We start from the raw sequence: 56,756 nt of genomic DNA on the forward strand, positions 1-56,756 counted from the left end.
TTCTGTCTCTCTCCCCCTCATTTTTAATGAACATTTTCAAAAAGTCTCTGTTTTGTCCTAGTGTGGAATGGGAGGGTTTTTCAAATCCATTTCCCATCCAGCTCTAGTAGGTTCAGCTGTCCTTGTCCATCTTGCATGATTAATTTAGTCAGTGCCAAGGCTCTGGACTGGTGTGAGGAAAGGTGTAGGAATGTGTGGATACTAAGTGCCTTGTACAACAATGGATTTTCTGCTACCATTCACTGTAATGGCTGCCAGTCTAAAATAGCAGCAGCCCTCCGATATTATGCCAGTGTACACAGGACAATGCACTGTATGTAGCCTTGTTCAGAGGCAGTTGCCAGGTACTAATTCCCTTCCCCATTTCAGTTTGTCTGCAATCTGTATACTTTGCTCCATGCTCTGGAATAAGTGGCTCAATGCTAAGGACTTTCTGTGGCTTAAGCTCAATTATTAAAAAAACACTCTAGCAGTCCCATTGAATGCATCCGATGAAGTGAGCTGCAGCTCACGAAAGCTTATGCTCAAATAAATTTGTTAGTCTCTAAGGTGCACAAGTACTCCTTTTCTTTTTGCGAATACAGAGTAACACGGCTGCTACTCTGAAACCTGTCTAACTCTGGCATTTCCTGTCTCTTGAATTTGTAGCTGTACAGCCTTAGCATTCTCTTAATGTAGTGGGGGAGTTTCCTATGGAATGATATAATCATTTTGTCCATAACTTCTTGTTTGAATTCTAGGTAGCATCTCTGTGCAAAAGGCATTCAGAGCAGGTGTCCTAGGGAGACGTCTCTTTCCAAAACTGGCCAGCAGGTGGTAGCATATATTCACTTCATTTTGTTTTTTACAGGCTTCCCAAAGACCCAGCCAGCCATCCTTTAAACAGGGAAAGAAAAAACTCAGGTCATTTCTCTGTAGGGCCTCTGAGTTTTCCTTTTTTTAGCTCTGATGTTCCTACATGTCACCATTTCCTTCCATCAAGAGGTTTCCAATCCAATGTTGCTGAAAGAGCAAGTCCTGGCTTGCATATATATATATAAGAAGTGATCCTGCCTCAGGAAGGATACAGCTAGCGCTGAGTAAGCAGAACCCACAGAGCCTCATGATGAGGCAAGATAACAAGTCTGAACAAAAAGATTATAGATCAGCATGAGAGACCTCGGCTTTTACATGCAGCTCCTAGTAGCTCTGCTGAAGGGGAATAGTCTTTTTTCGCCCATGTGAAAAACTGGCTCTGCGTACATCAGCAGAGTTCCAGTTTGAGCTGTGATAGTGCATAGGATGCGCACACAGCAAATCTAGTGGGGCAGATGGAAGTATTCTGCTAATTGGTTGAGTCTGCTGTAGTGTCTAGCCACCAGTTGGCAGATTAAACATAAGGAACTCCTCCTCCCTTGCCCCATGCAAGATGGAAATGAATACAAGCACTGTAAACTCTTTGGCAAGTAGCCAGATAGGCTTAGCAATAAGGTGCCTCTTTTTCCTTGTGGAAAAATAGTTAAGATGAAAGAGAGCCAGCATTATTTGAAAGGTACAAGCAAAATTAACTTGTGTCTCCATAATGCACAAGGTGCTTTGAGTGGAAATACTTTGTATACTGATGTCTTTAGAAATACGTCAGCTCTGATAAAGGTGTGTGGATATCTTTTTCACAGCTAGGGTTATCACTAACACTGTGTTCCAGCATACTCTGAAAAATATTTCAGATGTTCTTAAATGAACTTAGGGTAATCTAACCTATCTTTCCTTTGGCCCTTGACATACGGGGGAAATGAATGGCTTATGTCAGTTCCACCCACGGCATCTCTATTTTGTTACTGAAGAGAGAGGGTAAGAGTTTAAGGCCAGAAGGGACCACCGGACCATCTAGTCTGACCTCCTGCATATCACAAGCCTCTAAGCACCAGCCAGCCACCCTTACCCCAAGCCCACAACCAGAATTAGCCCATAGTATTACAGCCTGGAAGAGACTAAATTATTGCATGCCACAGACAGAACAGGAGGGTCTGAGGCATTATCCCCTCCAGTAACTACCTACTTGCCAAAGCACTGTGTCTGGACCCCATTTATTGAAATAATACTCACTTTCTCCAATGCCACCTGTGTGCATGCTGAGATCTGGAGAGAGCTATCAAGTATTTTATTTTCAAGCAATTAGAGCTCAGATATGACAAAACTGTATGGGACGTAAGCGCTAGGATGCAGAAGCCCTGAAAAATCAGCTTGTTTGGTGCAACAGCTGGACATTTGTTGTGCTAACTAGCCGGGCAGCCTAACTCCTGGGAGTTAGTACTGTAGCTCCTTAATTCTAACAATGGTTGAAAGATGCCGCAGGGAAGTTCTGCAGTAGAGCACTGATATAACATAACTTACATGGATAAAAGTCAAGTTGTCTCCTAGACTTTGTGTTGCTCAGAGGCTAGGGCTGATTGATTGTATTATAGAGCTCAGATTACAGGACTTGAAACAACTCCAAGAATGTTGTGCATTGATAGGATTGAGGATTGAATCTACTTCCCCATTTTATCTTTCACATCAGCCAAGAAAATGAAAGGACTGGTGTCTCATCCGGCTTTCTATATGCTGGCTTTCAAATGGCCATTAGAGGTGCTCACAGTTGGCAAACTTGGGTCTGACATCGTTTGGCCATTGTGAACAGGAGCCAGTTATGCTTCTGCCTGGGTCACAGCTGCACTAGGACATGGTTATTGTGCATACTGGAGGTCTGAGCCCTCTCCTACCTTTCCTGCTTTTACAGGTGGTTGAGTGCTTTCAGCTACAACAAGTTAAATAACTATGAAAAGAATTGAAATGCCATCATTTTATGAACGTGGAAACTGAGCAAGCTGCAAACGTTCAGAATTGTGGTTCAACTAAGCTTATTTTGACTGTTTAAACCTTCTGAGTCTGCACAGTTGAGCTGGAAATCTGCTTTCATTAGATTGTCTTATGAGGTTTCCAGTACTTCCTGCTTTTGATCTGTCAGGTAGTACCGACAGCTTTTCTTCTGCAGCATTTTGGGACTTTTTTTTTTTTTTTTAAGAATTAACCTAACTTTTTTTGAATCTCCCAGCATCCTGTTTTGGGTGTTAGCTTAGGTCAGTTTTCACTATATTTGAACCAGTTTGCTAGTCACTAGTAATTAAGACCAAAGGCCCAGATTTTCAAAGATATTTAGGCATTGCTACATTCAGGGTTGCAACACCTGAGTCTCATTTTCAAAAGTGATTTAGGAACTTAGGAGCCTAAATCTCATTGAGTGCCAAAGTGTCTAAATCACTTTTGACAGTGAGGCTTATGTATTGCAATGCCGAGCACAGCAATGCCAAAATACCTTTAAAAATCTGGGCCAAAGTCCCTATGATTTTAAATAGGCCTGAAAATAAAATAACATGCCAAAGACTGGTGTTTATTATATGTCCAAAAGTTTACCATACATTAATACTTTTACCAGTAAACCTCAATAATTCCCTCTTCGCTAATCTAAAAATGATTAATTCTGCCTGAAATCTCATCCCATTTCCCAGTAGAAAGGGGCTGGATATGAACGTTGTGTTCCAGTCACAGGGTAAATCTATTACTCAACAAAAGTTTAATGGCAGGGACAATCCTGTAGTTAGATTGCATATATCTCAGAAGTCAGATGAAAACCCAGTATATGTACTAGTATGCGACACTGTGAAATTATAAAAATTACCAACTAGATGACATTTGTCAAACTAAATGAAAAAGGTCTATTTTGTGATTAAATGTCCTTTTTCCCCTGTAGTATGTGGTTTGCTTGCAATTAAAAACAATGCAGTAATCCACAAGGGCTCACTGCAGATCAGCCAGATTCTGATACATGGTTACAGCATTCTGTTCGTGGAAGGGTGGCGCTATTAGAAATATCAGTGCTGGTTCTGAAAGTCCCTTGAGAATGTTTGACAGATGGGTGTGCATTTGACCAGCTGCAATGCAGGCGTCTCTCCAGTGTCTTGCCAGTTACCTTCATTGTGATGACAAAGGAAGATCCACCCTATCCATTTAAACAGGTCCGTCATCAGACTACGCAATTAGCATGAATCATCTCTCAGTTCTTGGTTGTGTAATGTCAATAAAGTAGAACACATGGACTTTTAGGCTGGACTGAATGTTATTGAAAGGACAGAATACTATCCAGATTTCTATACAGAAACACTATGGATGTGTCAAGATCTAAAATCTGAATCTGGGTCTAATTTTTCCCAAAGTTTTAGGGTGTTTGTATTCAGGGTGGGCCCAGCCTCCACTGAGCAAACTTTTTGGATGTGAGAGATGGATGACTTACAGCAAATCACCTCTGAAATATGTTTAAACATCAGCATAAGGACAGGACTGGAGTAATCCTGGTACTTATACCTGGTGGTATAAATGAATTTGAACCTAAGCACTGCATTTAACATGTGCACCCTTTCTAACCATGCAGAAGAACTGTAAAAACCTTGCCAAATAAACATCACCCCATATTCAGCAACAGAGGTACTAACATCCACAAGGTTCAGAGTAGTAGCCAGGTTAGTCTATCAGCAAAAATGACGAGGAGTCCTTGTGGCACCTTAGAGGCTAACAAATTTATTTGGGCATAAGCTTTTGTGGGCTAGAACCCACTTCATCAGATGCATGGAGTGGAAAATACAGTAGCAGGTATAAATACACAGCACATGAAAAGATATTTATATCTGCTACTATATTTTCCACTCCATGCATCTGATGAAGTGGGTTCTAGCCCATGAAAGCTTATACCCAGATAAATTTGTTAGTCTCTAAGGTGCTACAAGGACTCCTTGTTGTTTTAATATCCACAAGGCTCACTGAGTTCAAACTGTTGGCTGAGTTTGCAAACTCTGCTAATTGAACCTAATTGAATTGAATAGTTGTAGTTTGCATACTGCAGAACTGTCTTGAGCGAGACACTCTTATAGCTCACCTAGAAATGCTGATGACTAGAGAGCGAGAACTCCAATTAGTTTCAGCAATGCACAGCTTATGTGTAATCCACCGGTGCGTGTGTGTTACAGGTCCCCTCTGTGTTTGATCTTCAGAGAATACAAAACTGTTACAGCCCCAGCTCTTTAGATCAAGCTGTAGAAGGCAATGCTTTTATCTTTAGAGATTCCTTGTTCAGTTACTGATATGTCAGCCAAGATGGCAGATGTCACACATACAGAGTATAATGACTAGATATAGGGGAGATCATTCCTAATGAGACAAGTCCACCAGGGCTGGCCTTAAGGCGAACTGAGGCGGCCGCCTCAGGGGCCAGACTGTGGTCCCAGAGTTTCAAAGTTTTGGCTCAAGCAAGGGGGCATGGGGGCATCATTTGAGCTCCCTGCCTCAGGTGCCAAAATGTTGTGGGTGTGAAGTCCACCCTACAGCTGAGCCACCGAATGGCAGACAACACCAAGCACTGGAGTTTGCAGACCCTGCCTGAACTCCCAAGTGAAAATTCCAGTAGACTTCATTAGAATCCTTCAGTTGGGTTTTGATTTGCCCTGGTTTTGGGGGGTTTCAGCTGCAGAACTAGAAGCCTTAGGCAACACTAGATTTGTTGTTCGGTTCTAAAACCTACATGGCCAACTGAAACTGTAAGAATGAGCTAAAAACGTATCTGGAACTTCCACAATGGAATAGGTTAGTGCAGTCCAGCCAGAACTAGTGGGAAGGGTTTTTTTCCCCATGAGTGAATTCTAGTGCCAGAGTTACACTCAAGTGGCAGTCTTGTTCTATTGAGTTCTGCCTGAATAACGACTCCAGGTTCAGGTCCTCTTTATTTTGCTCATATTAAAGAGGTTTTCATTTCAGCCTTTTGATGTTGTGGGAGGGGTCAGAATGATCCAGAAGAATTTCTGTGTGCAGACCTTACTAGAGTTTACATCTGTCACTTTCAACAATTGTGTCTGAGGAGTACACTTGCCTTATCACAAACTATATCTCACCAGAGTGGAATGGACTGAACAAAATCCTCATATAATGCAGCAAGTGAAGTAACAGTCTGGCCCAATACCAAGCAAGTGTTGGAAGTAGCCCAGAAGCAACCCAGATTGTTAACATCAGGCAGGAGAGGAGATGATCTGCACCCAGGAGAACACAGTAATAAAAACAAGATGGAAACGTATCCTTATCTGGTCAGGGATTGCAATTCTTACATCGTTACCCCCACCGAAAACCACAGATTAGCCTTGATCCAGACTTCTCCAAGTTTGGAGGGACTGAGGTTCAGATCAAAGCATCTGGTTCAGGCTCACTCTACTAATTGTGGCCCAGCTCCAGGAAAGCATTTAAGCACATGCATAACGTTAGCACCTGAGCAGTCCCATTGATTTCAATTAGACTACTCACCTATTTAATATTATGTACGTGTTTGAGTGCTTTGTTGGATTATGGGCTCTCAAAATTTCTATGAAACCACAATTTTTCTTGCCAAGAGAAGTGAGTGATATATGTCAAGCACATGGACATAGGACTGGAAGGGAGCTCCTGGGTCATCAACTCCAGTCCCCTGCTATCACAGGCATATTACAGTTCATGCATTTGTCAAGTTCCATCTAAAAACTAGTTAAGTTATTTGCCCTCGCTCCTCTGATGCTTAGAAACCTTCTAATTTCCAGCCTCAGTTCATTTATGGCCAGTTTATTTCTCTTTGTGCTTGTGGCAGCATTATCCTTTTGCTTAAATAGCTCTTCTTCCTCTCTCGTGTTTACCCCCTGTCCTTCCTCCCTGAAATGTATTGATAGGGAGTGAGCTGGAAAATAGACAAAGGTGGGAACAGTGGAGTGAGGTTTTTGAGTATTAGGAGGAAGTCTGAAATAGACAAGAACCTAGTTAGGATTTCTGTGGATGTGGGAGGAGATAAACCACTGGATTTTAGCCAGTTGATGGTTGGAGAATTAGGTCTTAAGGAATCCATAAGAGGAAGTGGAGTATTTTATTCATATATTAGTGGTTTAGTTTAATGTTGTGACCAAAATCAGAAAATGTTTTACTTATCTTATAAAATGCACCCAGTTACCAAATCTTGGCTCACATGTATGTCATTGAATTTTAAAAAAATCAAAACACTATTTTATTAGTCAGCCCAAAAATATGAGGAGAAACATTCCGTCCAAAATATAAATACCAGCACCCTCCCTTTCCGTGATGAAACTATGAGAAAAGACATGGGCCGAGCCCCATGCTCTAATAGCCAGCAATTAGGCTCTCTCAGATCAGTGCAGGGAGCTAATTCCAGAGTTGGGGCTGTGCATGGAGAACACCTGGCTACCGCACTCAGATGCCCACAGCTAGAGCCTGTTATATTTGTGCCCAAATAGATTTCAGCTGCGGTGGTGGGAAAAACTATTTTCTGTATGGCCAGGACCCAGACTAGCTGACTGGCTTTATGGTTCAATTAAGAACTTACAGATTGGTAGATTTTTAAGGCTAGAAGGTACCATTATGATCATCTAGTCTGACCTCCTGCATAACACAACCATAGAATTTTACCAAATGGCTCCTGCATCAAGCCCATAACACATGGCTGAGCTAGAGCATATCACACAGAGACAGCTGATCTTGATTTGCTTGAATTGCACTCAGAAGAGATGAGAGAGCTTATGCGCTTCCTGGCAAAGCAGTATATATTGGATGATTATCCAAACTGAACCTCCAGCGGTTTTGCCATCACTAATTTAAATCCACCTAGTTGCACTAGTTGGTAACATGTTGCATTAGTCTCAGAGTCAGTTAATCAGAGGTAATGGCATAACCAATGGTGGTTGTGGCTTTTTTTAGTTCCATGACTGCACTGGGCAGCCTCCCCTAAGATTGGCTACGGTACTCATAAAGAGTACTGAGAGAACGGGGAGACTGTCAGACTCCTCCTATCTCTGGAAGTGATGCTGGGTGTGTGGCTGGGTAGTACTATCTGTTTTTAAAAACGAAAAAGCAATTTAAAATGATGTGCACGGTGCATTTGTACCATATCCAGCTTTGGAAACATCTGCTGACTAGGCAGACTTTGATTGAACATACCATCGGACAGAGCCCTCAGCTTGCCTGTAACCCGCGGGAAATGACACAGGCACGTTAGAGGTGTGATGTTCCATCCAACATGCTGAAAATCTGTCTTCCAATCGTCCCATTCATTTTATTTTTTAGTTGTGATGAGCAGATAATCAGTGTCAATGGTAGGAAACAAGGATACACGCATAAACAACGTAACAACAGTACACACACATGAATATCACCAATACACTAGTAAGAAAGATTTACACTAAATATGAATTGCTAAACACTTATTATAACTAAGATCAGCGTGACATTGCAGAGCATCTGCACAATCAGTACAGCAGAGAGAACATTACGCCCCTTATTAGAGCCAGAGACTGCAAATGCCAGCCAGAAAATGGATCATTGCTGGTCTTCTGGTTTAATGCAGTTATTTCAGTCATGTAACTTATAACAAAGGGAAAGATAAAGTAACCCTTTGTTATCACTACAGCCTTCAAGGGAAACCACGTAGGTGCTGTCCATAGCTCCCATTTTACAGGCTACTGCTTAATAGTAGGTTATTTGAAACCAAGAAGGGATCTCATTGAGGAGGAAGACCAGTTTGGAAAACGTTAATTCTTAAAGAAATATCAAACTTTGCTTCAGGCCTTATTAATACTTGGAAAGGAGTTATACACATGCACACGCTTCAGTGCCCTTCACAACACTGCCCCTCCCTCCTTCGGTTAGGGGATGTCTACACTGCACACTGCTTTCGGAGGCATGTAGAGTATGTACTTGTCTAGCCCCTCTAGCATGGGCATAAATAGCAGTGTAGCTGGTGAGGCGTGGCTTAGGCAAGTAGAGTAAAACCACACCTGAAGGGTCCGGGTATGTATGCTAGAACTTACTCACCCAAGCCTCCCCACCTACACTGCTTCCCCTCTACAGGAAAAGACTCCCACAGCAAGGGAAAGGCTCTGCCACCTCCCTGCTGCTGGAGCCCTTTCCTGCCGCAGGGAAAGACGCAGGCAGCTGCTGCAACCTTTCCGCATTGCCTCCCCTCCACCAGAGCCTTTCACTGACATGAGCAGCTACCCACTGCAGTGTGGACACAGCCTGCTTTTCACTGCGGCATGTAGCTACATGTACACGGCACACTGCTGCCAGTGCTGTGTGGTGTAGACGTAGCCTTATTTTGTTGTCCCTTTCTGGAAGGGTGCAAAGCAATGCTACTTTTATTCTTCGAATCCAGAATGAGAACACACAACTAACCAAAACCACAGGCACAGTACAGGCTGCTCACTAAAACAGAGAGGCACAACTCATCCCAAGAAGCTGCTGCTCTGAAACTCACCCTCCTTTACTACAAGCTGGCTGCTTTCTAACTGACTCGGGCTTGCACTATGACAGTCTTCCCTACAGAGCTCTCTAGCCTACAAGCAGAACCAAGAAATCCCTGAGCATTTAAGTCAGAGCAATACAATTTTAATACAGTTTTCCATATACCACATTCCCCACTCCCTGACACCTTCTCGGCTTCACCAGTGATATCATTCTTGTCTGCACCGTTGTCAGATTCTCACTGAAATGTCTCCATGCCTCCTGTGTTGTCCCTTAGGCACCGATCACCTTCCAGGCTTCTCCTTCAAATGTCCAGTTAACGATGGCTGAGCTGAGAAGCGGAGAGTTGAATTTGTCTATTGAACAACAAAGCAAATGTATATGTATTAAAATATTTATAAATTTGACTGCATCCCTCTGCCCCCATCTTTCATGTCGTTTGTCATCTTAGATTATATATTCTTAGCACAATGGGGTCTTGAACTGATCCTGACTGAGACCTCTGGGCACTACTGAAATACACACACTCATTCAACTGTGTGCATGCCCAAACTCAGTAACCACATGATCTTATAGCTGTCACCCCTGTCCTTCTTCATCCTTTGTCCCCTCTGTGTTTCACATGTGAGATAAGAGAACTCTAGAGGATGGAAATTCACAAGAATCCAAACAAACCTATTCATACACAAACCCCTAGGAACCAAAAGGCCAAGTTTTGCTCTGCTAAATGCTGAATTAACCCAATCAAAATGCTGCAGTGACCAAATGCCACCACTAGAGGCTGCTGTGAATCATGGCTATCTGAAAAGCGTTGTCATCAGGGGCTGAAGGCAATAGGTGCAACCCATGCTAACAATGGAATCCCCTATACAGCAAGTGCCTGTCTTCTCTCTTGAGATGATTTCTGATGCATCTTCAGAGGTTAAGCTCTGGTATTTGGGTCTTCCTCCAAATCTTTCATTTCCCCCCCCCCCTTTATTTGCACCAAAATTTCCAATGAATAAGTGTTCAAAGGGATTCTGAAAGGTTTGTTTGCAGAATTAATGTGTGAATTTAGCGCTGGGGAAAGATGCCTAGCCTATGCCTGATTAGGATCTTCACTGCAGAGTTAACCTGGGCTCTTATTTGAGTGTTGCCCATAACCTAGTCCTCTCTCAACACCACTGTCTACATACAAAAACCTCTCATTTGAAGTGGTGCCTTCAGCCCAGGGGAACTGAACCAGAGGTGTTGAAACCAGGTTTCACTTTCTCTGAGGCTGGTAACCCATCCATTTTGCAATGAGGGTGCAGGCTAAGTCATTCAAGTGCTGATAGTCCTCCAATGCCTTCCCACAATTTCCCCTACTTGCCAAGAAGGACGGACTAGTTCTCACGCTGCTTGCCCACGTTGACTCAGCCTTAACCTGGATGGGTCTCCACTATGCATAAGAGATTAGCTCAGTCTCCTGACCCATTCCATCTTTGGCCTCTCGGCTGAGCCTGCAAGCAAGGGGATTAGGTAATGTAGTGGTTTATATTATATACACACGTATTCCCAAATTTATAAGACCTAGCTTCACTTCACATCAGCAGGACCCCCTGGAATCCAGGATTCTGCCCTGCTGACAGCTAATAGTCTCCTTTCATTCAATTCCTCCTTGCTAATCTCCCAAAAGCCTGAATGAGTAGGAGGGTGGAGCTCCCCCATAGCCACAAATACTTAGGGTATGTCGACACTGCAGTCGCAGGGTTCTTCCACATATAAGATGGACATAAGCCAATTCAACCAGATAGTTTGCTATTTGCACCTATAGCTCTGGCTTGTGGGTGGCACCTCATTTCTCTGTGCTCTTCCCATGCTTCTCCTGAGAGTAGGAAATTGTCCAGGTCAGAAGTGAAGTCAGAGGACAGCTGTTTGCAGTGCCTCTAAGCATGTTGACACTGGGAGTAAATACAGGTGTTAGACTGTGTGTCTATGGCTGGGTTATTTATGCCAGGTAGGGAGAGGGAAATACAATAAAGAGGATTCAGTGATAGGTGGATGTATGGGAGGGGGAAATAAGAGCAGAAGGTTGTCTGGTGCTTCTCAGGGCCTGTCTACATTACAAAAATTAGCATGTTACTGTACTTGAGCTAGCTTAGTTTAAGTGGGAGCAACCACACTGCAGTTACACAGGGGGATTTGATTAGCAACACAGAGTGACTGGATCAGCAGAGTGATTGAATTAACTGCAGATTAGTGGTAACTCTGGCTGTTACCTCCCCACTGCTTTACAAACTCAAGAATCAACAGCATTTGAGCAGCAACTGATTCATCCCCCCTGGCCCCAACAGGTCAGCTAGCCTGTGCTGAAAGCACCTCTTCATTTGGGCTGGAGATTTTTGGGTGTGGATGGAGGTTGAGTTGGGGGTAATGATGGAGTTATGACTCAAGATAACTGTGCTGTGAAGACACACCCTTTAGGGTTGCTCACCCACTGACTCTGCACACATTTAGGCTAAAAATCCTGGGCTTTTGCACCTTAATATCACACTATTTCCAAAGTAACACATTAACCTGAAAGCAAGACCTGAAAAATCCCTTGTGGACTAGAGCTGAGTGAATAGTTCAGCTGAATGATTTATTTGATACGAAATTCATGCAGTGTAGACTGAACATGAAGCTCTGTTTCTGTTCCCTGAGTGGTAAGTTTAACACTAAGAATCAGGTTGCCAGTGCAAATGTTTTCATTAATCAAGTGAATGTTAGGGGAAACTTTTCTGGGATCTACCCAGCTCTAAGATCCAGGCACAACTGTAATACTTGCAGTGAAACACGTAACCCCAAATAAAACTAAAACTTGGCTAGGGCTTTATTTTCAATTGGACAAACTGGGTGCAGCAGCTTGGGCCATGGGTGGAACACAGATTTGTTGGGTGTATGATTTGAACTATTTAACATCCAATCTGGGTTTCAGAAGAATAGCTATGTCATCTTGCTGTGAATAACACAGGGTTGTGTTTCATATTTCCATGGTAATTGGACATGGTAAAACAGACAGATGTTATGAAGGTTGCAAATCTCTAGCTTTTCGAAAATGATAAATGTGCCTATTAGGCAAACAGCAATGAGAGGAGCAAATACAGATCTGAAGAGGTTTAAAGCTGGGTAGATTTTAGTTAATGTTTTTTAAAAAAAATATTGGAGGAGATGAGAAGTTTTAGGGAAAAGGCATCTGACTCACTATGTCTGCACTTTCCTTCCGTGTACTTTAATCTCATCTGCTGCTTTCATTTCATACCTTAATCCCCTCCTCTTCCAGAAACAAGTCTAGGTGTCTCTTAAATTCTATCATACTCTGTTTGTCTCCTGGTGCTATAGGTATTCCCTGCAGGCTACAGTGTGGCAAACCTTGTGAAAAAGAACATTTATGCTAAATACCAAACTCCGCTGCTATACCTGCTCATCACACATCCTTTCCACATGCTTTTGTGAACAAAAATGAGCTCCTATGAGTGTTTGTGAGAATAAGAGGGAGCTACAAATACCATTCCAGTGAAGCTGAGTCTTCATTTGAAGGAGTGTCCAAACTTGTTGACTGAGAGACAGTTGATGGTGGGTTTTCTGTCAGGGAAAACACGGTGGGCATTGTAAAGAGCTTTGGTCATGTGATTGACGATTACATTTTGTGGTGTTAGGTGAGAAGAAAGAGTGCTGCTGTTCTAGCCAATTATTTATATTTTAGTAAAGCTTGAAAGCTCTAAGCGTAGAGCCCCTTTGTGCTAGGTGCGGTACGCTTCATCAGACACAGTTTCCTCCCCAAAGCCTTTACAATCTAAACAAAGAGTGGATGGGGAAACAGAGGCACAGAGATTAAGTGATTTGCCCAATGGCACACAGAAGCATTCGAGGGAAATTTATTCTAACTGGCCTCAAAACCTAGACAGTAGGTTTGAGGTACTGGGCCAGGCCCCTCTGTCCTTGAATTAACTTGTCCTTAGGAAACCAAACATCAAATCCAGATGGTGCCAGAAAAGGTAATAATTGGAGCTGGCAAAAAAAAAAAAAAATTCCAAAAATGTTGAATTTGTTTTCATGCCACAGTTTTCAAAGAGGAACAGTTTTTTTCATATATTTGAAGTTTACGATCTTTTTGTTTTGAAAAATTTATGGGTTTTGTTCCCCCTCCCAACTCTTTCTATTTCCTCTTTTCCTCTACTCCCTCTTCTCCTCCATCTTCCATTTTGCCACTGCGGGGATGGGTTGGAGAGGGGAGGAAAATCTGGAAAATGAAAATTTTTCATTTTCCGGTTCAATTAAAAAATAGGTTATTCATAAAAACCTGTAGGATGTTTGGTGAAATTTTGCTTTTAATAAATGCTTTTTTTTAAATTAAAAACGATTTGATCAAAAATTTTCAACTATCGCTCATAAAATTTTAACATATGGGATACCATTACAATTGTATGTCCAGTTATTTTTTAATTCCTTATGTGTGCAAGCCTTTAGAGCTGTCACCTTTTCTAGTTCTGGAAATTTATTAGATCACCTCATAGTCACTGCTTTTCCAATGTGACTCAGTTTAACTCTTAACCTAGCTTTTGAGTTCAGGTGCTTTAGATAGCATGTAAAGATTTTTTGCATCTAAAAATATAATTTGATCAAATTAGTTTATTAGCCTGCAGGACATTCAAGCTAATTCAAAGCCAGAAATATACTTATTGAGCAGTTAGTTCATCCATATGGAGCTAATTTAAAAGCTATTAAAGTACCCAAAGTTTTTCCCTTAGAAACTGGATGAAACTGCACTTAATTTAATTTTCTCATTCTGAGTAAGTGGCTAAATTATTTCTGTTCCATATTTATTAGTGAGGAAAGAAGGATGGAAAAATATTTTCCTTTTTTAAAAAAAAAAAGGGAGGGGGTGGGAGCAATAATAATAATTTGCATTTAATATATCACCTTTCCTCTGAGGATCTCAAAGACCTTTGTAAAGGTGGGTAAATTGGCTGTATACATGGTGGTTGGCATATGTATGCATCGTCCGTCACTGGCATTTATTTTCTATAACTACCATTGCAGCTGGTTCCTGCAGCTCTGAAAACCGATTGAAACTAGAGAAAATGTCATTTTTTCAGAGGGAAATTAAAAATGAATTATGCTGTCATTGACTAGCTTCTCTTTTCATTGGTTAAGGGTGACCTCCTTGAGCTGTGATGTTTTAGTAGCACTTTTCAAGGGCAGTCGCAGTAGACTGCTACTGTCGCTCCTTAAGCTGACCCTTATAAAAACAGCCACTAGGTGAGGAAGAAAGATAAATTGAACTTCTTAACTTTATCCCCAAACCCATAAAATAGGTATGGAGAAGAACCACAGGGGATTACACAGCAGATTCTGCTCTTCCCCCATAAAAATAAGGGCAAGAACACTTTGTACGTTCAAAGATACATCTAGTGATCGTTTTTTGTTATCTAGCTCTATTTCTCAAGTCTTATCACCAGCCTCTCAAGTTTAGATCACCTTGGAAACAGCCCTCAAGCATCACAAACTCTCGGGGGGGAGTTTTCACTACCCACCTCTTTAATCTTTCAGGCAGTCTCAGGAATGAGATCTGTCTCAAGCTGCCAACCTTTATTAAACAATTCTGGATGTTCCAGTTTAAATTTCCGTCATGCTTTCTGCTGCACCTTTCTCTTGGTGCGTCATCCCATTGCTTTGGCTTCCTGCTCTAAAATGAAATTGAGAGACAGCAACTTGAGCCAGATTTTTCAGAGGTGCAGAGCACCATCAGTGCCCCTTGACTTCAGCTAGAGTGGGGGCTGCACAGCACTTCTGAAAATCAAGTCCTTAGTCCCTACCTCAATGATGCAGGGATTGTGTGTCCATGGGCTGCTTGTGCAGATGCCCTGTGGCCATCTCTTAAGGTTCTGCGGCATCTGGATGAATCTTTTTACATCACGACACCTTCTCTCAGGGCTGTATCAGTCACCTGTGTCATCTACCTGCTTACACAGCATCTCCTTTTGCTCGGGACAGTCAGGAAATATGTGACAGACAAGGAAGAAGACAATATATCAGGCCACAATTGAAACTAATCTCAAAAGATTAGGGTGAAAGCTCCCCTTTCTCCCTCAGCCCTTCAACTACCTGGCTGCTATTTGGGTCCAGGGCAGTAAGGCTACTCAATTTAACTGAGAGGGGAGGTGACACTAAGTCCAGAACCCCCAAGTCCTCTGTCAGGGATTTAGCCCATGTTGGAATCCCTTACGTACTCCTCTTAGGTAGGTGGGCAAGTATCCATAAGAACTGATTTAGTCTGTACGAGATTTAAGACAAACCTCACCTCAAAACAAGCTGAACTGGGTTCAGTAGCCTCGTGGGTGCCATGTCTAGGTTTACTCAGGAGCTGGCTGACCCCTCTTGCTCAGTCTGTCTGCATTAGATATGGGTAACAAATTGTGATAAAGGGATTTCGGGGGTGGGGGGCGTGTAAAGTGTATTTGTCCTTTTCCTTTTAACTATCCAAACTGACTGGCCAGCCCTGGCAGGCTGTAGGGGAGATGACAAATCTAACTGGACATAAACCAGTCTTGTCTGGTGGGAAAATCTCTTCTCTACCCCCTCAAACTGGCTAGATTCCTAGCATACCCAGGGATCCACTCAGACAACCACACACGGCCAGGAGTGGGATGCAGAGGTTCAACTGCAGAGACTGAATGGAATACTCAATCCCAAAAGGGGCTGTCCATCCAACCAGCTTCCAGGCCCTTCCCTCCCCAAACTAGCCCATTACAGCCTTAGGAGAGACATAGACACACGCCGCAGCACACGCTCCTCATCCCTCAAGCACTTCCCTTATCCATCATGACCCAACCAAGGCTTTATCTGTTCCCTGCCAGTTGACCACAACCGCCTCTGCACTGGCAGGGAGAAGGAGGTATTTATTTGCTCCAGCATTTGTCTTAATAACTCTTATTAGTCTCCCTTTCTCTTCCCTCACTCTCCTAGGCCTGCCTCTCCTCTCTTTCAGACCAGCAACATAGTCCTGGTGCTATAATGAGAAAGGTGACCACACATAAAGAAACATCCTCCATCTGTCTCTTTCCCTCAGAGGCAGCCTTCCTGCGCCGGGGGGAGGGGGAGAATTGTGAATAGGCTCTTTCATTCCTTCCAACCTGCCTGAAGCCAGCTGCCAATGGAGAGGGTGCATAAAAGATGCAAAAAATGAAGTTATCGAAACTTAGCAGAAATTTTAGCTTGTTTGAACTTGCCCCTCCCTGCCCCGCCCCCAATCACTATCAGAACAATGCGGAAAGAGTTTCTACCTGCATTCTCTTGCAATGGGGAAGAGTCGTATAAATCCTATTAAGGATGCTCACTGAACACCATGCTTGCCCTTTTTTTTTTTTAAACTGCCGTCCTTCATGAAGTTAAAACCATACAGAACTGAAACTGGCCCTTCCCTCCCCACACTGGACTGGCTCCTGTGTACTGTTTATCCTTCCGAGCATGTTAGCTTCGTTTACTGCACAGATGTTACTAAGTGAAAGTTTCATGGTCCTGCCTGATGTAAAATGACAAAGTGTAACACTTAAAGAAAATTATTTCCAGTTGCTCTCAAACAGGTGAAACGAATCCAACCAAAACCCAAACCTGTATTGCCTGAGTTCTACCCCACCATAAAGCAATCAAATCACAGAGCATGCAAAGCTGAGTGACTTCCAACTGAGCTGATAACTGGGTGCATTATATTTAATTACAAAAACAGCAAAGTTGGTTTAGGGTTCTGAGGAGCACTGAGTAGGAAAATTAAAAAGACTGATTTCAAAATGTGATCCAAGATCCTTTGCCAACTCTAGATCTTATTCACATTTCCACAAGCACTAGCCCTCCTTTAATTAAAAAGAAGGAACAAATTCCATCATTGTAAAATATTAGCAGACAGAATGAGGAAAACATCTGTCCTGTATTAACTGAACTTGCTTTAGGATTTTATTGGCCTAAGATGCTCCCATTTTACAATTGAGGTTTTATTAATATTGAAATTACCCTTGAATTAATTTAAATTAATTTGAATATTTGCCACATCCACTCAAGACCAGCTGACTAACTGGATTTTAATAGTCATATGAAATCCTGACTCTAATAAAGATCATAGGAGTTTTGCCATTGATTTTAATGGGGACAAGATTTCATCCTGGGTCTTCATCAACTCTTACCAAACTCAACTGCAAAGCAAAAGGCATCGAGGCCCCAATCCTACCCCATTTCCATCGAAGGTGCAAGACTGGTCACCTAAATCAGTTGGGATGTAGGCATACATCTATTCCTGTCCATCCAAAGCTTCATCAGATTCACTGAACTCAAACCAACAATGTACATCTTCCCCACCATTGCTATAATGATGGAGATATCTTGGAGACCAAAAAATCTGCATTCCACCTCCTTCTTCTGTAGTTAAAATAAATACAAATCTATGTGCTGTATCTAACTGTCCTACTAAGGATCACCTATAACCTTCCACAAAAGCTGGATTTATCACCTGATGGAAGGTGAGAAGGTACCTATTCCCCTCCCAGAATTCAAGAGACAATCCATCTTAAGGTGTTTGTTAATGCTGGTGGAAATACAAATACAGCAGTCACCAAAAAGCCATTCCTTTCCCCCCAAAACAGTCAATAATACTAGTGGTCTCAGATAATTGGTTCTAAAGACAAATGGCTCCTTTGTGAATAGAAACAGTGAGAGTTTGGAACAATGTATCAACTTCATAAAATGATCCACGGTCATTAGTAAAGATGCCAGAGCTAAACCTCTTTAACTAAGTGTCTGGGAAAGGATTTAAACTTCATGTAATACCGTGTGTTTTCTATTTAAAAAAAAACCAAAAAACCAAAAAACGCTTTGCTTGAATTCTTTATTTAACTCTGTCTCCTGATTTCCTTGTCAACTGCCTGGAACTGGCCTTTCATTTACACACTGAGCTTACAAAAGGTCTGAATGTCAGGGTGTTTGACATAAGTGAGTAGGTTAGGAAACCCTGACAGAGATATAGTAACTGTCTTCAAAATTTGGAGCTCTTCACAGTCGTGTAATCATTTCTGTACCTAGAGTGACTGTTATTAGCTGGAATACTGAATGGAAAAACAGTCCAGAGCACTAAGAATTATTCTGTGTCCAAGGAATCAGATTCCTTCAGAAAACATTGCATTCTCAGATGGAATTTATAAAGCAAATGGAGCCACTGCTCTGCTTCTTTCCAGGGGCCTGATCCAAAGCCTGATCCGTTGAGTTCAATACACTTTGGATCAAGCCCTTGATCAAGACAGTCTAGATTTTTGCACTGAAATCAAATGAATTGAATTTTACTGGACACTGTTCCTAACTTTGCATGTTTAAGGGTTTGTATGACTGGACAAGGGGTTATAAGAATGAATGTGGACTGTACGTATGATCCACTGGAGAATTAACCTCTCTTAGGGCTTGGCTACGCTTGCGAGTTACAGAGCAATAAAGGAGCCCCGGGCACACTAGCTCACTCCCTGTCCACACTGGCAAGGCATGTAGAGCGCTCTGACTCCGCAGCTACAGCGCTGCTGGTACTCCACCTCGGCGAGTGGATAATGTTTGCTGCGCCCCCGCTGGAGTGCCGTGGCGCCAGTGTGGACGAGGTGTTGCATTACTGCACTCTGATCAGCCTCCGGAAACGTCCCATAATCCCCTTAAGTCAAGTGGCCACTCTTGTCATTGTTTTTGAATCACTGTAGGAATGTGGATATGCCCTTTGAAAGTTCTGTTTCTGACAACCGGCATGCTTATCTGCTTGGAGACAAAGCAACCATTAGTGTGGAATGCTGTTTGTGAGAGAGAGGAGAGGGGAATGGGGGTCTGCTGCTGTCTGAACTTACAAGACAGCATGCTCACATGCTCTCAGCCCCCCCAAAACCCACTCTCTCCCCCCACATACACACAACACACTCCCTGTCACACTCCACCCCACTCCACCCACATTTAAAAAGCATGTTGCAGTCACTTGCATGCTGGGATAGCTGCCCATAATGCACCACTCCCAATGCCACTGCAAGTGCCGCAAATGTGGCCGCACCAGTGAGCTTGAAGCTGTCAGTTTGGACAGACTGCAGCTCTTTCCCTACTGCGCTCTATGAAGGCTGGTTTAACTCAAAGCGCTCTACATCTGCAAGTGTAGCCATGCCCTTAGTTTCATCTAGCCCCACCACTTCGCCTCTTCCCCCCACCCCCGAAACATTTTGACACTGGATTCTTTCCCAAGAAATGCACTACTTTGCAACAGAAACAGAAGTCCAAGGGCCAAATTCTGCTGTGACTTAAATCACTGCAGTTGGACAGGGCATAAATCAGGGAAGAATGTTGCCCAAATAATAAGGGATAAATCCTCCCTGCCCACAAAAATGTTTCAGCTAGAGATGGACTAAATTGGGCAGTGGCCGAGAGCCGTGCTTACTGAGATCTAGTCCTTTTAAAAAATTGTTTCATTTGGGGGTCTATTTCTTGGTTCCCTGCTGTAATTTATACTCCGGGGAGCAGGAATGGGAGTGGTGGGCCTCAGAATTTGAAGGGAACTCAGCTAAGGATCTGGCCCAATGACTGTGAAGCATTGTTGGTATAGAACAGTAACGCCTACCTTTTCCGGTTATAAAGCCCATCACTTTCTGTAAGTCCAGGCTGAATGAGTACCTGGGACGGCGAGTCAGGAAAATGCAGTGGAGCCATGCTTGTTTTTTTCGGGGCGGGCTTGTGGTTGATCCTGCTTTTTAGTGATGGCTGAAGAATATAGGTTTGAGAGTGGTGGGTGGGTGAGCATTTCAATTCCGTCTCAATTAGATTTTTTCTGGCAGGCTAGAAGCTTCACACCTCTTGTGATTCCCCCCACACCCTTGTACCCTCTCAGGTACTTAACTATGAGCAGAAATACTCTGTAATAAAGACTCTCAGAGATGCACTCATGTAATAAGCAAATATTGATGTCGTAATTTAGCGCTGTGTCCCTGGACTTCTCCTAAAAGTGCTCTGGCTCCTGCCAGCAGAGATTTATTTTACACCTACTAAGCTACTAAACTGTAATAATGACCACATGGGTGATGCAGCTTTTAGTCAGGGATTTGGGCTACCGGTACTTCTTACTCATACTGTATAATGTCTTAGTCTATTTTTTGTGCTTCCGTGCCTGGGACCAAACTGAGCCACGGTGTAAATCAGTATATCTTTACTGAGTTCATTGGAGTTTCACCAGCTTCTACCAGGACTCAGTTTTACCCCTTGTCTACAGAGTTGGTAAAGGTCCAATTGCTTAAAGATTGCATTGATTGTCTATGGATTTAAGTCAATGACAATTAATGTGGAGAAATATTAAACTAAAATGTACTTAACATTTGGTTCAGTTGAAAGAAGTAGAAAATATGGCTAATTCTTAATCCTTTAAATATTACGGTCCTATTTCCTTGCTGGCATCTATAAAGGATTATTAAACAGGAAGTTAAGAGGACAATGTAAACAAAACACCTTATGACAGTGGAATTCATACTGTTATCAATTTAAGGCTGGGATTCTGGAAGGCGCCTGGAGGAGTTAGGCACTCAGATCCCATTGGATTGGTACCTAATGTCTTAGGTTTTTTGAACATCCCAGCCTAAAGCAGTTAATATTTTATTGCAAGTGTAGGAGACCCTTCCATAGTGAAAATATAAGGGATATAATAAAATGACCTTTCCATTGACCTTGCTAGAGGTCCTGCTAGAGCTCTTTCACGTGGCAAATACCAATGGGATTGGTTAGAATCCACCCCCTGCATGACAGATTTCCACTCATGTGGTACAGTATTGGTTTTGCAGGTCTAGCGGAAGATGCCAGTGTAATGTGATAGTTTTATATTAAGGTTCCATTTATAAAGGGTTAATAAATGATTAACAGATATTACCTGCACATTACAGACATGAGGGATATGTGTTGTAGATGGATATAAGCATATCAGGAGAAGTTGCTGCTGATGGTTATAAAAAACCGATTCATCTGTTGGACTCAAACAATTTATCATTTATTAAAATATAGTAATCATTTATTAACCTTTTATAAAATTTATAAATGGAACCATAATATATAGTCAGACCAATATTTCTGTACCCAAAGCAGCAATAGATTTCCACCTTTTTTTTATTAGTAAATTACACGTCAGCAGCAGTAGTGAAATCTGGGGTGAGGAGACTGTTGCAACGACATATGGCTAGAAAGTTCTAACGTTCTTAGTACTGGGAGTGGGGCAGTATGGTCCCTCCTGCTACACATTGTAGTGTCCCCTTCATGTGCTACACACTAGGAGCTATTATGCAACAGTGTGTAGATACACAGAACTTAATGTTCTACTGTGAACCTGAGAAAGCTCCATGAGGCGGCCATGGATTTGGTAATGGTCCCTCTTCCTCCACATCGGTCTCTGGTGTTGGTAGTAATCTGGTTATGGCCAGACCCTTGGGACTGAGCAATTTCACTGATGTTTGTGTGTGTCAGCCCCTGCAGGAAACACAGCATCTGGAACCAATTGGGCCGTCATTATGTGGTCATCCTATGCTGAGCTGTGGGCTGAAAGAGCTTCAGAATGCAGTGGGACATTTTTCTCAACGTTTATGAGATTATTTTAAAAAGACTCATTCTTCACTTGAAAGGGCCACATTGTGCCCTGGTGCAAACCCTGGGTAACCGTACATGGCAATCTCTCTCTGCCTGCACTGCTGAAGTACTAATAACACTTCACTCCCCTGAAGTCAGCAGCAGCTGCCAGTTGCACAGCCTCTGAAGGTCAGGCATGTTACTTACATATCTACGACAGAGAAATCACCTCCAAGCGCTACCCTGTGGCTGTTGTAAGAGATGGGGCCAGAGTCTGCACTACTCTGTGGTCCCTTTATACCACTCTGGGGAAAGGGGCCATAAAGTGGGCTGAATCCCCCTGTTGCAAAAGAAGTCTCTGCCCACATGTAATGTCGCCTGTGATGACTCCCTTGCAGGCCCTTCTGCAGGGGCATTCCAGGGAGTGGCTGGGGACAGGAGTGGAAGTGGTTAGTTGGACAGGGAAGGGGCCCCTTCAAGTGGGAGGGGGACAGAGGTGTGGCTGAAGTGCATTCCAGATGGCTCCATCAGAGCCCAGTGTCGGTTAAAACAGCCTCAGGATTGCTCTGCTCTGGGGATCATTCAAGTCCCTGGCTGACTGTGGAATACAGTTTGCGTGCAGCCCCCTTGGCTCCCCCAAATCCCTCCGAAATCAGTTTTGCATCAGTCTTGAATCACAGCCCTATGTATTCTGATATCCTTCCTCCACAGGAAGTAGAGCAACAGTAGAACTATCCCATGGTTGCTATAGGCCTCCTCACGGCGGTACATTTGTTTGTAATTTCTGCAGACACCATGCCTTCCCCGTGTGGGGAGAGCATCAGTAAGAGCAACTAATTCACTGACCATGCTCTTGAGCCCCTTGGACAGTAGGGTGGAGGGAGCAGCAATGGAGCATTACTCTGCAGCATGTGAGGAGCAGAGTACACAACTTATCAGTGGCTGGTTCAGTAACAAGCAATTCTGCTCCTTTTTGAAGCTTTCCCTGGCCTTTTTTCTCTTATGTACACTCAGAGGCCTACAGGAGCATGAAACTTCAGTGGAGCTTGCAAATAAGTCTCTAGGGCTTACTGGTCACAAAGTTCAGTGCCGAGTTCATCTACAAGACACTCGAGACGTTCAACAAACATTAAGAAAGTATTTTTATAATGAAGCTTGGTTTAGATGTTGAAAGCACATGCTCTACCTAGTAACTTCATATTAAAGAATACAGCCTGTGCATAAGACACCGTCAAGCTAATACACCAAGGCTTTAACCTCAAAGGATATGCAGGCTGCATCTGCTGACGACCAGTTAATAAGAAGCTGACCACAAGCCACCACATGGGAGCATGTTTCACAATACCAGTCGATAGGCAAGCTGATTAATGATTTAATTAGACTGTCATGGAGGAATGAAATGTTTACACTGTTGTGCGAGTCTCGACCTGCTCTCAGCTGGGAAGTGATTTCAGTTGAATTGACCATTGTCAGTGGTGAGCATCAATTAAGGGAGATACACATCCCTGTCTGCATTACTCCTCACTGCAGTGAAGTCTAAATTCCAAACCCATTGTTGACTAACCACAGTCACCTGAATTCTACATTAGGGTAATATATTCATTCTAAGAAAAGGAGTACTTGTGGCACCTGCCACAAGTACTCCTTTTCTTTTTGCGAATACAGACTAACACGGCTGTTACTCTGAAACCTGTCATATTCATTCTAACAACTACTCAGGCCTAAAGCATAACCAAATCAAACTCCACTCTTTTTTGATGCATTAACACACACACACACACACCCCACTCTTTTCACATGGAGCATGGCAAATTCAGGCTGGCCATGCTCCATGTGCTCCTACCTGTCTTCTGCTGCTTGAGCCATGAAAGGGAAAAATTAGTAATAAATAAAAAGGATTTGAGTCTGCATAAACGAGTACTTGTTGGAGTGTGCAGAGCCCCTTGGAGGCAGATTTTTTGTGTGATGACCATGCCATGTGCATGTTTTCATCCCAGGTGCACTGGTTATTCAGTTAGCAGCATTTTTTGAGGTAGCTTAACAAAGGAGAGACTTAAGGGATGTGGATATGGTCATTGTGGCACTTCTTGGGGTACCCAGGGTTGTGAGACACCTCACTACCACCTGCACTTTGTGTGAGGAAGCCTTATCTGTGCCTGCCGGGGATCAGCTTTCACTGGCCACAGCAACACAAGCAGTCCCCTCTAGGCCTACATCAGCCCCACTTTCTCTACAGGTTAGTATCTCCCTGGAGTGTCCAGCCCCTGTTCCAACTGGACAGTCACAGTATTCATAGATTCCAAGGCCAGAAGGGACCATTGTGATCATCTCATCTGACCTCCTACATAACACAGACCAGAGAACTTCCCTCAGATAAAACCTTGTCAGTGATGGAAAATCCACCACAACCCTTGGGTGAAGGTTTGGGGCCTAGGGGATTCTTATTGCACTTCCCCTAGTGTACTGCTGCGTTGAGCCAAAGAAGAGGGACGCAGGTACAGAACTCAGCCACACCTCTGCGAACTTACTTGAATTCAGTGTGAGATTTGTGCTAAGAGTCTCATTTGGTATTTTTTGCTAAACTTGTGTCCTCCGTTCCTAAATTATAATCTGTTAAAGTGAAATAAATCAGATGGGACGCTCCCCATCTTTCATAGACTCTACCTACTGTCCCAGATCTTATTCAGGTTGTATAATTCTAGTAAATCTCATGAAATGCAGTATACCCTAGGGTATATGGGATGGGAAGCCCATTTGAACAAGCAAAATGTTTCTCATTGTAGACAGAGAGCCAAAATCTGCTCTGATTTATAGCCCAATGCTATTTCAATTAACTTGCTATTGGTCTCATGATAGAATTTGATTCCTGTTCAGAGACACAAGAAAGGGAAAGTAATTCTGAGCTGAGGTCTATCTCTGCCATGTTATTCTGTGGCTTTGCAGTACATAGAGGTATGCCCCACACCCTGAGATTTTTATGGGTAAAATATGCTGCCATCTGCCAAGATTAAATATTGTAAATAGCACAAGAATCTGAACATCAGCCTAAGCTAATTTTCAGAATTACTACCCTCCAAGAAGACAAGTTTTAGTAATGTAATGGCCCATAGTGAATAAAGTGATCCAGGAAGTGATTCAGTGTTTCTGCGCTATCAAAGATTCCAATTCTGCACTAAGATCAGGGCCAAACTCAGAAGTTTATATAGCTATAATGATGAATTGTGGACACTTAAACTGTAGGTCAATTATTGAGTGAGGCAGATTCTGTAGGTTGCCACATTACTCTGCTTGTCTTTCTCTTTCAGAAAGGCAAATAAACCCAGGTGGGCTTCAAAGGGTGAGGGATTTTCCTTCATATAAAGGGCATCTTGACAATTGATATATCAGGACTGCAACTCAGCAATAAATCTGCTATTGGGTTTAGAAACATGCCACAGTTGCAAGTTATGGAGTAAACACAGTTGTTAAAAACAGAGGATGTGTAGGAAGTTATAAAATCTACAGATGAAAACAAACATTAACCACTATAATGTCTCACTACCCCACACACAAAAAAAAAAGAAGAAGAAGAAGACAGAATCTACTCTATGGGGAAATGACGCACAGAACAATCTCTAAATCAGGAACACACCCTTGCAAGAACAGAGTTCTCCAACTGACAGGGGAACCGAAAAAATAAGATGAGAAAAAACCCCTCAAACGTGCATTATCAGATCACAAGATATTTAGAATCCATCATAATATTACAGTGAAACAATTTACAGTTAAACAGTTGAAATTCTAGCACTATGTACAGGTATATACTGTTACAATGCTATGTGACAGTTCCCATGTCCTCATCAGTCATCACTTACTGTAGACCTATAACATTGTATAAAAAAATACAACAGATCACACCAAGAATTTACATCCATTACCTGTTCCCAATGCAATTACTACAGCTAACAGTGGAGTGCATGTGAGAAACATTTGCATGTCTAACATCGTATATAGTTCTGTTATACGATTATTCCTTAAAATGCAGGAATTCACATGTTCAGCTACTGGCAACAGCCAGAAGGTAAAGAAAATGGGAAACAAATGTCAGCAGACAAGCTTTCTTGCGCTCGTCTGGTATATCTGATAGTTCAAAGTAATGTAACCACTGGACCTCTATAGGAAGTATGATTTCCTTATAGAGTATTTTACTGTTTCTCAATCTTAAAAGCATAAATTTTTGCTAACTACTTGTACGTTTGACTCCTACACATTCTTTCGTAGCTACTCAAGGCCCTGACTATTCTTGATAAACACTTGTGCCAGAAGAGTTCTGCAGGGAACACCATTTGTTTACTGAAATGAGCATTCCCTCTAGCACTGTGTCGACGTCGATCTTGGGGAGTTTCTCGGATTACGCACTAATAAACTGTTTTGTCAGCTGCCATGAGCCACATCGGGTTCTAAAGGAAAATTAATCCAGCCTTCTGCCACTTGACGGATGGGAGGGAACAAAGCTGCCCGAAGCCTCCTAAAGATTACAGACTGTATTTGACCAGCTTTCTAAACAAGACTTTATCGGCACGCACTATGTGACTTCCATAACAATGTAAATGAGCAATTGCTTTCCTCTGGACCCTAGCGCAGAGACCAGCAAAGGAGCACAACAAGGGGTGTAAAGGGGGCTAAACAGCCAAAGGGAGGAAGCAATGGTTACATGCTTCAATCCCTACCTCGCTGTGAACTGCTGGAAATCCCTTCCTTGGAACAACATGACTTTGAGACTCTGCAAATATTGGATAGTGAGAAAGGGAAAAAATATTGGATAGTGAGGCGAAGAAAAAAGGAACTGTGGATCTGGGTGCTGAGGGGGAGCTGGCTCTAAAAGGTGGATTTCAAAGCAGAAATCTGTATAGCAGTTAATGCTGCTCTTTGCATTTTGTAACTGCCACTATGACAGTGTTCTCCGAAACAGGGTAGTGATGGAGATGCCAGTGAGGTTATGAGCTGAGCCATGCAGTCAGGCCCGAGGTGCTTGGCTAGCACACCACAAGGATCGTCTGGGATTTGAAGAAGTAAAAATCAATTACTTGCACAGGTTCTCCGGTTCCACAGGATGAATGGTCACTAGCTTATTCCTCCTGGACAGGGAATCCATTGGGCTTTCTGTGCTTTGATCCCTGCATGGTTTTACAGTCTGCTTTGTTTTTTGTCTTCTGCTGGCTTTGAATGGAAAGGTAGAATACTAGTAAAGTAGTTTAGTGTTATGTGAGGCTTGCAAAAACATCTATCGGTCCATTAATAGGAAAATGGAAAGATGTACATTGTTTATATTTACTGTGAAAATGGATTATAAATCTTAGCTTCCACGCCCAAATTTGCATTTCACAGATCACTACATTAAAGCCCAGTAGGGACCATTTAGTCTGGTCTCCTGTATAAACACAGACCATAGTAGAAATTTTCCAGCTTCGCCTTCCAGCCACTGGATCTCATTAGGCCTTTCTCACATTATAAATCCCACTAGCACCTGATATCTTCTCTCTATGTAGGTACTTGTAGTCAATGATCATGTTGTCTACTAACTTTCTGTTCAATAAATTAAGTAGATTAAGCTTAAGTTTCTCATTGTAAGAGATGTTTTCCAGTCTTCTAATCATATGTGTGTATCTTCTCTGAATGCTCTTCAATTTTTCAGCTTTTTGTTTAAAGTTTTAACACCAGAACTGGACACACTATTACAGTAATGGTCTCACAAATGCCATGTAATACCACTTCCCTATTCCTACTTGATATTTCCCTGTTGTACACCCAAGGAGCACATTAGCCATTTTAGCCACAGCATTGCACTGGAGTGGAAACTCATATTCTGTGGTTTTCTGCCATGACCCCCAAGTCCTTTTCAGGGTCACTGCTTTCCACAATACAGACCTCTATCCTGTAAGCGTATCCTACGCTATTTGTTTCTAGATGTATGACCTTGCATTTAGCTATATTAAAATGCATGTTGGTCAAGTGAATCCACCAACCTTGCAATCCAGATTTAACTAATCCTTATTTACCACTTCAGTCTTTGGGTCATCTGGAAACTTCATCAGCAGTGATTTTATATTTTCTTCCAGGTGATTGATAAAAATGGGCAGAAAACTGGTCCCCGTGGAACTGCTCTAGAAAAACCCTGCCTAGTTGATTCCTCATTAACAATTTTCATCTGAGGAATCCTGAAGGACTGGGGTGTTTCTAGTTCTATTGATTAATAAATTAGCAATCACATATAAGTTATTATTAAGGCTAAGATTTTGTCATGGTTATTTTTAGTAAAAGTCACAGACAGCTCACGGACAATAAACAAAAATTCACGGAAGCTGTGACCTGTCTGTGACTTCTGCTGCTGTGGCTCCAATGGTTTCCCCTGCCACCGTGTGGCTGGGAGCTGTGGGGTTCCCCCTCTGCCTGCAGCAGCTGAAAGCTGCAGGGGCCCCCCCTCTGCTCACAATAGCTGGGAGCTGCAGGGTGACCACATTTCCCAAAGAGAGAATGGGACACCCCCAGCCACTCGCCGGAGGCGTCCCCTTCCCCCTGCATGAGACTGTCACCCGTTGCTGGAACCCTGAGGAGGGCCCCCTTAGGAGTCTGTCACCTGTCACTGTAACTTTGCACGGGGGGCCCTGTCGCTGCTATTGCCTGTCGATGGTGCCCTGCCAGGGCCCCACTGGCTGCCAGCTCCAGACTCCCGCAGAGACTTCCATGACCTACGTGACACAAACGTAGCCTTAGTTATTATAAATTTCTAGCTTATGCATATTATGTAAACTTTATTCAGCACTGCTGTGCTTTGAAAAAATCTGCTAGGGAACTAGTAATTTGCTTAATATACAGTGAGTTGGATGTGAAATGCATCCTGTAATCATGACTCTCACTGCCAGAGTCCCTTCACCTGGCCTGCTGCAGGGGTTCTCTCAGTCTAGCACCCCCTTTATTTGTTTAGGTGCCACAATGGTCTATTGTTATATGTGTCCTAGCCCTCTGGCCAGGTCACAGCTGAGTCTATTCCCCTTCCAAGGTTAACAGAAGAGTCCCAAATAGGAAACCTCAAAGTCTAATGGCTTTTGAGCCCAGCTATCAATCTCCATCGGAGATCCTTGAGACTTGGCCTCTTCTCCTTCGGATGCCTGTACCCCTTCCCTGTTGGTCTGGGGAAGGGTAGGGGAACCCAGGCCTGCCCTCTCCTCTGGGTTCCAGGCTAGATACCTGTTTAGTCAGCTAAGGATTGTTCCTTCAGTCCCTCCACCTTTTCCACTACTCTGCTCCTATCTTCACCCAACTTGTTGACATTTTCCCCCAGGTCTCTAGATTCTACTATATCACCTGGAATCTATAGGTCCTCACTACTTCTTCTTTCCCACCTACCTTGGTACCTCCTCAAAGCTGCTCCTAGCTTCTCTCACAGCATCATGGCTATGACAAGTAACTCCTCTATCATTTGCCTGGGACTAGTCAGTCCTTCTACTTGAACTCTTCCAAGCGGGAATTCCCCCTTAGCCCTCTCTCTGGTTATGTCTCAGGTCTCTTTGTGGTAGATTAATCAGTCTTACCCCCTCCAGACAGGGGTTACCTCCCTCCCAGCCCTCTCACTGGAGCTGCAGTTGTGACTTAAATCAGCTGCAAGGCTTTTGCCAACTCTCTTCAGCTGAGCCCCCTTTCAAGTTAGCCTTCCATGCAGGCAGAGGTGCTGAAGTGGTTTCCATCATATGGGTTTACAGTTTGATTCAATGGCTCTTAGCACCCCCACTATACAGATTGTTCCAGCACCTCTGCATGCAGGAGAGTTTAGCAGGTGAGCCTTTTCTCACCAATGTCTGCCTGTGATGAAGTGGGAGGCAGCCTTTATGCTGGTCCTCTTCTCCTAAAACTCCTTCCCAGTTGGCTGGGTCAGAGGATCTTGCCCCACCCCCTCTGCAAGGCTTGGGGCCATTCAAGGTACAGTGTCAAGATTTCTCCGCCAAGCAACATTCATTTCCAGGACTCTTACATCTCCCTCAATATCTGTTGGATGCTTCCAAATCCTTAAGGGCCACGCCAGGTTGCGGGATGGGCTGCCCATTAGGTGCATCTGCCCTTGCTGGCAGACCACCCCACACAACCCCTAAGGTAAGAGGACCATATGTCTAAGTGGTTCATTTAGCCAAGTTAGACCCTCTTTTTAGTATTACTTCTTCCATTCAACTTCTAAACATTGTAAGCTCTTTGGGGCAGGAACTGTCGTTTTGTTCTCTGTTTGTCAATTTCCTAGCACAATGGGCTCTTGGTCCACAACTGAGGTTCCTAGGCTATGATAATATAAATAATAATAATATGCTGGGCTCTGAAGTGGTGGAAGAGCAGCCTGAATACCCATGCTAAAGTTTGAGTTTATGGAGGAGAGAGAAGAGGAGATAGCCCCGAAGTAAAAACGAAGTAACCATGCAGAATACCCTCTTAGTTACCTATAAGTAGGGCTAAAAAGCTGTAAGGGCTGAGAGCAGGGGCTGGCAAACATTTTGGCCCAAGGGCCACATCTGGGAATAGAAATTGTATGGCGGGCCATGAATGTTCACAAAATTGGGGGTTGGTGCAGGAAGGGTAAGGGCTCCAGCTGGGGGGTGAAGGCTCTGTGGTGGGTCCAGAAATGAAGAGTTCAGGATGTGGGAGGGGGCTCCGGGCTGGGGTAGGAGGTGGGTGGCAGGTGAGGGCTCTGGCTGGGAGTGCGGGCTCTGGGGTGGGGCTGGGGATGAGGGTTTGGGGTGCAGGAGGGTGCTCTGGGCTGGGATCAAGGGCTTTGGAGGGCAGGAGGGGGATATGGGCTGGGCCAGGGGATCAGGGGTGCAGGCTCCAGGTGGTACACGTAGGAGCAGCCAAGGGGCTCTGCATGCTGCCCTATCCGCGGGTGCCACCCCTGCAGCTCCCATTGGCCGTGGTTCCCAGCCAATGGGAGCTACAGGGGCGGCACTTGGGGCGGGAGCAGCGTGCCGAGCCCCTTGGCTGCTCCTACGTGTAGGAGCCGGGGGGGGTCATGCCACTGCTTCCGGGAGCCACATGGAACCACGGTATGCAAGGAGCAGGGCAAGCCCCCAACCCTGCTCCCTGACTGGAGCGGGGCAAGCCCTGGACCCTGCTCCCCAGCGGGAGCTCAAGGGCCAGATTAAAATGTCTGAAAGGCCAGATGCGGCCCCTCGGGTGAAGTTTGCTCACCCCCGGCTGAGAGCCTTCCAATAGAAAGAGAAGAGCTTGTGGAAAGTCAGAGAAGTGTTCTCCAATTCCCCAAGGCAGTGAAAATAGGAACAAAATATTCTGAAAGTCCAGCCTCAGGAGCCAAACTCTGATCCAACACAGATGTAGCTGCATATTGTAGACGGGAGAGATTACAGTTCTATATCATTTCTTTCCTTATAATTCCTAGTATTTTTATGGGCTGGGCACATATCATCTATGTTTACATTGATTCAAGCAGATATGTATATAGCTATTGTGCAAAGACTGGCTTCCTTCGATAGCAGCACTGGGACCTTTTCACCCAAGCATTAAAGGCAGAATGTGCTAAACCACACATGACTGAATTTTCTGAGCTGTTACTGCATAATGAAGAAAACTGATGTAACACAAGTTTATTGCCTTCAGTTTAACAAAGGAAATCTGTGTTTATTTTGCATGTTTATAAACCCAAGACTCTCCTGTTTTTAAGTCAGTTACAGAAATGCCAGCTGCAAAACTGACTTGGGAGCTTCTATGCAGACAGTCACACTTGTGGTGTGGAGGGAAAACGAAAGGATTGCTGCTGCCATTGGAGTCCATGCCAAATGCCATTAACTTCAGTGGGAGCAGAAAATTGGCTACTCCCCACCAACGCACAGCCTGCCGCAATGGACTAAGTGCTGGGGATATCTACGGAATGTGGAGGAAGGATTCCCACGGCTACGGCATGTGCTGAACCCCTCAATCTGCACAACCCATGTGGCTCCCATACAAATACCTTCTGCAGGGAGAGGAAATGCCAGAGGCGTAGCCAAAGACCCTGGCTGCGCCCTTAAAAAAATAATTAACTCATCACCGAGCCATAATTTTTACAATGTAAAAATCTGCATGTGCAAAGTCCAAGCGTGTACAATGGTCACCTTTAAAACAAATTGGTAATTTTGCCATATATCTCTACAAGATGATCTCACTATTTTCAGATTCTCTCTCTCTTTGTTACCCCCCCCCAATATGCACCAGGAAATACTGCAAATACTAAGGTCACCTTCGCTATTTATTTAAAACAAAATTGGCAAATGTTGAACAATGATGATTATAAGAGCTCTCGGTCTCTGTTGATCACTTTGTGGAAGAGAAAACTATCTCCGCCAGGACAGACCGTATCTACACCAAGGAGAGTTGGTACAGACAGTCGTTAACAGGATGAGCAGGAAATGGGAGGTTTTCAGAGTGATCAGGACACATCCATTTTCAGCTGAAAAAGACATCCAGCAATGAAAGAAAAGCTACACAAACGCACCCTTTGCCAGCTGTAGCCACACAGCGAGTTTAGGCTGCTCCCATATGACAGAGCATTGGTGCCATTTGGCAGCAAAGCTCTTTAAAACTACGCAATGTGCAACTGTGTTCAATTTTTTAATTATGTAGTTCCAGAGAGAGAAATGATTAATGAAGCACCATACGCCCCACCCAGAACAGAAATGTCACATTACTCTAAGCTGTATTATTACTCTAAAACCATCTCTGGAAGTGCCACCGTAGCTTTGCTTATATCAGACAACAGTGTCTTCTTACCTGGTCCTCTCCTCCTCAGTGTAGTCTTGCAAAGGCGGATTAGCCACTGGGCCGACCAGGCCCATGCTGAGGGGCCCTGACCAACTGGGGCCCCAGAAAAAATTGGCTGCTGTTTGGCTGAAGCCTGGAGCCCTGGTCACCGGGCACGCGGGTGAGGCAGGGGAAGCCCTCATGCCCTGACCCCACTCCCCAGCAGCAGCACTGAGTGGGCGGGACAGGAGAAGCCCCCCCCCCAGCAGCCCCATCCCCGGCAGAAGCCCTCAAACGGGGAAAGGCCCAGTGCCCCCCACACCTCCCTGGCAGAAGCCGCAGAGCGGCAGGGGAAGCCCCTGTGCTGGACCTCACTTTCTGGACCCTCGCTATGTCCCTGGGACTGAGGGAGCTCTCACTCCCCGGTGTGGCCTGGGGCCGTGGGGCAGGGACACAGTTTCTCCAGTCTTGGGGCTGCGGGGAAGGGGGGACAGAAAGGAGCAAAAGGGGTTGCAGGGCTGCAGTGGGGGGGCAGAATGGGGGGACAGTGAGTGGAACAGGGGCAGGCCCTGGGGAAGGGGCAGGAAGATGTGGGACTGTGGGTGGGGCCGCGGGCAGAAGAGGAAGAATGGGGGCGGGGCCGCAGGCAGAAGGGGTGAGGAGGGGGCCCCCCACTTGCTCTGGCCCAGGGCCCCAGGAAACCTTAATCTGCCTCTATCTCACTGACATACCAGGTATGTTTTTGTCACTATTTTTGACAATGCTGAGGATGTGCTTAGTGATAGGTGTGAATGGTTCTTTACAGACCACGTTAAATAAAACGGCTACTGTTTGTGCTCTCTCTCTGCGAGCTCGTTAGGAACTTCTGGACTGAATGTTTTTTTCATCTGAAAATACTGATTTGTTGAAAGCAGACTTTCCCACAGGAACACAGCTGTTTGGATGAAGCTTTCGCTGGAAACGTTTCTCGGGATGGATTTTGGGGAGAGGGAGGGAAGAGAGGAGGGAGAGAGGCCTACCCCAAACTAGCCAGCAGCCTGGTCAGTTAGGGCACTCAGCTGGGTTGGGAGAGGTAGACCTACGTCCAATCCCTGCTTTGCCTGAGTGGATTTGAAGTTGTGCCTTCTACATCCCAGGTCAGGGCCCTAACTACTGGGCTATTCCAGACTGCTCTTTTTCGCTGTTTTTTTTTTTTCACATTTCTCCCCTCCCCCTCAAAGGTCTTGCTTTGTTCCGTATTGGAATGAAAATAAATAATCAAAATGTATTTCTTGGTTTCTAGCCAGCCCTAATCAGTCTCTATCTAAAAGCCAACAGAATGGGAGTAGACACTATTGTTTTAAGCAAAGCTAAGCATACAGAAAATTGCAACACTGAAAGAGTAAAAGTTAATTCCAGACTGTCCCTTTTGTGACACGGTGACTGGATCATGTCTCATGCGTCACAGACACTACCTCATGACTGACTGCTCTGGGAGGAGTACTTTAACCCTAAACCATGATTTCCAGTGCAAAGCAACCAAAGCTCAAATACATTTATGTGTTGCTAAGATACATTATCTAGTGATTCTAATACGAATAGCGCATAGAGCAGGACAACACACAGCAGAGCATCACAGTTGAAGAAATCCTTAAGTTGTCTGTAGCCCACAGTGTGACTTCACTTTATCACCAGGGGCAAAACTTCTATTACTGGCAATGAGAATTACTGAAATACATGGAGCAGAATTAACCCTTTGGGTTAATTTACAACCCTACTGTGTTTGAGAGAGACCTAACTTCTGTGATAGACCCAGGCCAGTTGGGTATAACAAAGCAGTAGAAGGCAGATATACTGGCCACTGGATTAGCAGTTTTCTGTTCCCTGACTGATCCGAACAGGGGCTGCTCCAGGCTAATGAGAACATCTGACTCCAATTAACCTGCAAAGAGTCAGGTCAGGCCATTAAGGTAATGTGAACACCTGACTCTAATTAAGGCCCTTCTGATACTATAAAAGGGCTCACTCCAGTCAGGCTGAGGAGAGCTAGGGGGCCAGAGGAAAGGAAGTGGGGCTGGTTAATGAAGATACTCTCAAGCGATCGGTGAGGGAGCCCCAAGGTAAGGGTGAAGAAAAGAAGGGGGAGAGCTGTGGGGAAGTGGCCCAGGGAAATGTAGCTATTCTGGCAGTGAAAGGTTGGCTGCTACCATTAGGGTCCCTGGGGTAGAGGGCGGGCCTGGGTTCCCCCCCGCCAACCTGCCACTACAGAAACACCTCCTGGGAGGGAAAGACAGGCCTCTGTCAGGACAGAAGGCTAAACTGTTTGAGTATAAGCCCATAGGGACAACAGAGAGTGTGGGCGTTCTCTCACCAACCTCCTTGCTGGCTTATGATGAAAAGGGCTATGTGGAGGTTGCAGAGAGCCTCTGAAGCTAGTTATAAAGCGCCTGGAAGCGCAGGACTTACGGGGACAAGGTCAGAGCTCTGCCACACTTCATTAAGGGGATGCTGTACAGGTGTGACTATCTGATGTCTTTTCCCTGTCACCTCCCCTTTAATCTGGGCTGTCCTCAGCCATTCTGCACGTAGAGAGAAAAGTACGTGCACTGCCTTAGCCCAGTTCAGTCGTGGAGCAATATTGATATAGTTACTTCCAAGCCCACTTTCTGCTCCTCTGAGAGTTCATTACAATATGTAAAACAGAAGCTGTGGTGTGATATGTAGTTCACTGCCGCTAGGGCCTTGCACCGCAGCCACAGGTATTTAGCCTCTTGTAGTCGCAAGGTGCGATGGAAGAGCCTGTTAAAGTGCAGCCTGCCCTGCAGTCCTTCACTTCTGGTTCTTCTAAGCGTCTGATGCTGCTGCTGCCTTCCAGAACATGGAACTTTCCCTTTGCCCTGTGGCTCTGTGGTCCTTAGCCTGCCTTGTGGCTCCTTGACACCAGAGATCTACCGACATCTTTCCTAGCCATTGGTATCCCTGTGACCTTCTTTTAAGGTGTTTCCCCAAGTACAGAGGGGGCGTGAAAGAGTTAATACGACTTCCAGGCTCCATTCACTTTGGCTTTCCCCTGTGTCTGGGTGCCACTCCCCCTCCCAACCACAGGTCCCAGATCTTGCAGAGAGATCTCTGCTGGGGTATGGGTGGCAGGGAAAATGACACCCTGGCTGCTGACCCCTCCGACTCTCCCATGTAGGAAGGGGGTATCGTATGTGGAGAAGATGCTTTATTTATGTGATGCTACCGAGGCAACTGGGCCCATGTTGTGAACTGGACTTGAGCAATAAATGACTCTGGTGTTAACAAGAAAAAAGCTGGTTGTACAAAATAGAAAGTGAGTTAGGCACTGTGACATAACCTTCTACTGGAGCAGCAATTTACCACGATGAATTTTGTCGCTGTGTGATTCAGCTTAGAGGTGGTATTTATTTCTTCTGTCATAGGGTTGTCACCTTTTATCCATATTAGAATATATGGACAACATTTACAACATATCTCTCCTTAGCATAGTAGTACACTGTGTGAAATAGCTCAGGCTTGATTGAACCTCATGGTCCAGAGGTGTGTAGAGATGACTAAGGAAAGCCACTTCTGAAGCAGAAATTCCTTAATTGCTTCATCTCTCCAAAAGTGGTTGATGGCAGCAGTGGAGTGATGAGTTGGCATCCCGAAGCATTCCTTGATGGGTTCACCCAGCGGTATAACCCATCCAAAAAGAAAAAAATTAAAGGTAATCCTTTAGTGTAAATATACCCTAAATAAGCAAACTGCCACTTGAAATCCATTGTCAATGAGGTAATCCTCATTCCATCATGCTGCTGCGGTACAGACGTTAGCTAACTCACTCCGCGCCCTCTGACGCTTCCCTGCACATAGCTGTATGGACATTGGTACCAACCTGAAAGCGCTCTTATTCCCCAATCAGTTTTAATCAACTAATTTCTGAACAGATAATGTTTTTCTAGTGCTTTCCCTGTCTAAGCAATGAAAAATACTGCATCAAAGAACTAAGAACTTCTGCTGTTCTTGCTTATAATTAAAGCAATTTTGTAGCAGAGTCCTGGGGCTGGGTTGGGGCAGAGGGCTTGTTGGTGGGTCAGGTCTGACTTCAATAAGTCATTTTAAGGGTAAATTTAAGTCTGTCTTTCTTGAATATAATCAGAAGGCTTACAAATCTCCTCTGCTTTATTCAAAACATTTCTGCTGCTACTTAAGAAAGAAACAGATGAAAACAAACATTGCAGAGTCTCTGGTTACAAGAAAAAACACTTAGGAGCGTCTTGGTTAACATGGCCAGTGAAGTAACTTTGCTCAGGGGCTCAGGTTTTGGACTCTGCCTGACATTCCTGATAAGAACCCTACTCCACTGGCTGCGTCACACACTGCAACTAGATTGCTGCTGAAGATGTTAGGATTAACCCTGAAAAGTGGGGAAAAACCAGATGGAAGGGGAGAAAATGACCCCCAACTGCAGCACTTGTGGTTCAGTGTGTGTGTTTGAGTCTGGATGTATATGGAAAGCAGAGGTCCACTATTACAGCCTGCTTTCACCAGCACGTTCTGCTACGACAATGTTAAGGAAGACTTAAAGGAAAGGCTAAAGATCCAGGTAGAAGCCATTTTTATGGGAATCAGAACTGCTGTCAAAGCGGTTGTCAGTTTAAATAACACTGCTGACATCCTTTACTCTGCAAGGGGAGGCTCTCCGCCAGTCAGTATGCACGGGTACAGTCTGACTGTTCCTCCACAAAATCTAGCTCTGCTGAGGGAGGCAGTGATGAAGACACCACAGCTTCCTCCACAATTCATTCCTAGCTGTACATCTGGTGCCTCTGTTTATGTAACAAGCCTTTAAGTCTGGGCAATATCCTATCCTACTCCATGTAACAAATGGGATGCTCCAGATAATACCATGCTGCAAAACCAGTGATGTCATCTAGCAATCTTTGATGTCCTACTTTGGACATGGTAAAGGGGCCTGATTTTCAGAGGGTGAGCGTCCAACGCTTCTGAGACTCAGGCACCATTAAGGCAATTCAAGTTTGCTAAAAATGGAGACACCCAAAAATTACTAGTAATTTTGGAAAAAGAAAAGGAGGACTTGTGGCACCTTAGAGACTAACCAATTTATCTGAGCATAAGCTTTCGTGAGCTACAGCTCACTTCATCGGATGCATACTGTGGAAACTGCAGAAGACATTATATACACAGAGATCATGAAACAATACCTCCTCCCACCCCACTCTCCTGCTGGTAATAGCTTATCTAAAGTGATCACTTTCCTTACAATGTGTATGAAAATAAAGGTGGGCCATTTCCAGCACAAATCCAGGTTTTTCTCATCCCCCCCCCCGCTCCAAAACACACACAAACTCTCTCGCCTGCTGGTAATAGCTCATCCAAACTGACCACTCTCCCTACAATGTGCATGGTAATCAAGGTGGGCCATTTCCAGCATAGAGTGGGGTGGGAGGAGGTATTGTTTCATGGTCTCTGTGTATATAATGTCTTCTGCAGTTTCCACAGTATGCATCCGATGAAGTGAGCTGTAGCTCACGAAAGCTTATGCTCAAATAAATTGGTTAGTCTCTAAGGTGCCACAAGTGCTCCTTTTCTTTTTGCGAATACAGACTAACACGGCTGTTACTCTGAAACTAGTAATTTTGGTAAGCTTAGGCCAGGATGTCTGTCCCTGCTCTAGAGTCATAAGGACAGTGCCGGTAGGTAGAGTTCTCAGTCCACTCCATACAGAACATACCCATGCCTACTCCATTCTGCTGTGCAGCCAATAACAAAACATAAACTTTAGCCTTAAGTTTTTTCCTAAGCTGGTTTTCACTGCAGGCCCTTCCCTGCCCCAGAGGGGATCGAGCCTATTTTATATCCTGGTTTGCGCTAACTGAATCCACCTGCCAGCATGAAGGTGGAGTGTAATTCTTGCTGCAAGGTTCAAGTACCTGATGATAGAAGGACTCCAAAGATAAGCCATGTATCCCTGTGCTGAACCCTAGATCCAGAAAGCATAACACCAAGACAATGCTCCCTAACAGTCAGGAAAATGTAATCTGTGCACTCCATTCTCTTGGGGCAGCCAGCATGATTCTGATGCACGCTTCCTGCATTGAGAATCCAGAAACAATTTAACAGCACTACTGCAAGTAATTACCGAGGAAAGAGACTGTATGCTTTTGTGGTTCTTACAGTCTTATTGCCTTCTTCCTGTAGCTGGATGGATTCTCTCCAGTCTTGTGAAACATAATCATCAGTCCAGATTTGCTGAATCTGCATTGGAAACTGATTGGTTAATAGTCATGGGTTGGTCTTTCATATTTCTGTAGGCATTTTGTCTCTTTCTGGTTATTGCTGAGCTGACTTTTGCACAGGGACCTCCATATTATACAAGACAGAAGTTGTAATTACCTCTGGTATGGAGTTTCACAGTTATTTCCAAATACTACTTCATCTGTATTAGTTGAGTTCTATCTGTTACCGATACTTATGTGAGCCCATCTTACAGGCAACCTCTGAGTCAGATGTCTGTGTGCCCGGGGAGTGAGTAGCTAGAAAAGAATTAGACTGTTTTACTTCTTGCTTTCAGTCCTTTCTGTAAAAAAGAATGTTTAAGGAGATACTTTGTGTGATCAGTCTAGGGGTAACAACTTTCATTCAAGGGCCTCAAAGAACTTTAAAAACAAAAATGAACTTTTACAACTCCCCTATGAGTGAGATGAGTGTTACCTCCATTTTATAACTGGATACACTGATCACAAACATGGGCTAAGGCCCCAATCCTACAATACTTAATTGGGCATGGAACTCACAGTATGATGATGGCCTATGTGATTTACCCAAGATTACGTAGTATGTCAGAATCAGGAGTTCTTATATGAATCTCAGTTTTAAGAACCTATGTTCTTATATGGCCTCCATCACCAGAGTATCTGAGCACCTCGTTATCTTTAGTGTATTTATCCACACAACAACCCTGTGAGATGGCTCTGCCTTAGGAATTCCTAAGCAGAGAGCAGGCTTGATATATTAAGGCATGTCCCCTGATTTTGATTGCTTTAATGCCACTGTTTTAGGGTGCATTGGACATGCCCCTCAAAGCTTGTTCGAATAGTTTGCAGAGAAGAAGCTTCAAGAGAAGCTAGAAACATTTGTGGGATTGTTTCAGAGTAAAGTTTTGGTGTGTGTGTGTTTTTTTTTTAATATTATAAAATCTGGTTCATCTTTGCATTTCCATGGATATTTATTGATCCCTATCATGAATAACTTTTTCTTATTCCCTAGAAGTACAGTAGTCATCCTGCTGCCAACCACTGGGGGCATTGGTGAACATAATGCACATGCTGTGACGTTCTCTTGGAAAGTTTTATACTTGGGTGTCAAAAATCTATGGGGTTGACATTTAAATCTTTCCCTGAACGCACGTTACCTGTCTAGGCTCCCTTTACAGTGTGCGTTACTTCTGATGTACCACTTTGTGGGAGAACTAGAAAGGGATTTTACAGTAAATGAGTATATGTCATTGCAAAATGATTTGGCAAAAGTGCTGAGGATTTCTCACTTTCAATAGTGAACAGGTGCTGGATAAAATTGACAAAGTAGTTTCTTTTCCTTAATCAAAATAAATTATATCTAGACCAGACAAACTTAACAAGTGACTCACACATACAGATATGAGACTAGTGTTGGATGAATAATGCAAAAAGTGAATCTCAAATAAACATGGTTAATTCACTCGTCTCTTATTCATTGGGCGCACACAATTCTCTAGTCCAGTATCTGGATGGTTGGCATTTGTTTGTGAATCCCCAAAGTAGCACAGATAATTATTATTCATTGGGAAAACTCAGACCAGAAAAGTGCATCATGTGTTCACGGTTCATTGTTCTCCTGTCCTAACAGTTGGTCAAGAGGCAGTAATAGGCAGACAGAAGCCCTGCAGCAGTGGGACTGCATACCGTGAATGGTGAAGAGCACCTAGTGGAAATGGACTGTTTGCAAATCCATAGGCTGAAATAATGAATATGTTCATAGCAATAAATATAGCTTTGTGAACGATTTGCAAACAATGGGGGATGGAGAGCTAAAGCTGATGGATAGTTTATTTGCATCTAATTATCCTACCATTAAAAAGAACTCAGCAATTTTGTAGCTGATATGAAGAGTTCATCAGCTCTATGTAGGAGAGGGGAAAAGGGACTTCAAATCCATTCTCATCCACTTTAAGCCAGAGGCTTTGTGGGGATGGGTGTGTTTTCCCTCCAAGTAGGGGTAAAAAGGGATAACCTGGTGTGGTTATGGACTACTGAGCATAATGGAGAACCACCAGACGTGTACCTGTCTAGAAATTAAGCTGTAGTTACTCCCCTGAGTCACCCTACTCACTGAGGATAAGATGCATCTATTGGACATGATTTCAAAAGTCTTATTTTCAATATTTCATAGAAGTAGTTGGCCAGTATGGCCCTCAATATATTTTTCATTACTAAAATAGGCTCAGGAACTAAAAATGCATATGAATTCTTTGCTCCAGCTAAATTCATCTTGACCCATTCCAAAAGCCTTAAATGTAGATTTCCATAGGTGTGTGATACATTTGGGGGAGGGATAGCTCAGTGGTTTGAGCATTAGCCTGCTAAACCAAGGGTTGTGAGTGCAATCCTTGAGGGGGCCATTTAGGGATCTGGGCCAAAAATTGGGAATTGGCCCTGCTTTGAGCAGGGGGTTGGACTAGATGACAGCCAAGGTCCCTTCCAACCCTGATATTCTGTGATGCATGTATTACAGACAGATGGAAACCTGGATGATGCAGTACATGTATAGTATCATATACTTAATTTGTGCCAAATTCTCTAAAACCAATTCAAATAGCAAATGGGAAGATGATGGTTTATATTCCTGGGATCAGAGCTATGTCAAGCTGAGAAATGTAATAATTGTACTTTGTTCCTGAGTCCATATGGAGTAGAGCTACATTAGTACTGACCATTCAAAGAGCACGTTAGACTACATATGAATAGGATTCCATTCCCAACAGATCCTCTACCCAAAATGTACAACCAGTAAAAAGCTCTAAAACACAGTTAGTGCAATAGCTTACCTATTGCCACAGGGACCAGTTTTCTGCCCATTTTTATCAATCTAGAAGAAAATATAAAATAACTGCTGATGAAGTTTACAAATAAGGATAGGTTAAATCTGGATCGCATGGTTGGTGGACTCACTTGAACAACATGCATTTTTATACAACTAAATGAGGACTATATACACATGTAAGCATGTCATTGTGTGGGCAAGAAAGATTTGTTTGGGAACAGGTGTCAATGAGTGCAAGTCTGACTTTGAATGAACTGGAGCAGCCTTAGAAGAGAGATGCTGGTGAGTACAAAGCAAGGTTTCTGTAAAAGCCTCAGTATTTCCCAGGTGCTGGTTAAAGAAAACATTTGTAAGCCCTTAAATCTATCACTTCCGAGGAAGTTGCGGGGGGGACGGGACGGACTGGAACCTAGGAAATGTAGACAGTTTGCACATTTTTCCCTGAAATATTTTTCCATTTAAGAACAAGCTCTTGCTCTAGCTCTTTTCCTTGCCAGTAAAGCTTCCTACACACACAAGGCAGTTTTATTCAGAAGTCATTTTACAGGAACCATAGCAGAGGCAAAAATAGTAAATGCCTTGCCCCATTGTGACTAAGATCATCAGGCTAAAAAGTCTGGTCACTAGTAGCTAGGTACCTCTGAATGAGAACAGTGGAGTAGAGGGATACTGAAGGCTGTTACAAGCCCAGGTCTGCACTGTCACATCATAAGGATGGCATTCTTCCCTAGGAGTCAGTATGTGAACTAATGACGCAGTAGGCTGTCAGGAACACTATCCTGCAGGAGCTGGTGCCTTTTGGAGGAGACATAAAACAGAGGTCCTGATCCTCTTACAGTTATTAAAGAGCCCATAGCATTTTTCAAAAGAATAAGGGTTTTAATCCAGGTTCTCTGGTCAAATAAGATGCAAGTGAACATAGCATTCTTCATGTCTTGTCCTGGGGCCGTATCCTGTTTGTTTTATTCTCACAAATACTCCTACTGACACCTTTGGGAATACTTGTGTATGTGTGGCCACTAAAATGTTCAATAATGGCAGGGTGTGTGTGCTGTTAATTGGTTGCCACTTATTTCAGATTATAAATAGAGTTATATTTCTGGAGTGCTTCTGGGTCCTTTCGGTTGAAAGGCACCATCAAAATATAAAGTCATTGGACCAATGTCTCAGTTGCACCTATGCAACCCCCTCCACACCAATACTGGTACACAGGTGTAACTAATACCTTGTCTATGCAGCAAGTTCCAGTAGCAGATCAAGCAACGCTCCAGGACTTGTGCTGTGCTATAGTTACCCTGTAGGAATCTGGTGCACTCCAGGTTCACACCCTGGCTTTCCATACGGGAACTTGCTGCCTAGACAAGCCAGGTGAGGAATCTCACCTATTAACATCATTAAAGGATACTGTCTAGTTCCAATTCCAAACCCTGTTAAGTATGCTTTGTCATCCACTAGTTTTTTAATTTATTTGAAATTTGTAAAATCAATAAAGATATATCACACGGAAGGGTCTATGTGCACAGTGGAACCAAGTAGCAGTGTCGGTTGTTGTAAAGGTAGCTATACAACTTTGCCATGAATCTAATTCACTTGAGATGCTCCTTTAATTGCTCTAACATATTGTTATATAAATCCACAAAGTATGGGGTGTAGAAACCAAACAAGACTGTTTGGATTTTTTTGCCCTCCCTGCAGATGTGGTCAGTTGTTGACAACCCTTGAGAAAATGCAGGTGGATTTACAGTCCAGAAATCTGGAATTCATTTGTGGAAATGTTCAGACTTTTTTTTTTTTTTTTTGGTTCTTTGCCTCAGCTACAAGAAGTCAAAGCAAATAGAGCTGAAATCTCAAAGAGCTTCTTAGCCCTCCTCCACTGAAATGGTGACTGGACAGAAAAGTCCAGCACGCTCTCAAAATAAAATATCTTCTCATAGGATTTTCACTATAGCTCTCCTCAAATGTAAGAGACACAAATAAGCTGTTGGGCTGTACATATCAACAACTACCAGGCTGGCTCCGTTTGACTAGATTTTGCAGTTCATACTAACACATTACACTGGGAGAGGGAGACAGGGCAAGTGGTGTTAATTTACTTGCTGAAGAGGTGGAACTAGGTCAGTTTTCCCTACAATGTTCTTTCTGGTAAATTGTATGTCTTTAAAACTCCTACAAAAATGTAACCTCTGTGGAAAACTTTAACATGTGCTGTTCAGGCTCCAGTCTGAAGCATGATGCTTTATCGGTCAATCGTGGCATCCTGGTTTGTAGCTTTGAATAAATTAAACATTTTTTTTTTTTTTGTACTTGGGCTCCTTAGGGAATGGACTTAATTTCTGGGCTGTGACTAGACTGTAGTAACCCAATGGTGCAATTATTGGCAGGGGGGAGAAGGTGGCAAAGAAGGACTTGGGGTGCAACTGCTTGGCAGCTGGACTGAAAAGGAATGACCTGTAGCCATTTTGAGAGGCATTGTAAGCTGCAGGCCTCTCTCCAGACCAGTAAGGTTGCCCATGTCCAAGTTTTCTCGCAATCGTCCCTTTAAGGTAATTGTCCAGGGAATCTGTAAGGGTGCTCAGTACATGCTGCCAGCTGTCCAGTTTTATGAGCTCAGGATCAGCCCCGCTGTCCGAGTTTTGTACCTCGGGGTAGCAACTCTATTCCCTAGGCCAGGACAGATTGACTCCATACCCAGAGCTTGGGTCAGGCCCTTTTTTCTCTCAGGGCTTCAGCTTTATTTCTTCCACATAAAAACTAGTGGCACAAATGCCACATCACTTGTTCTTTCCCCCTAACCCTGGGTCTTCTGCAGGGGCTAGCTATTCCCTACATGGTCTCACCCTACAGGGCACTGGCCTGAGAGCCATCTACAAGCTGTTCTCTCTATACCCCACCCACCAGAAGAGGGCTTCCTGCCAGAGCCTACTCCTGGCACCTCTTTTACAGTCCTCCAACAGGACATTTGCCTGGGAATCTCCCTGCTCCAGGGTCAGCCATGGGAGTCAACCCACTTCCTGTAGCTCCCACCCCTGTCCCTGGGTCTCCTGCACACACCTTCTTGTAGCTCTCTGCCCACCTAAGTGAGTTGCTGATTTATAACCACCTGATCCCTAGCTGATAAGTTTTTTAGCTAGGAGGTAGCTAATAAGACACCGGCCCAACACCCCTCAGTGCCAGCCCTCCTGTGCCAGCTATCAACAGGACTGTACAAAATTGGAAGGGGACAGGCCTCTCAAGTAACGGGGCAAAAAAAATAAAATAAGTGGGCAATACATACTTTTAACGATACAAAACATGGTGTGGTTTTGTTATAACGGTTTTACCAGGATAGGCTGCATTGCTCATGAGCAGTGAAGTGATTCACACATACCCAAAATCCCCTGAATCCTTTAGGTCTCTGGCAAATCCAGGATTAACATTCCCAGGACTAGTTTCTTTACAAGTTACTTTGGTATTTTCAAAGGAGCTTGAGAGAGTTCAGGGAATTTCCCTGTCATTGGGGCACCCAACTTCCTTAGGCTCTGCACTGCCACTGAGTAGTAATACTTAGCACTCTTCAACCGAAGATCAAGGGTGAGTAAGCCTCATGATCCCCATTCTTTAACAGAGGCGGTAACTGAGCCATGAAGAGGTGAAGTGGCTTCTCAAGGTCCCTTGATAAAGGCTTGTCTATGCTACAGAACAGAACCATTGCTGACGACAGGTCACAGTGGTTGCAGCCGAACTGGTGCTGAACACTGTTCAGCTCCGAGTGCAGACAAAGGCCTGCCACATTCAGCACAGCTAAGCTTTAACCCCCTGCCAGCAACAGGTTTTAGTCTGTAGTGTAGACAAGGCCTCGCCTCCTGTTTCCCTAGTCTGTGTACCCATCTCTGAGACAACCTGTAAGCAACATGACTGATGCAGTGTAACACGACTCAACATTTTTAAAAAAACAAAACATGGTATCATAGTAGATGGTAGCCCCTCCTTTTCTCAGAACCCACTAAGTCATACTCCTAGCTGTGATTTCCTCTACCGTGACGCAGTTTAAAAAACAAATGACGTCTTCTGGAAAACTCTGCAAAACATTCTGTTAAGAGAGAGGTCAGCCTCTCCATCATTTCTGGTCTGCTTTTCCACTCCCTTCATTTTTTCTTAGTAGGAGTGTTGGCAGGAAAGGCAGATCTTTGTTTCTTAACTGTTCCTGGGCTCCTGTCGCTTATCCCCCTCCTGCATTCATATAACCTTCTAATTTGGTTCCCAGTGTCAGACAGGACAATGGCTTTGGGAGCAGATCTCATACAGATTCTGAAGCTATCCTTCTCATCCTTTATTAACAACGAGCAACACAAAAAACAACAACCACCCAACAGAAAATACACAAGGGAGAAGCAGCTTTGTTCCTAATTAGAATGTTTCCCAACATCTATCAGGAACGTGTGGCGTTTGTAACACCTTACAGTGAAAATGGCATGTATTCATCTTACTCAATTTTACATGCTAGAAGATTTTACATTTCATCATATTTTGGAGCAGGAAAATAAGTTGAAGTTGCTTATATTGGCCATTTCCATCCTTACGTTCAATACACACCTTCATCTGCGTAAACGTGATGTGACCCAGCCCTGTTCCAATGATATAACTGGAACCTGAGTTAGGTACTGTAGCAAGGCGGTCTGGTTCCCTGCCACCCCGGAGAGTGACGAGCCTCTCTGGATGCCAAAGTGGGCAGAGCCAGTGAACCCTGCGCCCGCCCCATAGAGGTCAAGGCGCAGGACAGGAAGTATAAAAGGCCGACCCCAGAGCTCAGTTGAAAGACAGCCACTGGAAAGGCCAGACGCATGTGGCAGAGCTCCTAGCCGGGAGACCACGGTGATGGGCGGCTGACCCGAGAACTGGCCAGACCAGCCCATGCCTGATGCTAGCCCGAGCCCAGCGATGCTGCCAAGCTTGCTGTTTGCCAGTTACCCCGAGGAACTGCCAAGCCAACGGTGCACCAGTTACCCCGAGGAGCCCATGATGTGTGACCCTTGGAGGATGCCAGCTGGACCCAGGTACCTCTAGAGGGGGAGGTAGGAAGTAGCCGGGGCAGCCAACCTTAGTCAGGCTGCAACACCGCCAGAGCCGATGTCCGTGTGTTGCGGCCAGGAACCCCACTGACACAGCAGCGGGTCTTCTACCACCGCTAGGGCCCCGGGCTGGGACGCAGTGAAGTGGGTGGGCCTGCACCCCCCCTGCCACCCATCTCGCGGGTGGCAGTCTCCCCCTCTCCCAAGCCGCCCTGACCCAGGGCCTGGGCTTTGCTATTGAACTCTTTGCTCAGCCCCTGCCTGAGGGCCCTGAGCTACTGACTGTTGTCCTGCCCTGACCCAGGGCCTGGGCCGTGCTAATAGTGAACTGTTTTGCTCAGCCCCCACCTGAGGGCCTGAGCTACTAACTGTTGGCCCTGCAGCCAGGCTATTCCCCAACACGCCTGACAGAAGTAGCGAGGCAATCTGGTTCCCCGCTGCACCGGAGAGTGATGAGCCCCGGCCGAACTCGCTTACAGGTACCTTTTCCCTAATGAGCATGGATGGAGATTTTTTCCCCTTGGGAACAGAGTTGAAGCCCTGATACAACATATCACCTAGGGGGAGTCTTAAGCACAGCTTGCCAAGCTGGCTCCCTGAAAAAGTCACTACTTGTGCAAACCAAATGACCAACAAATGCTTTAAAAGATGATTGAGGCTAGCATGATTTTAACCTTCATCTGGACAGGGCCCTTTTTACCCTGATTGTAGCTGAGACTAGACTTGCAGCTAGCCACATTAGTGGCAGCAGAAGACCTGTACATGTGCAGCACCTGTATTATCAATTGGCAGGTTTCAGAGTAGCAGCCGTGTTAGTCTGTATCCGCAAAAAGAAAAGTGGGGACTTGTGGCACCTTAGAGATGAACAAATTTATTAGAGCATAAGCTTTCGTGAGCTACAGCTCCATCGGATGCATTTAGTGGAAAATACAGTGGGGAGATTTATATACATGCAACGAAGGGTGTTACCATACATACTGTAAGGAGAGTGATCACTTAAGATGAGCTAATACCAGCAGGAGAGTGGGGGCGGGGGAGAAAACCTTTTGTAGTGATAATCAAGGTGGGCCATTTCCAGCAGTTGACAAGAACATCTGAGGAACAGTGGGGTGGAGGGAATAAACATGGGGAAATAGTTCTACTTTGTGTCATGACCCATCCACTCCCAGTCTCTATTCAAGCCTAAGTTAACTGTATCCAGTTTGCAAATTAATTCCAATTCAGCAGTCTCTCGTTGGAGTCTGTTTTTGAAGTTTTTTTTGCTGAAGAATTGTCACTTTTAGGTCTCTAATCGAGTGACCAGAGAGATTGAAGTGTTTCCGACTGGTTTATGAATGTTATAATTCTTGACATCTGATTTGTGTCCATTTATTCTTTTACGTAGAGACTGTCCAGTTTGACCAATGTACATGGCAGAGGGGCATTGCTGGCACATGATGGCATATATCACATTGGTAGATGTGCAGGTGAACGAGCCTCTGATAGTGTGGCTGATGTGATTAGGCCCTATGATGGTGTCCCCTGAATAGATATGTGGGCACAGTTGGCAACGGGCTTTGTTGCAAGGATAGGTTCCTGGGTTAGTGGTTCTGTTGTGTGGTATGTGGTTGCTGGTGAGTATTCGCTTCAGGTTGGGGGGCTGTCTGTAGGCAAGGACTGGCCTGTCTCCCAAGATTTGTGAGAGTGTTGGGTCATCCTTCAGGTTAGGTTCAGGAACTCTTCTGGCTCTATCAATCTGTTTTTTCACTTCTGCAGGTGGGTATTGTAGTTGTAAGAATGTTTGATAGAGATCTTGTAGGTGTTTGTCTCTGTCTGAGGGGTTGGAGCAAATGCGGTTGTATCGCAGAGCTTGGCTGTAGACAATGGATCGTGTGGTGTGGTCAGGGTGAAAGCTGGAGGCATGTAGATAGGAATAGCGGTCAGTAGGTTTCTGGTATAGGGTGGTGTTTGTGACCATCGTTTATTAGCACTGTAGTGTCCAGGAAGTGGATCTCTTGTGTGGACTGGACCAGGCTGAGGTTGATGGTGGGAATAAGAAACAGATTGATAGAGCCAGAAGAGTTCCCAGAAGTCACCTACTACAGGACAGGCCTAACAAAGAAAATCCAATCTCACTTTTGTAACAAGTCCATAAATATGGATTTATCTGATTTGCCTTAAATGTCTACCCATGTTCACACTTGGACAGAAATGTACCAGACAACATAGTTTTGTTCTGCAAGGTAAATATTATACTTTTTTTAAGTATAATAATCTCTGGCACACTTTTAGTGGTTTGGTTTTATTCAAGTTACAGACACAATTAAAAAGAACACAAACTCTTGTCATTAAAACTGTGTTAATGTAATGTTAATGGTTTAGTGTGAACCTACAAATCTAGGAAACAGAGTAAAAGGTGAAACTACTCAATTGATGTAATTGTCTGAGAAAAGTCTCCAGGAAAGAAGATGGCCCCACATGATCTGCACTACTTGGACATGACGGGGTGAGTTAAAGGCATTCTTTCAGGCCAGCACGGAATTTCCAGCTTTCAGTCAGTTTAAGTAAGTTAAACTTGTTGATGAGAGAGAGAGAGAGAGAGAGAGAGAGACCTGCTTTGGAGCTTACACCATGCTCTTCTTCAGGTCTGGGAAATGTGCTGGGAGCATGCGGCAGCCAGCAGCCCAGCCAACATGCACACGCAGAAGACTTAACCTGAAAGCGAAAGGAAAAAACCAACTGCAAGCAGCCTTTTAAGCTTTTTTCAGCAGTGTAATGATGCACAGAAAAGATAGATTGCACAACCAAGTGCCAGTTTCACTCTCTGGTGGAAAATTTAAAAAACAAAGCAAACAAACAAACTCCTGGGGTTTCCAGTCTGAGTAAACTAATGGTTCCATTAAATAACATCAGTGATTCATTTTCTGTTCTCGGCTGAATGAGCTGATAAAAGAACAAGATCGCAAGCTGTTGTAGGAGAAACAAAAATTAAAGAAATGGCAGTAGATGATACAGTTGAGCATATCTAATGCCAAACCTTAAGAACAATCCAAGTAACTATTTGACAGAGATAGGAACTGATAGTGGTTCAGACTAGATTTAGGTGGGAGTCTGAGAACAAGGATTCTGACTGAAATGTGTATTCTAGGGGATTGTTACAATTAGTACCAGCAGACAGATTTTTCTTCCACTGAAATGACCATATTAAAACACCTGAGGTAGGCTTACACTGCTGTAGGTAACCTCCCGTTATGATTGGTAAAGGCATGATCCAAATCACATTGAACTCAAGGGAAGGACACCCAGTGACTTCAGTGGGCTCTGGATCAGGCCCTAATTTTCAGCTGTCTGTTTCGTTATGCAGGGCAGGTTGGACGAAGGGTCCGTTAGTGAGAAAGAGAATCCTTAGTATAATTAGGACCTGGTCTACACTTAAATTAGATCAACCTACCTACTTTCCTCAGGACTGTGAAATGTAGTTAGGTCGATCTAACCCACTGTGCTAGGCTGACAGAAGAATTCTTCCATTGAGCTAGCTATCCTCTCTTGGAGAGGCGGATTACCTACATCGGTGGAAAAAAAACCTTCCATCCATGTAGGAAGCAGGTGCTATAGCAGAGTAGCTGCAGCGCTGTCTGTGCTGCTGTAGCACTTCTAGTGTAGACGAGCCCTTAGAAGTCACCAAACAACAGTGCCAGCAAAATAAGTACAGGACTAGATAAATGGCTTCACATATTCAAAACTTTGTTAACTTGCGGTTATGCACGACTATTACAAAGCTAGGAAATCTTTAGTTAAGGAAACAGTAGCATCTAACACAACACATCCACGTTGCCTCCCAAGGCAAAACTATGCACATCTACTTATTGCCCAAAATAAAATATACCTTTATTTCTGACTGAAGAATTTTTTCTTCAAGAATCTACTATTTTGGCAATACAATCTCTGAAATATCTTCTTCAAACAGTTTTTACTACACTTCTTCTCATCTAATCCAGGCACTGCCAACACATTTCAGCTTTACATTGGCATGAATTTAATTTACTATTTGTTTCCTACTCAAAATATTTTCTCCTGCAATTCTTATGTCCTATCACAGACACATAGGCCTGGTCTACGCTGAGTGGGAGGGGATCGATTTAAGTTATGCAACTTCAGCTGTGTAAATAACGTAGCTGAAGTTGACGTACTTAGATCTACTTACCGCGGTGTCTTCAATGTGGTAAGTCAATGGCTGACGCTCCTCCGTCGACTCCACCTGTGCCTCTTACGGCGGTGGAGTACCAGAGTCAACAGGAGAGCGCTCAGCGGTCGACTTATCACGTCTTGACTAGACGCGATAAATCAACCCCCGCTGGATCGATCTCTGCCCATCAATCCAGTGGGTAATGTAGATAAGCCCACAGGAATTGCAACACTGGATCGGATCCAAAAGCTACATATCTCAGTATCCTGTCTCCCACACTGGCCAGGAGCTTCAGAGGAAGGTGTAAGAACCCCACAGTAAGCAGATGTGGAATAATCTGTCCCCCACATTAGGCCTTCTCCTGATCTCTAAGAGCCATAGCTGCTTTTAGCTCTGAAGCACAAGGTTTACTATCCCTTCCAAAAATGTGTTGTTATAGTTCTGGATATTCTTGATAACCATATAAATGTCCAATCCCTCTTTGAATCTTGCCAAGTACTTGGCCTCAATGGCATCCTGTAGCAATGAGTTCCACAATCTAATTACATGGTGTGTGGAAAAAGTGTTTCCTTTCATCGGTTTTGAATTTCCCACTTTTGTAATGTCATTTCAAGTCCCCATGCTTTTATGTTATGAGATGGCGATCTACCTTCTTTAGACCACTTTATATACATTTAACATGTCCCTTCTTCTTTAACTCTTTTCTAAGGGGAACAATACCAATCTTTTCAATCTCTCTTCATATGAGAATCTTTTCAGATCTTGATCATTCCTGTCACTCTTCTCTGAACCTCCTCTTAGGTCTGCATAATTTTGAGATGCAGGTGATCCCCAGTACTGCACATAGTATCCAGATGAGGCTGTACCATTAATTTATATATGGGCATTAAAGGCATTATCAGTATTTCAAAACAGATATTTTTGGAAGTAGTCTATTTCCTAGAAGTCAGAATATTTTGGGGTCTTAGATGAAGATTTGATTGCTTGCACTCGTGTGTTTGGGGGCTTGGTTAATTTACAGATGTTTACATGGTGAAGGGGGGCAGGAGACTGGGTGAACACGAGGAGCACACAATGGAGAATTCTAGGGCAGGAAAATGCAGAAGACTAGCAGAACAGGCAGCAAGCTAGCGTGAGGGATTGGGAAGGGCCTCTAACCAGTGAGCCAGTACTAGTGAGCTGAGGAACAAGGCTGTGAGGTGTGGCAGACAATGGGCTTCCAGTGGAGCTACAATCTCTGCTTTCCTTTTGAATTTCTGCTGTGAGACAACCAATCACCCTGACCGCTCCTAGCAGGTCCCAGCATTAGGGTGGCATTGAGAGGCTAAGGAAAGGGGAAGACTGGCAGTTAAAGTTACCTAGGAAGCAGAGACTGTGGGCCAGATAAATTTCCTTGTATGATCGAGGTCTGCTTGGTGGAGGGTGGGGAGAGACCACTAGGGAGCCAATTATGGGTCCCTAAATCTGAGAGCCAGTTTGTGCCAGCCCTGGCTCTGACATCAAGTGAGAGCAGCCCTTAGGCTGCTCTGATGTATGCCAGTGGAGAATCAATATAGTAGAGCTCTGCTCCTTCCCTGCCCTTTGACACATCCCCTATCAGGTGGCAGGGCATATGGGGAGGGTGGCAGGTGCAGGAGCAGCTCTGAAGAGCACAAAGTTGGATAGCAAATGAGAAAAAGTTCTCCTGGATCTACTAGGGAGCCACTTATTCCCACTATCCAATTTGCTGTGCCTCCAGGGAACAGCCCAATTCAGAAGACAGCAGAATCAGGGAAACACCCAAGAAGATGATGGTATTACTCTCATTTTCACAATTAATTGGCATTTAGATGAATACTACAATTAGACCTTATCGTGCACATACCAGACATGCTTACATGCCACAGGAACTTATTCATCCCTATCTTTCTGTACAGTGAGAGCAGTAAAAATGGTAAGGCCCATGGCACCAGTGCATTCTTATTATCCCTCTCCTCACGTTTCTGTATGTTTTCCCCTTCATGCTGTGACACTTGTGCTGAAAGTTGATAAGAACATAGGACTTGCCATACCAGCGCAGGCATCAGAAAAAAGTGCAAGAAACCGGGAAGTGAAATAACTTGCCTATAAGGTACACTGCTTACTAACTCCCCTCAAAGACTGGCTGATTGGACACTTAGGATCTGTCTATCCTGCAATTAAAAACCCATGGCTGGCCCAGACTAGCTGACTTGGTTCAGGGGGCTAAGGCTAAGGGGCTGTTTAAATGTAGTGTAGACCTTCGGGCTTGGTCTGGAGCCCAGACTGGTCCCAAAACTCAGGCTGCAGCTCGAGCCTGACCATCTACACCACAATTAAACAGCCTCTTAGCCCGAGACCTGCGAGCCCAAGTCAGCTGGCATGGGCCAACTGTGGGTTTTTAATTGCCCTTAGTGCCCGTCAATATAAGCAGTCTGTCCAGTAACATCTTCATGTATCTAATATTTTCTGTGATAGCTTTCAGGTACTGGTTGAGTTGAGTTCTCTGATCACTTGTGGCTCTTTGGTGGTATGTGTGGATGAGGTATTCCATTTCCAGTCTCTGTAGCTACTGTTCCATGATTTTTGTCAAATAATGTAGAATGTACCAGCTTCAAGGACGACTGCTCTGTTCTGAGTCTGATTTTCTTTAAATTTGGAACATGTCACTTAGGCATCATGGATGTCTGCCTTGAATGTAGAAGGGGAGATAATGGAGCCACAATATTTGCATATATAAGATATTGAAGGTCACAAGTTTCAGAGTAGCAGCCGTGTTAGTCTGTATTCGCAAAAAGAAAAGGAGAACTTGTGGCACCTTAGAGACTAACCAATTTATTTGAGCATAAGTTTTTGTGAGCTACAGCTCACTTCATTGGATGCATGAGCTTATGCTCAAATAAATTGGTTAGTCTCTAAGGTGCCACTAGTACTCCTTTTCATTTTGAAGGTCACAAGAAATTTTATGAGCAATAATTAAAAGGAAAAACCCCTAGATGTGGCTTCTGTGAGTCCAAATAATGCTGTGTGTGTTCTGGAGAACATCAGCTTTGATTTATAAAACTGGACACTTCTTGCCAGAGAGCTGTATGTAAACAAAACAAACAGCAGCCAACACCAGAACTATGTTGTCTAGCCTCAGATGTGTTAATTTCAAAGTCCAGTTTAAAAACATTCAGATGCTTGTGCGGATAAAGAAAACGGGTGGAAGAATGGCATGGAACTAGAATGGAATGATACCAAAATAACAGGTGAGATTAATTGCCAGGCTGCGCCAGAAAAGTCTGCTGCAGCGCTGCACAGGCCGCAGGTCACTTTGCCTAGCAGCCTGAAGTGAGCCAGCCCGTGCAGCCCAGAATGTGCTGGTCTGGCACATTTCCCAGGTGACCTCTGCCAACAAGACTGCTGTGGAACCTTGGAAAGAGTTTCAAGATGCCCTTCCATGTACAAGTCAGAGGTGATGCTGTGACCTGTCCCTTGGTGTGAATGTCTGCTTGGGTGTAGCTACTTTCCTTGTATGAATTAAGCCAGATATCTTTATACGTATCCAACAATTAATTCGTCCAAGCAATTCTTTCTCTGCTGATGAAATCCTCTAAGCCGGTGAAACTAAACTGTCTAGGAGAGGGAGGGGGTGTGTGTGTGTGTGTGCATTTGGTTTTTTTATTTCTCAGACTGGCATCTTTTCTCCAGTAAGTATGATGGGCTGGTGGCTCCTCTGTCTCTTATTTATTTTCCTGTGAATTCAGTACTCATAAAATCTACTCAGTAGACAACCCTGGGGACTTGATTTATCTCCAGAACATATATAGCACAGGAACCAGGAATACAAATATCCATGTTGCTGTGTCTACACACCTCAACCCAAACTGGGAAGGACCACATAGAGAGTGAGAAAATCCAATCAAAGTAAAAGATATTCTACCAGGTTCCACTCAAACGTCCCAAAAGTTTCACCCATTGCATTCTTTTTTTCTGCCCTTCCCCACTAACTTGTTTGCAGCTGCTATTACTATTAAAAGCACAATGTATTACCTTACGCTGCTCCATAGAAATTAGATCCAAAGAGTAAATGCTTCCAATGACAGCTTAAAAATCTTAGTGTTTGAAAAAATACTGAAAATCAAATGTATAGGTTAGCAAATTGGTTCCCCCACCACCATTCTAGCAGAGTGCATGGAATTCTCATTACGAAAATTCAGTTCCAAACCTGCCATTGATTAAAAGTCTAGTTACGGTATTCTTGTTCCCAGACAAATATCGGTTATGAAAACAGACTTTGCACTTTTTCATAATGCACACAGCCTTTAGTTTTTCAAGAACAGCTGTTTAATGAAGAGGTGATGAATGCTGGCTAACTTTTCCTTGTAAATTATTATTGGTTCTGAAATTAAAGCTATAAAGTGGCATTATGTATCATTAAATATGTATTATCCCCTAAAAGAAGTCCCAGGGAATACCACTTAACACATGCATTACTGGCCCAAGAGAAACACCAGACACAAACATGCTTTTCTTTCTTTGAACTTGTTGGCCCAGTGCATCCAGAACCTGAGAAAAGTTTTACTGTTAAGAATTCTAAGTTAGCTGCTAATTTTCTGCAGAACTCCAACATGGTGCTAGGGGAAAATGTTGAGGCCAGTCCGAGCTGCTTCCTGAGGCATGAGTTGCAATGAAGTAAATGGGAATCATGCTTGAGTTAGGAATTCAGAATGTGGCCTTCCTTCTTACCCTTATAGCAGCAGGGACCAAGTCCCAGGGAGCATATTACTTACACTGGTTTTGCATCAGCATAACTTCATCGACCGCTCTGGAGTGACTTGTGATTTACACCTGCTGTAAATGAAATTGGAATCAGACCCATAGGCCAAATATCTCAAAAGTGTAACCTTTGATTTTGGGTGCATCTGTTTTTGAAGGCTTAAGCAGGAGACACCTGAGGGTTGGTTTTTCCTCAGATGAGCTGAGCACCCACATTCATTTGTATATATTTGTCAGTGTCACTGGTCTCAAAGCCAAACCCACAAAGTGAGAGCCTCTCCTGATGCGTTCCCATGCTCTAAGGCCAAACAGGAAAACTACAGCTGATACCCAACAAACAGGGCTACACCCATTGATTTAGCAAGGTCAGCTGACTAGCAGCAGACTGCTGACTGGTCACCTCTTAGCATAAAGCTTCCTGTTCCCCATATGCCCCTTGCTTAGAAATTCATTAGTTGCTTGGATCTGCTGATGCCCAGATCTTGGAGATGAGGTTCCTAATGCCTTTGCTCTAACTCTGGTTATTGACTCCAGCTTGACCCTTGGTGTGACTCTGAGTCTGATTTGACTCTTGGCTTGGCTTCTGACTGGCTATGTTGATCCCGATGCTACTCTGGGCTCTAACTGTAAGGTCAGACTGCCTACATATGGGCTCTGACAAAATATATATTAGAAAGAATTAACGCCCTTAGGCTTTTGATGGGAGGAATGAGTTGAAGAATAGGGGATAGAGGCAGGCTATGAGTCAAGTCCAGGCTAAATAATATGGTACATAAATCTATGATGGCCACTTTAGTCTCTTCATGTTTGCATTTTGAGGTAAAAGATGCTTTCTTTGAGTTCCTCCTGATTTCTCCACTGTTTCTACCCCCTTGCCAATCGGTCTTTCCTTTCTTCACATATATTTTTCTATAGTGGCAGAGATCCCACTAAAGCCAAGGGGCGTGGAGCATGATTGAGGATGCTTCATGTCCTTTAAATCTGGCAGTGATATTTAGCTGAATTGTTATTAA

General features: G+C 44.0%; 1 long non-coding RNA gene across 1 annotated transcript; it reads right to left on the reverse strand.

Annotated features, from left to right (window-relative positions):
- Nucleotides 1-9,275: 9,275 nt before the first annotated feature.
- Nucleotides 9,276-51,057, reverse strand: LOC144268629 (uncharacterized). Its single transcript, XR_013346815.1, has 3 exons — nt 51,004-51,057; nt 41,777-41,817; nt 9,276-9,689 (listed from the first exon to the last, which is right to left on the reverse strand). It is a non-coding gene; the product is annotated as an uncharacterized LOC144268629 (long non-coding RNA).
- Nucleotides 51,058-56,756: the final 5,699 nt, after the last annotated feature.

The sequence above is a fragment of the Eretmochelys imbricata genome, chromosome 8, assembly GCF_965152235.1.
Source record: "Eretmochelys imbricata isolate rEreImb1 chromosome 8, rEreImb1.hap1, whole genome shotgun sequence".
NCBI classification, from domain to species: domain Eukaryota; kingdom Metazoa; phylum Chordata; order Testudines; family Cheloniidae; genus Eretmochelys; species Eretmochelys imbricata.